At 39.1% G+C, this 72,089-nt stretch overlaps 1 protein-coding gene across 1 annotated transcript; it reads left to right on the top strand.

The window, feature by feature from the left end:
• Nucleotides 1-27,409: 27,409 nt before the first annotated feature.
• Nucleotides 27,410-57,323, top strand: HAS2 (hyaluronan synthase 2). The gene is made up of 4 exons (XM_043483821.1): nucleotides 27,410-28,062; nucleotides 41,252-41,878; nucleotides 53,920-54,021; nucleotides 55,678-57,323. The coding sequence occupies exons 2-4, from the start codon at nucleotides 41,252-41,254 to the stop codon at nucleotides 56,605-56,607; spliced, it is 1,659 nt and encodes a 552-aa protein (XP_043339756.1). The 5' UTR covers nucleotides 27,410-28,062; the 3' UTR covers nucleotides 56,608-57,323.
• The last annotated feature ends 14,766 nt before the right edge of the window (nucleotides 57,324-72,089 follow it).

The raw sequence follows: 72,089 nt of genomic DNA, 5'->3' as shown, positions 1-72,089 counted from the left end.
AGAAGTGCCCCTCAAGCCTTCTTGTCCTAAATGATGCCATGTTCCGAGACACACTTCCACCCCACATACGTTTGTTGTGTTCTGAATGTTTCTGGGGGCTGCCATGGTTTCTAATACTCATTTGTAATCTGGAGGAGAAGGTCTGAACTGAGAGGTTACCAGTTAAGGGCAGGGAAGGAGTATGGTCATGTCAGACTTCAAGGTTTCATATTAAAGTGGTCTTAAACTGCCAGCCAAACCTTGTAATTTTTTCATTTACAAAATGGGATCATTATACCTACTTCACAAGTTTGTTGTGAGAATTATATGAGCTAATGCATGTTAAAGCATGTAGCTTGCAGTATATCATGTATTTAATACATGTGCTTCTTTATCCTCCAAGAGGTCACATCATGAATACTACAGTCCTACCTGTCTTGTTTGCTCACCCTACCCTTGGGGCGAGCAAGAGTATAAACATCTTTACCTTTTTCCTCTGCTCCCTTCTTTTTCTTCCTTCCTCTCGCTTTTAACTACTTAATTATAGGTAGTTGCACCAAAGAGTAAAGGGGACCTTTTATAACTGGTTTTTTTTTTTTTTTTTTATAACTGGTTTTTTATTAGTGACTTTATTGCTCTATCTAAACCAAGCTGCTGAAATTTTTTGAGGAATAAGAAGATGACCCAGAGAAGATGGACTGTGTCACTCTTGCCCTTGTGTATAATTCCGTGCTGAGCAAACATTTTGGTATATCGTGGGCATTCAGTGTTTATCAGGTGTCAAGCTTGTGGATCTAGGATCCAGATGTGTGATCCAAACTTTTTGCTACCTTGGACTTGAGGCACGTTACTTGACCTTTTTCAGCTCTGTTCCCTCCTCTGCAAAATGGAGATAACATTAATGTTTTCCTCAGTGTTCTGTTGGGGATAAAATGAAGAATGCATATATTAAGTGTGCAATACATTCTACATAGTTATTGATAGCTATACATAAATCCTACCAGTAGCGCCATTCCTGGGTGGTGCTAGTGGTAAAGAACCCGCCTTCAATGCTGGAGACAGAATGAGACATGGGTTTGATCCCTGGGTCGGGAAGATTCCCTGGAGAAGGGCCTGGCAACCCACTCAGTATTCTTGCCTGGAGAATCCTATGGACAGAGGAGACTGGAGGGCTACAGTCCATAGGATCGCAAAGAGTAGGACATGATTGAAGAGACTTAGCACACCCACATATGTAAATAGCTATTAAAATATCACATGGAAATAAAATAACTGGCAGAAAAAATTGTGTGAGTAATTTGATATTTTTAACCTGTAGACTAATTGCTGAATGAGCAAGGGTCTTGGGATCCTGACTCTTTAAGGGCACCCTAGTCAAACCACTCTCAGCTGTGCTTTCCCTTGCATCCTTCGCACAGTGATTACAGTACCTTTTTCACATACTTGATTCCCTTTTGAATGCCTCTTCCTTTCCAGCCTTCAGAAATTGTACGTTCCTTTCAAGGCACAAACTGAATCCAGAGCTCTTTATGACGTCTTCTTGGATCCCCCTGTTAGTTAGAATAGAAAAGGGAGTCCAAAATGTCTGCAGCTAAAAGACAGGCAAAGAAAGGGAGGGGGAAGCCAGAGAAAAGGGAACAAAGCAAAAATCTACAGACTGGAGTGGGAACCTCAGATGAAACAAACCCGTCCCCCTTCCTGATAGATGATGGGTACTAGCCCTGATTTGCATAGGGCAGGGTGCAGGGGGGTTGGGAGGAGGAGACATAATAAAGTTTAAAAAGAGGGAGCCGTAAATCCATGGCTGATTCATGTCAATGTATGGCAAAAACCACTACGATATTGTAAAGTAATTAGCCTCCAACTAATAAAAATAAATGAAAAAAATAAAATAAAAATAAATAAATAAATAAAGGGAGCCAAGCCACGTTGAGGCCTCTCCTTTGGAATCTGGGGTGTACTATCCTTTGCTTACCAAATAAAACTCTGAGCTCTAACGGAGCTGTAGCTGTAACACTGGTCTGCTATTTCAAATCTTTGTTGCAGCAAGACTGAATCGAGAAAATTACACTTTCTCGACACCCCTATCTGCCTTTCACAGTTCCCCTTCTCTCTTCCTTCCAAATACAGTAGAGTACATGCTTCTCTGGCCTCTGTTAATCCATGGAAACCTGTCCACAGCACTGCATAGAATGGCCTGATTGGTTTTTAATGGCTTATTTCTATTAGATTATAAACATCCTTTTAGCAGAGTCACCTTCAATTTTTATCTCCCAGTATAGGAAACATTAGAGTCAATATGAATTATCCATTGAACAACAACAGCATAGGGAACATGGTGGGCCTCTGTCCCATTTGATAAGATCCCACTGGATTGATTTAGTCGGAATCAGTCTGATTTGACTGATTTGGAATCAGACTGATGGCAGTTTGTGAGGTCATTTGCCCCTGCTGCTTCTCAAGTCCTGGTCAACCTCACAATTTACTCAAGGACTTCCCTGGTGGCCCAGGGGTTAAAATGCTATACTTCCAATATAGGGAGCATACGTGTGAACCCCAGCTAGAGAACCAAGATACCACATGCCACATGGCCAAAAAGAAAATAAACAAATACACAGTTTACTCTAATTACCTCTTTCTGGAATTGTATTGTTAATTTAGTTTCTCGAGATTTTCAATTAAAACAGCAAACAGAATTGAGTGGGGTGGGGCTGCCCTGAGTGATTATAAGAGATTTAGAGGCAGTACTGTAGAGACATGCAAATGAGCACCTACAATCTATCCCCAGCCAATTATTTTGTAGAGTTTCTATCCTTTTCTTTTAGAAAGAGTCAGTCTGATGAATTGAGCACTAGGGCTGGTTTAATCAACAGGCTGACTGGAATATGTATGAACTCCCCAACTCTCTGGATGCTTTTAATTCTGAAAGTGTCTTCTGGGAGAGCCTAGCCTTCTCCATAGGTTTGGGTTTGAAAGCAAGCAGAATGAAAGAAGGCTGCAATTGTTCACATGTGTTTGAGTTTACACATACTTAACAGTTTTTTAAATGGCTTTTTAAAGAGTGCTTTTCATATGATAATCATTTTCTGTATAAGCTATATTTAAAAAGAAAATGCTTAATGATTTCTAAAAGAAAGTAAAAGAATGCTCTTCTATTACACTTCTAAAAAGTATTTGTACATTAAAAATACCTCAGTGAACACTTTTAATTTTTTAATTTCAATTTTTTCTTGTAAAGCATAGCAACCTCTTCTTGATTTTTGTCTTTAAAACAAATAAACACTTTTATTCATTTTATGCAAAGTAGTATTTTTAAGTTACATATCAGTTCTCATGAGGTACATTTTGCATTGGGGAAATTATGAAACACATTAAAGTCATGCAAATTATTGTAAATGAATTCATTACCCTTTGAAAATGCTGCAGGTTTTGAAGGCAGGGGCGGGGGGGGGGGGGGAATGGTCAAAGTCTGTGCCCCTGTGTCATCGGGGGTCCTGGACATACTATTAGTCTCTCTAAGCTTCCAGTTCTCTGGTCCAATCTCAATTATTCTCTCATAGGTCAGATGTGGGGATTAAAACAGAAAATGTACATGTAATTCTGAGTACAGTGCCTGGCATCTATAAATCTACAACAAAAATTTCTTTTTATTGTTAAATAAACTTTTCTCAGTTTCAGCTACTGTATCAGGCCATGATGACATGAAGATAAGAAAAAGGATCCTGTCCTTAGTCCTACTTTGTTTAGAAGAAACCAAAGAAAGAATTAAAATTAGCTTCTCACAACTGAGAGCTGGGAAACCTGGGCACTAGAGCCTTTATATTTGTGTTTCTGAACATAAATCTTTATGTTTCTGAAACTCCAGCTGACCAAAACCTTCTCTTGATCTTGATACTTAAAGGGCCATTTCTTCCACCAGGGGAACTACCTGACCCACAGATTAAACCCATGTCTCCTGTGTCTCCTGCATTGCAGGCAGATTCTTTACTTCTGAGCTACTGGGGAAACGCACATAAGAGGTTAGAGACTCTAATTGGCCAAAGACATCTGTGGTCTTACACTAGTCACAGAACTTCCAGTTGGAGCTCAGATGGCCTGAAGTTTACCAACAAGGAAATCTCCTTTCTTTGAGTGTGCTTTCTGAATTGGTAACCTGAACAAACACTTTTCTCCGCCTCAATGAACCTTCTTCTTTGTCTTCAAAGCAACTCCTCTGTATCCTTCAAGAATCAGTTCAAAAGTTGTCTCCTCTTTTTCTTTGTTTTTTTCAGTTTTACTATTTTCCCACACAATCTTAACAATGTTAACTATACTGTCCTCAGTTTTGTATGGTACTCTATCATATACCTCTGTTATAGTTGTTGTGCAGTCGCTCAGGCAAGTCCAACTCTTTGCAACCCCAAGGACTGCAGCACGCCAGGCTTCCCTGTCCTTCACTGTCTCCTTGAGTTTGCAAAAACTCATGTCCATTGAGTCGATGATCTGTTATAGTACCTAATAGCAAAGTGATAAATTAGTGTGTTTACTATTAGTTTTCAAACTATGAAATGTGGGCTGTCATGTTCAATCCTATCAGTATGTGTATCCTCATTAGATGTGTTCGACATTCAGTAAGGATTGGCTCAAAGGACCAAGTTCCAGATCTGTCACTAATTGTGTGGCCCTAAATTGCTTAATTTCTAGAACTTAATTTCTTTAGTTATAGCATGTTAATTTGGCCTATGTAACCATTAAAGTCCTTGTTGAATGCCAAATTTGATGAGTTTGTAACATCAAGTAAATTAAAATGTGCATTTTTATTCTCCTTTCAAAAATTAGAAAGCCAAAGCTCAGAGAGTTGATGGGATGTTAACAGAGTTGTGGAGACAGAGCTGGGTGTTTCAGAGAAATGGCCTCTAGAGGCAGAATGCCTAGTGGAATCTTGCCTCCACTGCTTTCTTACTTGCTCTGTGACTTTAGGCAAGTTGTTTAAACTTTCTGTGCCTTTTTAAGTATCTGTAAAATGACAATGAGGGATTTCCCTGGTAGTCCAGTGGTTAAGACTCTGCCTTCCATTGCAAGGGGCAAGGGTTCAATCCCTGGTGGAGGAACTAAGATCCCACATGACATGTGGCACTGCCAAAAAAAAAAAAAAAAAAGGGATGATAATAATTTCTATGTGTAAGGTCGGTAAAGAGATTCAATAACAACATATTTAAAATGCTGAGGGCTTCTCAGGTGGCTCAGCGGTAAAGGATATGATTGCAAGCAGGAGATACAGGATCAATCCCTAGGATGAGAAGGTCCTTAGAGAAGGAAATGGCAGCCCACTCCAGTGTTCTTGCCTGGGAAATCCTGTGGACAGAGGAGCCTGGTGGGCTACAGTTCATGGAGTCACAAAGAGTCAGACACAACTTAGTGACTAAATGACAACAACCACAAAATGCTAAGATCACTGCCTGATTCATAAGAAATAATTACTGTCAGATTCCATCATTATCTGTTATCTTATACCAGTTGACAACACGGAAGGTCCTAGAATCAAGTCTCCTGGCCACACAGCAGTGCATTACCTGAGCTAAACTAAACAGCAAAGAACAAAAATGAAAATATTTATCATCAATTGGGTTCTCTCTCTCTCTTTTTCCAACTCAAAGTGAAAAAAAGAGAAAGTGACAGTCACTCAGTGTGACCCCATGGACTATAGCCCACCAGGCTCCTCTGTCCATGGAATTCTCTAGGCAAGGATACGGAAGTGAGTTGCCTTGTCCTCCTCCAGGGGATCTTCCCAACCCAGGAATCAAACCTGGATCTTCTACATTGCAGGCAGACTCTTTACCATCTGAGCCACCAGGGAAGCCCAGTGAAGGACAAAAATGAAAATACTTCTCACCAATTGTGCTCTCTCTCTCTCTTTTAAAAATCAAATTCTTTAACAATTATCTCCCAAAGCCCATCTCCTCCTGGTAGGACTGGGTGGTTTTACCATGATGTGAGGTCACAGGCCTAGGTGGTGCTAGTTTTTTAAAGAAACTGCCTGCTAATGCCGGAGACCTGAGACATGGGTTGGATCCCTGGATCAGGAAGATCCGCTGGAGGAGAATATGGCAACTTACTTCAGAATTCTAGCTTGGAGGATCCCATGGACAGAGGAGACTGATACGCTACAGTCTATGGGGCCGGACACAACTGAAGCAACTTCTGCACATACGAGGCCACAGGATGAACTGTTGGATTTGAAAAGCAATAAATACAGTGCATTTCAGTTTCCTGGGAAAGATCAAATGTTTTGAGTTTGACTTCCTTTCTACCCCTAAAAAATATTTCAGAAGGAAAAGACTGATGAATTCTTCAGTGATCTTTCTCCTTTGTATATTTTGCTAGTTTTTTTTTTTTTTAAACCAGGCTGTGAAAAGTTGTTGTTCATTAACGAAACTCAGAAAGTAGTCAAATTCCTTTGAAGTTTAAGATAGCATCTGTTTCACTATCCAAAGAGAACAGAGAAATTAACATCTCCATCACATGAGTTTCAATGTAACTCAAGTTATTACCACCCAGAAGTTGCAGGTGCAAGGATATAGCTAGCTTTGTTTTACGAAGCATATTCATGTTTGTATGTGTGTGTATGCACATGCGCAGTAAAGACGAGATTTTATAAAATGCATATTTTAAAAGATAAGTTATAAAAGCTTGAAATTAAATTAGAACTGCTCTTCAGGTAGATTTTTCTGTTACTGTCAAAGCCGTTTAGAGTTCAGTCAATAATAATCTAGGTCTTGTACAAAAAAAGCAAAGAACAAAACTAAGCTTTCTAAGAAACAACTTAAATTTTTTAGTCCAGCTAATTAGAAAGAGTATATTTAAAAGTAGGAAATCAAATTCAAGCAGGATGCTTATCTCTCTTATCCTTCCCAATCAATATTTCAAAAGTTAGAGTATTAAAAATATAATAAATATTATATTTAAGGTTTGCATATAAATGAACATTAATTTGTCAGTCTTTTGATGTACAGTTATGGCATTTAAGGGGGAGTGAAGTACATAGCAACTAATTTGTGCCATCTATTCTTTATAAGCCATGCCAGTAATGGAATTTTTATTATTTCTGATTCTGGTTTCCTTAGAATGGAGTAAAAACTCTGGAAACATTTGAAACTCAAATCTCAATGCAGAAACCTTCAATATTCCTTCTCATCCATACCTAGTTTGATAACAATTATTTCAAACAATTTTAGTTTTACAGATCAATTAATCCCCCAAACACATTGTTATCTTGTATAATTTACTAAACTAAGTAATCATAATAGTAATTATCAAAAATGGAGTAAGCTTCTACTTCTGACAAGATGGAATAAGCTTCTATTTTTAGTTTTTATTTTTTTAAGCTTCTAGTTTTAAAAAGATGGAATAGATATGTTTTTCCCTATTCCTACTACTAAGTATACCAAGATAAAATTTTTGAAATTATATGCAAGGCAGGAAAAAAAAAAAAAAAGACCTTGAAAGGTCTGTTTTTGAAAAACAGAAAGAATATACATAGTGGATAAAAAAAGATTAACAGAGCCCTATGAATCAGTGGGATCATCACAAATCTAATATTTGTGAAGAGGAAATGTTTAGAACAATTATAAAAATAGAATTTAAAGAAACACAAAGGGAAATAAAGTTTTAAAATTTTATTCAAGCTAATAAACATTTTAACACCAGTTTTCTGTGATAAGTTATATATATATTGTAGTACCAGTGTTGTGCTATTCCTAGTCGCTTGCTGCTGCTGCGGCTGCTGCTGCCAAGTCTCATCAGTCGTGTCTGACTCTGTGCGACCCCATAGACAGCAGCCCACGAGGCTCCTCTGTCCCTGGGATTCTCCAGGCACGAATACTGGAGTGGGGTGCTATGCCCTTCTCCAGGGGATCTTCCTGACCCAGGGATTGAACCCAGGTCTCCTGCATTGCAAGCAGATTCTTTACTGATTGATCCACCAGGGAAACCCAATGTAGCACCTAGAGCAACCCTTTAAAAAATTATATAAAAGGATACAGTGAAAAAAACTGTAGGTGAAACAAAATGGAATTTTTAAAAAATGTTTTAGCAAGCCATAAGAAAGTGGGAAAAAGAAATGAAAAACAGAAGAGGCAGAAAACAAAGATTTAAATGGCAGGCTTATGTGCTAACATACCAATAATAATTTTAAATGTAAATATTCTAAATATACCAATTACAAGACGCAGATAAGCAGAGTAGATTAAAAAAAATGATGCAAGTATATGCAGTCTATACTCACTTCAAATATAATGGTACAAGCAGGTTGCTGCTGTTGCTGCTGCTAAGTCACTTCAGTCGTGTCCGACTCTGTGCGACCCCCTAGACGGCAGCCCACCAGGCTCCCCCGTCCCTGGGACTCTCCAGGCAAGAACACTGGAGTGGGTTGCCATTTCCTTCTCCAATGCATGAAAGTGAAAAGCGAAAGTGAAGTCGCTCAATCTGGTGTCGACTCTTCACGACCCCATGGACTGCAGCCTAACAGGCTCCTCCGTCCACCGGAGTTTCCAAGCAAGAGTATTAGAGTGGGTTGCCATCACCTTCTCCGATAAATAGGTTAGAAGTAAATGAATAAAAAAAGATATATCATGTAAATGGAAAGCAAAGTGAGAGTGGCTATATTAATATCAGTATGGTAGCTTTCAAAACAACAGAAATATCACATACTAAGAGATAGGTAAGAAAACATAGTACTCCTAAATGTACATGTATTAAACAATAGAGCTTTAAATTCTGTGAGGAGAAAATTAATAGAATTGAAAGGAGAATAGATTTATTCACAATTTTAGTTAGAAACTTCAGCATCTTTCGAGAATTGTTGAAATATGTACCAGTTAGAAAATCATGAAATTAATAGCACTGATGACATCAACCAACAGAATTCAATCAACATTTACGGAACATTCCACTCACCAAAAGCAGAATATATTCTTTTCAAGTACCCACAGAACACATTCCTAAATGGCCCACATTATGGCCATAAAACAAATCACAAAACAAAAATGTAAAAGTAAGGTCATACAGAGGGTGTTTTCTGACCACAATGAACTTAAAACTAGGAATTGTTAACACAAAGGGAAGAAAATCACCAAATGTGTGAAAACTAAGCAACATACTTTGAAATAATCCATGGGTCAAAGAGGAACTTTCAAGGTAAATCAAAACTACACTTAACAGAATGAAAATAAAAATATAGTATAACAAAACTGGAGGATATAGTTAAAACATTGATGAGAGGGAAGTGTGTAGTTCTACACTCTTACATTAGAAAAAAAGACATATCTAAATAATTATGAGAGAAATTTTTAAAACTATAGCTATTAATTTAGATTAATCCATATTTTCTTTTCTGAAGGAAAAAAATGTATCTATTTATTTGGCTGCACCTGGCCTTAGTTGTGGCATGCAAACTCTTGGTTGTGGTATGTGGGATCTAAGTCCTTGTTTGAGAATCAAACCCAGCCTCCCTGCATTGGGAATGCAGAGTCTTATTCACTGAACTACCAAGGAAATCCCAATCCATATATTCTTAAAATCCTACCAGTTGTTACTTTATTCTACTACTACTACTAATTTATAAATTTAGACATCTAAGAGACAAAAAAGCATATTTGTAATTACCAAAATGAATAACAAATCAAAAATATAAGAAATGTGCCCACAATTTAGGAGTAGTAGAATAAAGTAGCAACTTAAATTATCTTTCATTTTCTGTGTGTCATTCATCACTTCCAAATTTCTGCTAGTTTCCTCTAAATTTCTTTTTTTGGCTTGGCTTTCTTTTTTAGGTGAAAATTTGTCTATTTAGGGGAAAAATAGTAAAATCTTTTGTATGTGTGTATATGTGTGTGATAGAGTGGAAATCTGTCTTTTCCAGGTAAACTTAATACGTGTATTCATATTTATTATGTTCTTTAGTGGTTCAGATGGTAAAGAACCTGCCCACAATACAGGAGACCTAGGTTCAATTTCTGGGTCAGGAAGATCCCCTGAAGAAGGGAATTGCAATCCATTCCAGTGTTCTTGCCTGGAGAATCCCATAAGGAGAGGAACCTGGTGAGCTACAGCCCATGGGGTCGCAAAGAGTTGGACGCAACTGACTAACACTTTCACTTTTCTTTTGTTATAATTGGACTTATTTTTATCTCTGGTTTTATGTGTTCTAGTTATCATACAGTATGCCAATAACTTTCACTATTATCCTATAGAACATACTATTTATGTTAGCTGTAGGGATCAACACCACTTTTTTCTCCCAAACTCAAATTTGCATGAATCGTATGATAAATATTAAGTGAACAATTGTTTATAATATTTGAAATTGAAACCTGATGTGACAAGCCAGCTCTTTGGAAAGGACCCTAATGATGGGAAAGATTGAGGGCAAGAGGAGAAGGAAGAGACAGAGAATGAAATGGTTAGATAGCATCACTAACTCAATGGACATGAGTTTATGCAAGCTCTAGGAGGTAGCGAAGGACAGGGAAGCCTGGCATGCTGTAGTTGTTGGAGTCACAAAGAGTCAGACATGACTTAGTGATTAAAGTACAACAACAATAAATCTTCACCCTGTGGTCAATTCACTGAAAAAAAAAAAAATGTCTGGATGAGAGGATGAATGGATAATTATTTCAGCTTGATTGTATTTTAATAGTGTTAGAAAACATTTTTAAGCTTGTCTCTACAAAGGAAACAAATATTTGTAAAAGTTAGACTAAGCACAATTTATGTCCATTTGTTTAAATAATTTTTTTAAATATAATTATTTTCTCCCACTAATCTTAAATGTTTTCATTTCAAGAAGAAAAAAAAAAAAAAAACCTCTTAGCCTTTCAGATTGGGTCCCCTATTTCAAAATATAAATAGGAGCATTTGGAGAAAGGAAGAACAAAGAACATTTGAAAGCTGATTTAACCTTATTGGATCAGTCACTTGTAGAGGCTCAGGGATGATTAAAATTTTATCTATCAAAATAAAAATAAGCCAATAACAGCCATTGCTAAAGGTGAATGCTTTTTAGAAGATATTAGGCTTTCTCTCTCCCTCCTCTTCCTTTCTGCATATATATATATGTATATGTATATATGAAAATTTATATGTGTGTATGTGTGCTAATTCGCTTTAGTTGTGTCCCACTCTTCAGGATTCTATGGACTGTAGCTTGCCAGGCTCCTCAGTTCATGGGATTCTCCAGGCAAGAATACTGGAGTGGGTTGCCATGCCCTCCTCCACATGGAGGTCTTCACAATCCAGAGACTCCTGGGGCTCCTGCATTGCAGGATTCTTTACTGCTGAGCCACAGGGGAGGTATATATATATATGTATGTGTATATATATATGTATGTATGTCAGTCTATCATGGTCCAGGGAGTATGCTTGGTGCTAAGGATTAATCAAAAAAATGGGGTGGTTCTAAAGCGAACTACGTGTGTTTAAGTCAGCAGGGCACATTCCTTTCTCATCTAAACAAGGTATACAATTTCCAACAAACTTGCAGTCTTCACCAGCTGGAAAAAAGGCAAAGCAGGTTTTTTAGTAAAATGCCTAGTCATGTTCAGGTGTAACTGGTCAGTTAGAGGTCATTGAAGAAACAAAGGTTGTTAGTCTTCTCCAGTTTGTGTTTCCTGGTAAAAGAGGATCCTCCGTACAAACAGCTATTCTAAGAAACCAGTTCCTGACTCAGAGTTCTTTATTAAGATGCAATGGTGGAAAACTGTTATTTAGCTAAAAGTCAGAGTGGCATATTTAAGAAAACACGGTGAGGGGGCTAGAGGTGGCAAGAAAAAGTGTGAGGCTCCTCCTTACTGTAAGTCCCGTGGCCTCAGGTCAATAATTTGTCTTAATGGTAAAATGCTTCCTCTGCAAAATGGATGCAATGATACTAGTTTTAGCTTCTCATAGCATTGCTGGGAAGGAAGAACAAATAAACACTTGTAATGTTCACTACAAATATCTCTCACTCTATTTATTTCATGCCTTACTATTTCTTTTTTTTTTAAACATTTTTCTGTGTAAAAAGGTAGCATATCTCTGGATTGGCTCCTTCCAGAACATCTAATCACAATACTGTATTAGATTAGTTATGTAAATGGATATTAAATAACCAATCATGAATTTACTGTTGAATGCATTCAGTCAATATTTATGAACTATCTGTTGTTTTTAAGGCTTTGTACCTAGTGCTCCAAGAGAAAGTGAATGAAACAATTCCTTTGATATTATATGGAAACCTTAGTTTTAAGAATTTATCGTTAAGGGGTCACTTGTGCATACCTGAAAAGATCTTAAATGAAGGTCATATCTTCAGTGCTTTCATAACAGATAAGAAAGAACAGAATAAACTATCAGGTAAGAGAGATTGATTAGATATATTCCCAAAATATTACTAGTATAGAATCATATGCAGTCATTAAAAAGACTATGTCGATCTCTAAATCATTAACTGAAAACACACAAAATAGTTAAATAAAGAAAAGAGTTGCAAAAAGTAAATGCTCCTCTTTGTGTAACTTCTGTACATTGATTTATGTGTCTACATGAAAAAACTGGCACCATTTCTGAGTTTTTACTCTTTTTGAACTCTTTTGTGGTATAGCTTATTTACAATGAATAAACAAGATTTCTACAAAACCAATAAAACTATCTTCAAAGAACTGGAAGTAAGTAAATGGCGTGGGACTAGTCTTCAAAGCTTCCACAACTAAAATTAGGAGAGATTGTATATATAAACATAACTATAAAATTATTGTTGTTTAGTTGCTAAATCATTTCTTCTATCACCCCATGGACTGCAGCCTTCCAGGCTCCTCTATCCGTGGGATTTCCCAGGCAAGAATACTGAAGTGGGTTGCCATTTCCTTCTCCAGGGGATCTTCCCTACCAAAGGATTGAACCTACATCTCTTAAGTCTTTTGCATTGGCTGGCGGATTCTTTACCACTGAGCCACCAAGGAAGCCTAACTATAAAATTATAAAGGGAAAAGTATGATATGAAAGATAGCCATGGATAAGACTTAGCACTCCCAATGCAGGGAGCCCACATTCGATCCCTGGTCAGGGAGCTAGATCGCACATACCACACACTAACACCCCGCATGCTACAATAAAGAACCTGCATGCTGCAATAAGACCTGGTGAGGCAAAAAAAAAAAAATTAAAAACAAGAGAAGAGAGAGATAATAAGAATTTTTACACTTGGACCAAGGTGAGAAAAGAGCAGAAAGGACAAACAGACTAAGGTATTGAGATGAAAAAGTGCTGTAAGTTGTTTAACCCAGTGTACTTTACATGGAAAGGTTTTCTGTCAGGTTGGAATGTTCAAGACAACATCAGATTGAAGCACTGGACCTATGCTGAGTTGACAATGGAAAGTGGTGATATGTACAATAGAAGAAGGATATGCTCAGATTATACTGTGGAGCAGTTTCACCTCATGGATGTCCTGGTACAGTGCCTGGAAGTACTACCCTGACACCCAGGCATGAAGGACCCTGGTACTAAGCCTATTTTCAGGGCCAGCATAAGCTTCTATCCTGGAATTGGAGGTCAGAGGTCAAAAGAATGGTGCATTGGGTGCCTGATTTGGGGAACGATGCATGTGCTTGAATGTGTAAACTGGTATAGTCAATGCATGTCTGCACTGCCCATCACATTATAAGATATAGCCAGGAGTGGGGAAAAAAAACAGACAAACATAAATGATTGTCGGACCAGAGGTGGATGGTGGCTGGTAGTGAGTTCTCAGACTGTGTTTCTGGCACAAAATGCTGAGGCATTAATTCTAAATTTGAAACAGACCTTACACGTTTGTACAAGGGTACCTTTTTCAAGGTAGGAAGAGGAACTAATTTTATTGAATACTTTGCCCATTTAACTCATCAATATTAAGCATTTAGACATGTGTCACGTGAGCCTCTGTTAGTACTTGTGCTGAGTCCTATGAGGGTTAGTAGTCAGGCTGTAGATGAGATCTCAGGTGGCCTCAGCTTGCAGCAGTGTGAAGCAGGGTTTCAGTTCCCAGCCAGAGACTGAGGTCAGGCAGTCAGAAATAGAGCACTGAATTCTAGCCACTAGACCACTGGGGACAGGGGTCAGTGGCATGGCCCTGGCCTGTCAGCTGTGTAGAAATGAATTCCCACATAGAAACAAAAAGTGGCTATGTGTTTATTAGGAGGAAAAGAGCACAGTGCATGTGGACATACACAAAGGTGGGTTCAGAGAGGGACAGTCTCGCCCTAATGGTAGTTTGAATTATTTTTATGAAGCATTTCTTCTAGGTTTCCTTTGGCCAGTCATCTTGCTTTACCTCATTCGTAGTCCATATCTGCTATATCTCAGGGTCCTCCCATGTGTACATGTTCATCTTTTAGTCAAGATGGATTCTAGCGAAGAGGTCCATGGATAGTTGCATTGATCTCGGGTGGCCTCGGCCTGCAGTGGCGTGGAGTGGAACTTGGGTTCCCTCCGGGTTGCAGTGGTGAAAACACGAGATCCTAGCCACTAGACCAGTGGTCAGTGACAAGGGCCCTGGCTCTTCAACTTTGCAGGAAAGGATTTCCACAAAGACGTAAAGTAGTAAAACAAATGAATTGTTTATTAAGAGGAAAAAAGAGTACAGTACATGTGGATAGAAACATGCGTGGACTCAGAGAGACAGACAGAGATTCTCTGAGTCACACCCTCGTGGTAGTTTGAATTATATTTGCGGGGCATTTCTTCTGGGTTTCCTTCGGCCAATCATTTTGACTTTTATGGTTCACCGTCCATATTTGGTGTATCTCAGGATCCTCCCATGTGCGCTCATGAATCTCTTAGCCAAGATGAATTCTACTGCAAAGGACTATGGGTGATGAGCCTCTCTTGGCATCACTTCCCTTTGACCTCCAAGAAGCTTTTTTGCACATGTGTGGTTGGAGAGGTCTCCTGATTTTGAGAATGAGAAATTTGTGGTCCTGGCAGGGCCTAGCCTCTTCTCTTAATTGTCCTGCTATTCTCGTCATGGACTGTCAGTCTATAGGGAGTGAACGTCCAATCACTTTACCCTGGGCAGGGAGGGAGTCAGCTACCGCCTACCTCAGCATCACTTACTATGAGGTGATGCCCCTTTTCTTTTGACCTCCAAGGAGCCTTTCTGCACATCTGTAGTCAGGGAGGTATCCTTGAGTTTGAGAATGAGGAATATATATTCTTTCATCTCTTATCTGGGCAGGGCCCGGCCTCCTGCATCATCCTGATTTTCTGGTGTTTCTGCTATTATGGAGTTTCTGACCACATGCGATAAACTGTTCAGCCTGGGGCCCATCCATCTCCTGCCTCAGATGGCCCATAGTAGATGCTCAATCAACTTTTGATGAACAAATAGTCGGTAAAAATGAACACAATGATTCCAAATGAGGAGAGATGACAGACAGATGACAAACTGGCCAGAAATTCTTAGACAGAATTGTTGTATTTCCAATTCAATATAGTCAGTAAACAGCCTAAATTCAGTTATTTGGAAGAGAGTTGGGAAGTCATGCTCAAGTTGTTATATTTAGAAATATCTTTTATTTTATTTAGGAATTTAAATTAAATAAAGATGTGAAAAATAAATATATCCCTTCTCTTTGCTCTAAAAACAGAGGTATAAAGATTTGTTTTCAGTTAACTATTTATTTTTGGACACACCTACCAAAGAAACTCCTTGATTCAATCTGGCCTGAATCACTGACTCATTGTGTGTGACGTGGGGCAATTCATTTGACCTCTCTTCACCTCAGAGCTTTTCAGCTGGAAATATAGGTGTAAAGCAAGAATGTGCTGAAAACCAGATGCTCCATCTAAGTAAGCTTCCTTGGGTAAATACATTATGCAAAAAAAAGAACATTCAACTCTTTCAAAGAAGTATTTTAAATTTGGCTTTTAATTCTTCAACCTAGGGCTTTTTATAATTTAGGTAAACTCAATGAATGGTCATATACCTTCTGAACTATATACTTATGGCTGGTACTCAATGAGTACTTTAAAAAGATTTTCTTTAAGAATTAAAATCCAAATCTGTAGCTTTTACATCTTCAAAAAGATTTGACCAGCTTTTTGAATTTTTGAACTCTGAGCATATTCTAGTAGTATAGTAGCAGAAAGTCTTAACCTGAAGAAGAGAAATTGAACATCTCTATGACAACGGAGGAACAAGTTCTTAAGCACTTTCTTTTCAACAACAACAGTAATTATGGTTAACATTTATCGCACAATTATCAGAATCTGCCTGCAATACAGGAGACCTGGGGTCGATCCCTGGGTCAGGAAGACTCCCCTGGAGAAGGGAATGGCAACCCACTCCAGTATTCTTGCCTGGAGAATCCCATGGACAGAGCATCCTGGTGGGCTACAGTCCATATGGTTGCAAAGGGTTGGACACGACTGAGTGACTAACAGGGTATCAGACTGTTATGGGGATAACTTTATTTACTTTCAACATGAGCTTCTAAGGTAAAGTTTTAGTAACCTCCCTATTTTACATAAAGAGAAACTGAGACCTTAGAGAGATTAGCAATTTGCCCAAGACCACACAGGTAGTAGCTGTGTAGGTGCCAAAAACACATAGTTCTAGTCCAAGAGCCCTCAGGTCTATATGTGATATTGCCTCACTTGTGGTAGAAATCACTAGGTTAATACACCAATGAAAACTTACTGATTATACAAACCTCATCATGTTCAAGACAATCATAGTGTCATGAAATAAATTCTTTGGTATCCACAATTTGATTGCATTTTGCAAAAGAGTTTTTGCTCTTTTGTTTCCCAAGTACAGTTAAGACCAAAAACTGAATTTTAAAGAGCTATGTGTAAAAAGCCCAAGAAACTCATAAAACAGAAGTTCCCAAGCTTCAAAGTACACAAGAATTACCCAAGGAAGTGTTCAAAATAGATTCTCAGGGTGTGCGTGCTCAGTCGCTTAGTCATGTCCAACTCTTTGTGACCCCTTGGACTGTAGGAGCCTGCCAGTCTCCTCTGTCCATGGAAATTTTCCAGGCAAGAATACTGGAGTGGTTTGCCATTTCCTACTCCAGGCAATCTTTCCAACCCTGGGATCGAACCCATGTCTCTTGTGTCCCGTGCATTAGCAGGTGGGTTCCTTACCACTCTGCCACCTGGGGAGCCCTGGTTCTCAGGACTCACCACTGTAAACTCTGGTGAACTGGGTCTGGAGTTTGGACACGGACATGTCTGTATTTTTAAAAGCAACCAGGTTACCGCAATGGAGGCTGCCCTCAGTCCATACTTTGAGAAGTCTAAGTTACTTGTCACCTCTGATTCTTGGAACCACCTGGCTTTTCAAAATAAACAATGAGGCAACTTCCCTAATTGCTTCATTAGAAGCCTGACAAATTCAGTGTGAACAAATAACAGGTGCTGTCTGCAAGAGACAAATCAAAATACGTTCTAGTTTCTTAGCTTAAGCATAGTTAAATAGATGGCACCCCTCCATGCTAAGTTCTCAGATCCACATTGATCTGGGTTGAACTTTGGACTTTTAAAATACTGGAAAACAGTGCTATGGGAGAGATCATTCCTACAAGCCAGAAGAATGTAACTCCTTTGACTAGCATGACAATGGCCTGCTTTCATCTTCAAGTTATACTGAAGTCTAAGGTAGGCAGGATGTGACTAAGGCAAGGCAAGCTGTCACATTTCTTAATGGCATTTTGTAGGACAGAGAGTGCAGCACCAGCCTGCAGGTACCTTGGGAATGATAATTCTGCTAATTGGGTTTTGGAGCTTACACCTCGCTTGGACAAAGGTAGGAAGTCTCACTTTACTGAATTGTTTCAGCGTTTTTCTTCTAATAATTTCAGCTACTTGCCTTAGAAGGCAGTCTTCTTACCTTGAAAGTTTGAATTAGAATGCGGACTTTTGTTATTGTTGCTCTTTTTCTCCTAAAAGTATAAAAGTATAGAATCAGATTTCAATTCCCAAGGAAAGGCAAATAATGTATTCTTTAAAAATCTTCTATTTCCAGTTTCCTATTCCCCTTGGATGACTTTCTCCCAAATGCCTGATTTCCTTAATTTGAGATTTTACATTCCCTAAATTGATGCATGAAAAAAAATTACTGTGAATCACTAGAGAAAATAAAAGGCTTGTTTAGTTTTTTACCTCTTTGTTCTTTCAAAAAACTTTTAAGTATATGATATAGTTGCTAAAGAATTAAAGGTTTAGGGTATTATAGTATTTACAAAGACCTAACAACACTCCTGTTGAACAAGGAAATTTTTAATTTGCCCTTGAACAGATTTGGGGGAAAGCAATCGGTGAATCCCTTGAAATTGTATGGACATTTTTGAGCACATATTCACTTTTCTGAGAACAGAGTCATTTTTTCCCCTTAATTATATATACAAAAAGAAATTTCCTCTACCTAGAAGACTTTTAACTACCCCCCCCCTTTAGTAAGAAATACATTAGTTTCCAGAAATTGAGTATATCTTTAAGATTTTTTTAAAGCTGGAAATCTTATTAAGCTTTTCAGGAAAAAGGTGAAATGCCAACCAATATTCAAAGAAGATAAGTTAAACAATGTAGCTATATTTTCACAATTACAACTATTAGCAATTGCTTGTGAGCACTACCATTTCAAAATCTCCTTAGTCATTACAATTAAGACTATTAAAATATCAAAGGACAGTTAAATTTAGACTTCCCCTCAACTAGCTCTTTCTGCTTTTATTGTTTTGTCATGTAAAATATAAACCCTTACTGATGGAGCTATTGGTATTTAAACTGAGAATAAACAGTTCTGTCCTTTTCTGTAATCTGGGTCAGAAAATCACATAATAAAAAATGTCATTTAGGTTACATGAAACAACTCTGTCCCCCTCTAATCTGAATCCCATATGAGCCAGGGGATAATTCTTAAAATTTAAAGAGTCCAATAACAGGAAAGCAAAGCTCTCACATATTTGCTGCTTTATGATAAGGTTTTAAAATATAAGGTTTTCTCTTTTTTTTCTTTTTCAATAATTCATTCAGATGGTTGTATTTGGATATTGTGATGCCAATCAAATCACAGTCATTCATCTTAGGTACTTTTGAGTAATCTTTTAGACTAAGCCACATAACATTTTAAAGCTAGTTTCCCTATCCATGGAAAGGGATATTGAAAGAAGATTATAAAGAGAGTATCTGATGAAGAAAGGGAGTTTTGTTCTTTTTCTTTCTTTTGGGTAATCTTTAGTGCACAGCTTTAATAATACTCAAAATCTAATTTTAAATTATCAACAACTGAAAAATTATTATTCTGCCTGATACAGTAAGATCTTCAAAAACTACGATGAGATTTAAAGTATCCTCTTCTATATATTAGTGAATTAGTCTGTTCATTCTGATTTCCTGGATATCTGATAGATGCTTCAATATCTCCCTCTACCCACAAGTGAAAAACCTAGTCTTACCTTCAAAATTTCATCTGAATTAATCCTGGAGCCTCAAGAGTTCAGCCTTGGAATTAACATTAAAAATATGCAGTCCAATTTCGATGAACTACTGGAAACCTCTTCACATTATCTGAACTGGGAACTATTAATAGAAAACTAAATTCCTGATGGGCTTCCCAGGTGGTTCAGATGGTAAAGTTCGATCCCTGGGTTGGAAAGATCCCCTGGAGAAGGGAATGGCTACCCACTCCAGTATTCTTGCCTGGAGAATTCCATGGACAGAGGAGCCCATTGGACAACAGTCCATGGGGTCACAGGACAGACTGAGTGACTAACACTTTCACTAAATTCCTGAACAATCTTTTTCTGTCTTTGCACAATACAGAATCTTACAAATACTACCTTTTATGAGGCTGAGACATATTGTTTTAATTCCCTTTGGCTCATAGAGAATATGCTAAGTCTCACATGTATATGCCAGCATTGTGAAAGCTTTCCATGTCTGTTAGGTTCTCTGAATCCTTTCTGTTCTCTGAAATATCATTCTGGGCATTGTTGTTTCCTATAGGCATACTTCATATGACAGAATTACTATTAATATTTCTCTTCCTGTTGCAGGAAAGAGGACCCTTTCCAGGGCCTGAAAGTGGGCTCTTGTCTAACACTCAGAAATGAATTGCCCAAGGAGATACATGTGCTGACAAAGCAAGAGATTTTATTGGAAAGGGCGCCTGGGCGGTGAGCAGTAGAGCAAGGAAACCCAGGAGAACTGCTCTCCCAGTCTTACGTTTTATGGTGATGGGACTAGTTTCCGGTTTGTCTTTAGCTGGTCATCCTGACTCAGAGTCCTTCCTGGTGGTGCCAAGATGGATGCCAGCAAGGATTCTGGGAGGCGGTCGGACATGTGGTGTCTCCTTTTGATCTTTCCCAAACTCTTCCAGTTGGTGGTGGTTTATTAGTTCCGTGTTCCTTACCAGGACCTCCTGTCATAAAACAGCTCACGCAAATGGTTACTATGGTGCCTGGCCAGGATGGGCCGGTTTCAGTCAATGTGCTTCCCCTAATATTCCCACTGGTAGATCTCTTCTCAATGTGAAAGTTTATCTATATTCTTAAAGTGAAACACACAGATTTATATACCGCTACATTTGCTATGCTTAATGTAAACTGGCATTTTCCAAAGTGTAATCTGTAGATGCTTGGGTACCCCAAGACCCTTTCAGAGGACCAGCAAGATCAACACTATTTTTAAAACAAGACTAAGAAATTATCTGCATCTTTCACTACATTGACACTTACACTGATGGTGCAAAAATAATGGTGAATAAAGCTGCTTATACCTTAGCATGAATCGGGGCAGTGGCATTAAACTGTACTCTCAGTCCTACCAGTTTTTGTATTCTTTTCCCCTATACAGGGGAAAAAAAAAAAAAAACAAATTTAAGAAAGTTCTTGAGGGACTTCCCTGGTGATCCAGTGGTTGGTACTTCACCTTTCAATGCAGGACGTGCTCCCTGGTTGGGGAGCTAAGATCTCTCATGCCTTGTGGCCAAAAAACCAAAACATAGTACAGAAGCAAAACTGCAGCAAATTCAATAAAGACTTTAAAAATGGTCCACATCCATACAAAAAAAAAAATCTTTAAGAAAGTTCTTGATAAAACAGTGAAAAAAAAATTATTCATTTTATTAAGTGTCAATCTTTGAGAGTATGTCTTTTTAACATTCTACGTGAAGAAATACCAAGCTACCATGTTTGTCTGGTGAAAAAGCTGTGATTCTGCTGTGGGCTGAGGGGACCACTTTTATCCTGGTATACCATTTTCACCTGAAAGAATAATTCACAGGCAAACTATTATTCAGACTTGGGTGTTTTGAAAGATATTTTATTTTTTTGAAAAATAAGTGAACTTGCCACTGTGATGAAAATGATTGACATTATTTGATGCTAGCAAAAATATATGAGCTTTCAAAAGAATATTAGAATTTCAGTAAACTTTATTTGCCACCATGACCATGATAGCTTCCCAATAGTGGAAGACTTTTTAGAGAAGGTTGGTGGTGCTTCAATGGTTATGATTTTTAAAATATGCAATAACGAAATATACCAACATTTGGGAAATTTATATAATTTAGTGAGCTGATATTTTATAAATGACTAATACATGATATCACAAATTCATTAACAGTTGTAAAAGATGCATTTACAGTGTAAGATAAACCAGCAGATTTTAATTTGACAGAGTACACAAAGTTCATTCCTGTTGTTTCAGATTCTACATTGCCATTTACCTTTACTTTTTTATTTAAAACATTTTTTTGGCCCCTCTAGGTCTTTGTTGAGGCTCAAACTTTCTCTAGTTGCCGCATGGGGGCTTTTCTTGTTATGCAGCATGAGCTCTAGCCCTTGAAGACTAAACAGTTGCCATTTGCAGGCTCTCAAGTTTCAACGTAATTGCCCTGTGGCATGTGGGATCTAGTGTGTCCCCTGCATTGGAAAGTGGTCGGGATTCCCTGGTGGCTCAGTGGGTGAAGAATCTGCCTGCAATACAGAAGACCTGGGTTTGACCCCTGGGTTAAGAAGATCCCCTGGAGAAGGGAATGACAACCCACTCCATATTCTTCCCTGGGAAATCCCAAGGACAGAGGAGCCTGATGGGCTACAGTCCATAGCATCACAAAGAATCAGACATAACTGAGTGACTGGCACACTTTCTTAACCATAGGACCACCAGGGCAATCCTTGCAATTTACCTTTAAAAAATTACTCTTTGTTGAAGTTTTGACTTAGCATCAAAGAACAACAACAACAAAAAAAGCTAAAAATAAAAAAGCTTCTAAAAAAAGCTATTAAAATATTCCATTTCCCAATTACACATCTGTTTGAAGCCAGAGTTTTAAAATGTCAATCGTTAATCCAAGTAACAATTGAATGATGAAGGAGATATGGGAATACTTTTTTTTTTCATTAAACCAGATAGTAGAGAAGTGAAAACATGGAATACAATACCACATTTCACAAAAAATATGCTATTAAGTTGACTAGTCATTGTGTGTAGTACTTTAAATGAATTAATAAATATGTTTTAAACTCTTTCAGTCAGCTTTTCTTTTTAAAATTTATTTTATTCAAGTATAGTTGATCTACAATGTTGTGTCAGGTTTTATTCCTAACATGCTAAATATTGATTCCTATAACCCAAATAGACATGCTTATTGAAGACCTCAATAATTTTAAGGGTATACAGAGATCCTTTACCCCAAAATGTTTGAGACTCTCTTATGCAGAGAATTATAAAGGTAGTCAATCCTTTTATTTGGGGAATTCCCTGGTGGTCTCCTGATTAGGACTCTGTGCTTTCACTGCCAAGGGTGTGGGTTTAATCCCTGGTTGAGGAACTAAGATCCTGCAAGCCACTTCATGGTCAGTCAGTTTAGTCACTCAGTCGTGTCTAACTCTTTGTGACCCCATGGACTGCAGCACACCAGGCTTCCCTGTCCATCACCAACTCCCAGAGCTTACTCAAACTCCTGTCCATTGAGTCGGTGATGCCATCCAACCATCTCATCCTCTGTCATTCCCTTCTCCTCCGGCCTTCAATCTTTCCCAGCATCAGGGTCTTTTCCAATGAGTCAGTTCTTCGAATCAAGTGGCCAAAGTATTGGAGTTTCAGCTTCAGCATCAGTTCTCCCAGTGAACAAACAGGAGTGATTCCCTTTAGGTTTGACTGGCTAGATTTCTTTACAGTCCAAGGGACTCTCAAGAGCCTCCTCCAACACCACAGTTTAAATACATCAATTCTTCAGGGCTCAGGTTTCTTTACAGTCTAATTCTCACATCCATACATGACTACTGGAAAAACCATAGCTTTGACTAGAGGGACCTTTGTTGGCAAAGTAATGTCTCTGTTTTTTCGTATGCTGTCTAGGTTGGTCATAACTTTCCTTCCGAGCAACAAGCATCTTGATTTCATGGCTGCAGTCACCATCTGCAGTGATTTGGAGCCCAAGAATATAAAGTCTCTCATTGTTTCCATTGTTTTCCCGTCTATTTCCCATGAGGTGATGGGACCAGATGCCATGATCTTAGTTTTCTGAATGTTGAGGTTTAAGCCAACTTTTTCACTCTCCTCTTTCACTTTCATCAAGAGGGTTTTTAGTTCTTCTTTGCTTTCTGCATCTGAGGTTATTGATATTTCTCCCAGCAATCTTGATTCCAGCTTGTGCTTCATTCAGCCTGGCATTTCACATGATGTATTCTGCATATAAATTAAATAAGCAGGGTGACAACATACAACCTTGACCTACTTCTTTCCTGATTTGGAACCAGTATGTTGTTCCATGTCCAGTTCTAACTGTTGCTGCTTGACCTGCATACAGATTTCTCTCCATGGTGGAGTTTCACTTCACTTCATGGTAGAGTTAAAAAAAAAAAAAAAAAATCCTTGGTTTGAAAACTTTGTCTCTCAGACATATAAACACTTGCTTTGTGTTGTGAGAGGGAGGAGATCAGTAACAACTCATACTGACTCCAGTAAATCTGCTTCTGAAGTTTTTTGCTACATTATCTTGTATAGTTGAAAATGTAATAGATATAGGTTGTATGAAGTTGGTCTTAGATTATCAAAACCTGAAAATATCTGTCACTCTCTGATCCAAACAGCTTACGTTTAAGATAGAATGCTAAATTTTAAATTAATTATCAAATGTTATTCAGTTGGCCAGGATGGATGGATGGATAGCTTCACCCACTCACTGGACATGGGCTTGAGCAAACACTGGGAGATACTGAAGGACAGGGAATCCTGGCATACTTCAGTCTTTGGGGTGGCAAACAGTTGGACATGTCTGAGCGACTTAACAACAACAATAGCTTGTTTATGAACTGGACTTCATGTCTTTTAATTTGTTGCTTATGAATCAGTATTAGATGGCTAGTAGCTGTAATTCTGGAGAAGGAAATGGCAACCTACTCCAGTGTTCTTGCCTGGAGAATCCCAGGGATGGGGGAGCCTGGTGGGCTACGGTCTATGGGGTCAGACAGAGTCGGACACGACGGAAGCAACTTAGCAACAGCAGCAGTAGCAGCTGTAATTCAGGCCTAGGACTCAGAAAGGAATTTCAGTTAAATGTGAAGGTTTGGGGTATATCTAGGGGCACCCAGAGGAATTTAATCTTTAATCTATGAGTCAGTGATGGGACAGAAGAAAGCTGAAGTAGGTCCAATAAGTGAGCATAGGATAAAACTTCAGTTAATGCCTATCAAGAATAGAAATGCTTATAAAGAATAGAAAGCAAGGAGAAGGGTACTAAAGTTTTTTGTTTTGTTTTTTTTAATATCCAGATTGGTTATATTAAGGATCATTGGGTTACATTCGGAAGCTCTATCTAAACGAAAGGTAACACATTAATCTCCTAACATTGGGTTGGCCAAAATGTTTGAGTTTTTCCCTAACATCGTGCAGAAAAATCTGAACAAACCTTTTGGCCAAACCAATTTAATGTAATACATTCTATCTTCATAACAACTCTGTAATGTAGGTATTTTCTCCACTGATCAGCTAGGTAATAAAGGTCTAAAGAGGTGAAATATGATTCCAGGATTATACAAATGGATCCTATATCATGCAATCTTGCATCAAAAGTGGGATTTGTGAGGTCTTTCTTATTCTGAATCCGCTAAGAAAATCTGGCAGTTAACAATATTCTGCCTTCAAGAAGCTTTCTCCTCTGACTTTAAATTGTGCTATCCTTTTCCCTCCGCTTTTTTGGGGAGTGTTGTTAGGCTCGGGGGAGACTGATAGAAATGCATGGATGTGTAATATTTTTATATTCATCTAGTGTTAGGAGACAGGAGAAGGCGATGGCACCGCACTCCAGTGCTCTTGCCTGGAAAATCCCATGGACAGAGGAGCCCGATAGGCTGCAGTCCATGGGGTCGCTAAGCGACTTCACTTTCTAAACTCCAAAGCGACTGAGCGACTTCACTTTCATTTTTCACTTTCATGCATTGGAAGAGGAAATGGCAACCCACTCCAGTATTCTTACCTGGAGAATCCCAGGGACGGGGGAGCCTGGTGGGCTGCCGTCTGTGGGGTCACACAGAGTAGGACATGACTGACGTGACTTAGCAGCAGCAGCAGCAGTGTTAGGAGACATTTTACTTTTGCTTTATGAATCATAAATTACAAGTAGAAGGGGACAAATAGCAAGTGTATTTTTGTTTAAGAAACTCAATTTTACTAATCTCATTGCTCGAACTCTTAGCACAGAAAAAGCTAAATGCTACCAAGGAATAATCAACAACACCGTGTTACATATAATATTCATGGAAATTTAGAGCTGAGGTTGTGTTCCTGTGGGGTTCCGCAGCTAGGTATTTGACATCCCACAATTTCCACCCTACTCCTAAGTCCGTTTAATTCACATTATGTGTAAGAATACTTACGTTAGATAATATATTTTCAATTATAACTCAGCATTTAAAAACAACCATACAACTACAAATCACTAATTCTTATTCAGTGAGATGAAACTGGGCTCTGAAATTTATGACAGTTTCTCAGGAGTTGACCACCTAAGGCAGAAGGCTGCAAAGTTTGCAGGAGAAAATTCAAAAGTGGGTTTCCCCGGAGCGTTATAGAGTCATCAGGCCGAGGAGATACTTCCCAGAGGTGTGACCGCTGTGTGTGGGGGGTGGGCGGAAATGCGTAGTACTTTGCAAGTCGGCCCCTGGGGACTGGGTTGGCTGACACCAGGTCTGGCAGTAAAATTCTTGACCTCTAATCACAGCATTCTCCCCCGACCCCCCACCCCACCACCACCACATCCTGCGGGACGTGTTGAAAAAGCATCGCTCCCAGGTTACTGACTTTTCTGATTTGACTTGCTCATTAATGTACAAGATACGTGATATGGAGCAAGAACCTAGTTTTCAAGGCCTAGTCGAGTTCGAAGTAAGTCCACACCTCAGATGAACGTTGGAAGAAAAAAAGAAATCTCTTTTATTCTTTAATAACTTCGGCGAAATCTCCCCAAACCGAAAGAGTTAAATTGTAAGCTCACTTTCATTTTTTCCTAAACAGTGCCACCTACTGTCCATTTGAAGTCATCAGGAGGCTTTTGGCGAGGACCAAAGAAATAAAGAAAGGAGGAAAAGGAAAGGAGAAAATTAACCCCCTGCCTTGGGTCCTTGGAAGAAAGATGCGAATAGGTTATCACGAAGCAAAAATAAGTATTTTGACTTGTTATCTTCTTAAAAGTCCCAAGAAGCAAAAGTCACTTAGACACTTACGCAGCTTCTTAGACACGGCCTTTTTTTTTTTTTTTTAGAGCGCTATTCTGGAGTTCTCTAGAGGATGATTTTTATTTTGTTATATTTTATTTATAATGCTCACTGCTGGCATATTTTAATGTTAGGGGATCAGGTTAAGGAATAAACACAATTATTTTTCTACTCTTTCGCCTACCCAAGGCGAAACTTCTATGTAAAGGAGAGTTTTGACACTTGACATCAGCTCAGAAACTTTTGAGTTGGAGGGAAGAAAGGGTTAACCAGTGGGAGACCAGTCACTGATTTTTTAAAGAGTTTCAGCCGGCTTTCGGAGGCTCCAGGTGTACACACCCCCCTCCCCCCCCCTGCCCCCAGCTCTCCCTTCCCAGGGCCGTTACTTAGCCTAAGGGCACCGTTTGGTCTTAAAGCAAATTACTTAAACAGAACTGGCAGTGCATCGCGAAGTGGGGATCCCTGTAAGTCGGAAGAGTCAGGGATGTCTACGCAGCCTGGCCTCCCGGCTCCTCCGCTGGAGGGAAGGAGGGACTCAGGTGGTGGGCCGCCTGTGTGCGCAGCTTTGCTCTGCACACGTTTGCAATCAAGTTAATTGAATTCATTGGAGTTTAGAACCGGCCTCTAGCTCAGAGAGAGCTTTGAATGGCCAATTTCTCTCGCCCTCTCCCCCTCCCCGCCTCCCGCCCGCCCGCCCGCGCTCCCAGTTCCCTCCCCTCCGGTTTCCCAGTCCGCACCTCCCTTCTCCACTCCCCTCACCCCTATTCCCTCCTCCGCCCTATTAAAACACCCACCAGCTCTCCAGTTAAGACCCCCTTAAGTTGGAGGAGGCAGAAAGGCAACAACCGCGAGGAAGGAGAAGTCAAGACGTCTGGAAAGAATTACCCAGTCCTGGCTTCCAGCAGCCCATTGAACCAGGGACTTGAACCAGCCCCAGCCAAAGACATTCTCCTGATTCTACGCTTCCTGGGTTCTGCTGAGTTTTCACCAGGCTTTTTTTTTTTTTTTCTTTAATACAAAAAGAGCAGAGAATTTCCGATATTAGGGGAAAGGAACTAGAGCATAAAATAAAATAAAGTTAATTTATTTTCAAAGCACAGATAACATTTTTAGAGTTAGAAGATTGAAGTGCAACGGAAATATTAAAAAATACTAGTGATTTTATTTTAAGCGGGGGAGACCTAAACATTTGAGACTCCCCCATCCTTTTTAAATGTTGTTTTTAAATTTTTTATTTTTCTTGGCCGGTCGTCTCAAATTCATCTGATCTCCTATTACCTCAATTTTGGAAACTGCCCGCCACCGACCCTTCAGGACCACACAGACAGTCTGAGGACAACTTTATGACCAAGAGCTGAACAAGGTACGTTACACTGGCGCGATTCGGTGAACGGTGAGGGTCCTCGAATAGGCCAGGGAGGGGGAAGTCATTACCCCCACGTTAAGAGTTAAACCCAATTTTAAGTCAGTGTTCGACAGGTCGAAGTTTGAGGTCTGAACATTTCCAACAGGCTGCAAATCAGGGGATATTTCGGATCCCTGGCAGGCTTAGCAACCTACCCCGGGTCTTGTCCCATCTCTGCGGCGCTCGCCAGAAATCTATTGCCTTTATGGGAACACAGGTAACCTCTTTGCCTGGGAAAAGCTGCACTTCCCGGGATGTACTTTTCCATTCCACATCTTCCGGAGCTGCCGAGGGGCTCCCGAGCTAGGAAACAAGCATCTCCACTGTGTAAGGAAAATGCATTCCCCACAGCCGCCCCCTTCCCCCTTCCATTCTCATCACCTCTCTTCTTTTTTTTCCCACACTCTGGGGAGAAAAGCCCTGAACAGCCTAGCGCATTTTCCTTCTAAGTGGGAAGGCAGCCTGTTTCTTGGAATGCAAAGGGTTAAAGCGATCGCGGGTCCTAGCTCTGGCCCCAGGGAGGGAGGGTCCTTCGCCACCTCCGTGCGGCTACCGGCCTCACTCGGCCACTCCCCTTTTTTCCCCTGCCTCACCACCCCCACCCCCACCCCACCTCTTTGCACTCTCTGCACTCCATTTAAGTGTCAGAATGGGTCTATCTGGGCTCAGCCCGGCTCCGGAAGCCTCACTACGGCCAGGGGTCCCCGACCCAGGCAGTGGCACTTGGAGACCCGAGCGGGAGGAGAGCGCGCATCCCTCTGTCGGCCGCCGAGCCCCCGGAGGCAGGGCGTGCATGGGGACCGCGTGGGGCTAGCAGGCAGCTGCATCGTCCCGGGAGCCAATTCCGACGTGGCATCGGGCACGCAAACGCCTCTTTCCGCAGCTGCAGCGCGGGGCACGGTCGGGTGGGGGTTTTGGGGGTGCCGTCCCCAGCCCCGGGTGGGGGTGTGGGGGGCCACTGGGAGCCGGGGGTGAAGATGGGAGGCGAGCCAGAGGCTAGGTTGGGATGGTTAATCAACACCTTGGGCGGAATTCGTCAAGCTGGTTCCCGCCCAGCGTGAGCGAGGGCTACAAAATGGGTCCCTGTGAACAGGAGGGCGGGTCTGAAAGGAGGGTCTGTGTGAGGGCGAGGACTGGGAGGCGAGAGGCTGTTCCTCTGGCCCAGGATACGCAGCCGAGGGGAAATGGCTCTGAAGGGATAATTAAGTCTGGAAAGAGGGGCTGGGAGCTGAGAGGCGGTGCCTGGAGAGGAGGGTTTACAAGACCCGGGTCCTATTACACAGGCTTAGGTGCCAGCTTCCCGCGGCCACTCCCTCCATCCCCCAAATGGGCCGCGCGAAGTACTTGGGAGACACCAACCCCACGCGCCTCTGGCCCCAGCGAGCTGCTGCAGCCCTGCTCCCAGGAGGAGGGTGTAGGAGCTCTGCCGGCTCCTCCCAGCCGGGTTCCTCACCCTTGGGGACCACTGCTGCCTGGTGTCTCCCGAACTGCTGCGCAGAAAGGCTGCACTTACCCAACCCACGTGGCTGGCCTGGGATTGCCTTTGACGTCACACCCAGGGGGGAGGTGTGACGCAATAGATTGGGAAGCTCTGATTGGCCACCGAGGGCTTTCCCAACTGGAGGCCTGAGTATATATAGACTTTCAACTTTGTCTGAGAGCAAAGCCAAGGAAGTTGGTTGGTGAGCTTCGCTGGGAAACGGAGGCGACAGATAAGAACAACTTCGATGTTCATTGTAGATTTCAAGGTTCTTTCCGGCAGATTTCTCTTTTCAGTGAAGACATGATAATGTACCTTTGAAAGTTTAAGAAGGATTATGACCTTTTTTAAAGGTCATTTTAACAAATATTTTGAGGGTCAGCACACATTCAAACATGCCAGTGATGAAAGGTTAAAAGTTAAAATGTATGTTTGTGTAGAATTGGGTAGAACAAATAGTTATGCCCATCAAATTATTTGTAGATACAGTTGAAAATGTTATAGAATAGGTTTGAAAAGAACTCCTAAATTCTAAACTTTTTCCTTTCATTCCAATGTGCACAGGTTGAATCATTCATTAAACTAGTTTTCACTTCATTTTTCCAAAGGCTAAATTAAATAAGATTATTCTGACAACTGAAATACTGTTTTTAAAATGCTTACTATAGTCCAACGGAGGTTTTCCAAATATTTTGGCTATTATTTTAAATTTTCAATAGTTTGACTCTTTAAAGTACACATTTTAGTATATATATTATGTTGTGAATGAATTAATCAATATTGGGACTAATGATTCAAAATTCTAAGACATTTCTGGATTATAGCATTATAATGAAGATATAATCTCTCCTCTTTTCTTTTTATATAATACCTGAGCTGGGTGAATAGAAAAACTTCTTGTATAAGTGTGACAAATGTACATTACTGGAGTTACTTGTACTGTACCTAGAACTGGATCCTTTGTTTTCAGAGAAAGCTATGGCAACTATAAGAAGAATTCAAGGTCTTAAATCAATGACTCGTACCAATGCCACTGAATGCCACTCTCCTCCAAACAAAGATGTTGTTTAGTCACCTACCTTCTTGGAAAACAAGAATTGTGCAACAAATGGGTAACAGACTTACTAGAAAAAGTAAGTCATATCAAAACTAATCATTACTGTAAAGTCTGTAGAATAGTCGCACAATATTGAATTTCAAATATTTTTTTCACACATGGATTCCTTACCAACTGAGATTGTTTTAAGAAATATTTCTTGAATTTCATAGCTTCCACTGATTCATTTATTTTCTATGAGGAAAGGCCTTATTTATGGATCTCTGGGAGAGACCGTTTAGCAAAGTTTGATTACACAGTTGTATTTTTAATTTAAGACCAAGTAGTGTATTATTAACTTCTTGGCTTTTATATAATGTGGGAGCTATAAGTTAATGTAATTGGAGAATAGAGCATAAGCCCCACTGTCCTTTTACAGGTTCTGTTTTACCCATGCTCATCCAGGCTGTGTTCCACTAACAGGCTGTAAGGACAGAACCTGTGGCAGCTTGTATGACACTGTATGGAGGGACAGCTCCCTGCAGAAAAACCATTTTCATCACCCCAATTTGGTTTTAGTCCTTTCCTCTGTAGCAGCAGTCTGCATAGACTAAGTATTATCCCACTTCACATATCTTAAATTCAATATTTTGAATGTTAGATCTATGTGGAGTTCATAATATACTGCCATGTTCACAACCTAGAAACATGTCAGAGTCAAAATAAATACAACTTAACACTCTTAAATTTTTCTTCAATTTAAATGTAAAATATTTAAATATGAATGTCTCTTAAAAGCATACAACTGTACTGCAATTTATTTTAAAAATGAACAAGATGTAAAAAAAAAAAAAAAATGAACAAGATGTAGTACACACCTAAATGGGATGCATCATAGGAAAAGCATAGTCAAAGAAGTTTTTAAATAACCATAGTGTAAGGCAAAATACAGTCTGGCCCATAAAGAAGTAAAATAATAGCTACTATTTATCACCTGTTTAATATGTATCAGGCATTGAGGTAGATACTTGATATGAATTGTATCTAGTGCCCTGCCATGCCCCCTAACAAGAAAATTTTATGGAAAAGAAACTTTGCCTCAGAAAAGTAAAGCAACCCACTCAAAATCTCAGTGTTACTAAAGAGAGTGAATGGAATTTAATCCAAGATTTCTTGAATATAACACCCTTGAGTTGGACTATGCTATAGTTGGACTAGTAAAGTTTTATGAAGGTTCAGACTGAGGAGAAATCACATCTGATTGAGAGAGATCAGCAAAGATTTCATGTAAGGATTTGACACTGGTATATAAGGCCACATATGCAGTGAGGATTTCATGTCAGGTCTTTCTGTAATTTCCCCCCTTTGCCACAGTGAACTTTAGGATGAAGTTTAGGATGGTGAAGTTTGGGAACAAATAGACAATTGGGAGAATGGGCATCTTAGGAAGCTGTTGATCAACATGGTACAAAAGAAGAGAAATCTGAAATCTAAAGTTCTGGATCCAGAGACAGCTCAGATGACAAGGTCTTTGAAAGGTGTTTTGCTAAACCCCTGCAGAATTAGCTCCAGGGTCTCTGTTAGAAGAAGTGCAGTGGTACTGGAAAGACAAAGGTCAACTTCAAAACCAGAGAGGAAGAGGAGGTCAGAAGGGGAGAAGGAAGGGGTGGGTCATGTGCTCTAATGTGAAGACTCCTGGGAGGCGTCATTTGGGTACGTCTCTTAGGATTTCTAGCTGAGGACAGTAGCAGGGGCAATATACCTGAGGGATGTATATCTGTCCAAATGAGGTCATGAAAGTTTTCTTAGACTTTAACCTAATGATTACCAAACTTTGTTGCAATTATAGTTACTTAAGGAGATTTAGAAACTCCTGACACCCTTGTAGCACCCCATGCCAGTTAACTCAGAATGTTGCAGGAGCCACACTTCTGTAATTTTTACAGATTCCCTGGGAATTGGATATACATCAATATTTGGGAACCACTGCTTTTTAGCCTTTTGTTGACCATCCTTTCTAATCCACCATTTGCAGGCAAATGGCCAAAAGTAGAATGTGTCTTGTTAAAAAGAAATACATTTCCAGATGCCTTGCTAGTATCACCTACGTAAGTTAGTATTTCTAACTCTAATCATTCTGCATATGACTTGATCTATTTCTTCCTCCTCCCACACATTAGAGTAAGGAAAATCTATGTTCTAAAACCATTTCTGCTATTAGATGTGACCTTGAGTCATGCATTCAATAACCATATTTAAAAAAATATCTCCTCTTGTCCTTTGTGCTTCTGTGTGTTTAAATATCAGCTGTAAGTGAAGGGACATTGATCTGGTCTTTATTAGATTTTGGACTATAATGATGCATCCTATGTGTCAGTCCCTGAGGTCAGTCTATTTCCCTCAGTAAAGCTGGTCCTAAATGTGCCTTTTAACCCTTTGTATTGAGAGCAACAACTCAATATCTTGTAGAAATGGAAAGTGCAAGTCACTTTATAACTTGAGTTATGTTCCTTTATGTTAAGATACTAACACCATTAATATTCCATTGACTCTAATAAATATACATATTCCTTACCAATAATCCTGCAAAAAGTTATCATTCCCATTTTGCAGATGAGGAAATGAGGCTCAGAAAGTAGAGACCAAAAGAGATTTACACTTTATATTCATCCTTGTTCAGGTGACTATGTTGAGGAGACTATCTACAGTGCAACCTACATCCATTCTTCTTCTAGACACTCAGCTGTGGGCAGCTGTCGGTTAAAATCATTAAAACGAATAAAGTTATCTGTACCACTAAATATTTTTAAGTTCAGAGGTATCAATTGTCTAAGGACACATGGTTCATTCATAGAACCCTCAAGTGGTTTGTTGAACAGCTAATATGAGGCAGAGGGACCTTGGACTTGAATCCATTTCTTCCCTGTCCTGCTATCCTTTCCATTATGTCAAAATTATCCCTTGTTAACTAACAAACAACAACTTAAAGGGACAGAGAGTCAGACTGAGTAGGTGATTACTAGTGGGGTAGTAACCCACAGACAGCTGACATCACTGAGCTCTAACTGTTGATAGTTTCCTTTCAGGTATTGAAATGAGATGCATCTTTTAATCTCATAATTAGGTGAAGTCATTATGATTAGCTCCATTTTAAAGATGAAGAAGGGTTTCCCAGCTGGTGCTGGTGGTAAAGAACTCACCTGCCAATGCAGGAGATGTAAGACGTGGATTCGATCCCTGTGTTGGGAAGATGCCCTGGAGAAGCAAATGGCAACCCACTCCAATATTCTTACCTATGCACAAATTCCTATGCACAGAGGAACCTGGCAGGCTATAGTCCATAGGCTGCAAAGAGTGAGACACAACTGAAGCGACTTAGCGTAGGATGAAAAAAAAGAAACCACTGAAAGACAGTTGGGAGTCTAATCCAACTCGGTGTGGTTCCAGAGGCCAATATATATGGGTGTGCACATTCACACACAAACACATACTTGTTCACAACCATTAGCATCAAGACACAAAGCAGTGTGTAGATTAATGGACAATAACTATTTTAAGACCACTTACAATAGAGGTTAAGTGGAAAACTACTCAGAGTTTAAATGGAAAATAGATGACCTCATTATCCCTTATACCCCAAACTTGACCCCCGAACTCAGCTTGCTCAGACTGCAACTTACAACTTCAGGATCATTTGCCTTTTCTAACTTTTTTATCCAAAGGTCTTCTAGAGCTGGCTGGATACTCAACCCCTCCCACCCCCCAACCACTACCTTTAAATAGCCGGGCAAGAAATTACATAACTGGTTTTAAAAGAGCGAAAAATCTGCTAGATGAAGGATACCCTGAGGGCTCAGCATATTCACTGCCTCTGCAGCAAAGACAGGATAAGGCCCTGTGCTCTGTCAGGCTACATCGACTACTTGAGTCTAAATGAATATTAACTTACTTAAAATGTACTTACTGAGGGCATACCCTGTTTTATGGGCTTCTAAGAGCTTCCCTGGTAGTTCAGACAGTAAAGAATCAGCCTGTAATTCAGGAGACCTGCGTTCACTCCCTGGGTTGGAAAGATCCCCTAGAGAAGGAAATGGCATCCCACTACAGTATTCTTGCCTGGGAAATCCCATGGACGGGGGAGCTTGGTGGGCTACAGCCCATGGGATTTCAAAGAGTCAGCCACGACTTAGCAACTAAACCACAACCACCCTGTTGTATAGCGTAGGCATATACAGTTGATTGAGATACGCAAGTCCCTAAAGTCAGGAGTGTTCTTAGTGTAATATAGAAAATTAAGCAGAGTCGGGAGCAGGGGTTAGGTGGGATGAATTGGGAGACTGGGTGGGATTGACGTATGTGCACTATTGATAGTATATATAAAATGGATAACTAATGAGAAGCTACAGTATAGCACAGCAAACTTCACTCGGTGCTCTGGTGCCCTAAACGGGAAGGAAATCCCTAAAAGAGGGGATATGTGTATATGTGGAGCTGACTCACTTTGCTGTACATTAGAAGCCAATACAGCATTGTAAAGCAACAATACTCCAGTAAACATGAATTAAAAAAACAGAAAATCCTGCAGGGTCAAGGGAGATAGTGACAGGCAGTGAAGAGATGTCAGGGAGGAGGAGTTACTTCATTTTCATTAATTTTGGTATTTCCTCTTATTTTTTACTTTTTAAATTTTTTTGTTGGAGTAGAGTTGATTTACTGGGGGAATGACCTTAGATGGAGTGGTAAGCTAGGACCTCTCAGAAGAGGTGTCACTTGGACTAATGTCCACAGCCTTTCCCTGATGCTGACTCGACTCATCAGAATTCGCTTTAGTTTCTCCCTGATCCAAAATGGAAGCTCCCATAATGGAAGCTGTGGGGACTTAGTTCTCACCACTGTACTAGGGCAATGAGAACGGTTTGCTCTCTCTCATCCACCCTTCGCTGTCTGGTTAATAGAGGAAAGTCAAAGGGAAGGAATGGTGCCTAGTGCTGCCCAGGGACCTATAGAGTCCCGCTTGGGGTCTATGAGCAAACAGCAAGGCTTATATCTGCTCCACGGGTGGAACCTATGACACTGTCTCCCCTTGATTTTCTAAGAAACAGTAAGTACACACTGTGGCTATAGATTGACTCTCCTGGTGGCTCAGTGGTAAAGAATCTACCTGCAACGCAGGAGCCGCAGGAGACTCCGGTTCTATCCCTGAGATGGGAAGATCCCTTGGAGGAGGAAATGGCAGCCTACCCCCGTATTGCCTGGAGATTCCCATGGACAGAGGAGCCTGGTGGGCTACAGTCCATGAGGTCGCAAATAGTGAGACACGGCTAAAGTGACTTAGCACGCACCCATGGCTGTATGTACTTGTGTGTCTCAATCAACTGTGTATTCCTGTATCCAAAAAATAGGTTTAGCACAGAGTAGGTATTCAATAAATACATTTTAAACAAGTGAAAAATCCATTTAGACTCAAGCAATCAGTGCAGACTGGCAGAGAGCCTAGGGCCTTCTTCTGTCTTTGCCTTTCTTAGAGTAAAACAGGATTTTGACTGTTAACATTAAGAACAGCGCTGCTGTTGCCTAAATGGAACCACCAGCCAATTCCCTTTGGCACCACATCTTTCCAGGTTCCTTTGGTTGTAGCCATGTGGGAAAATACATGAGCCTAGAAATCTCTGGGAATTGGCTGTTGTATCTGTTTCTGGGTGCAGATCAATACTCATTTTTCTATTACAGCAGGAAAACAGTTTTCAAGTTCTTTTTAAATCTTTCCTTATACAACAGGCTTATTAAGTAGAAACAAAAGATCACCACCTAATTTTTCATGAAAGTTCAAATCTATTCAGCCAATATTTGCTGAAATTAGTCTAATCACCGGGCATTTATGCTACTATGTGAATTGGGGCAAGTTTTGTGATTTGGGGCAAGCTACTTAAATATTCAGTCTTGGCTGCCTCATCATATATATGTGTGATTTGTAACATGAGATTAACAGTATTTTATATTTACTGTTTAAATTAAGTTGGATTGTTCCCTAGTCAAGAAAACAAAACTTGACTATGCCTGGAGCTTAGAAATGATGAATTAAAAATCATTGACATCACAATGATGCCAGTGATATTTATGAATAAAGTTACATCTATCATTCAAATATTTTCTGAATACCGACTGTAAGTCCAACAATATTTTATGTCCTTGGGGGACATTAGTGAAGATAATTATATATACATATATAGGTGGCTCAGATGGTAAAGAATCCATCTGCAGTGCAGGAGACCTGGGTTTGATCCTTGGGTCAGGAAGATCACCTGGAGATGGAAATGCAACCCACTCCAGTATTCTTGTCTGGAGAATTCTGTGGATAGAGAAACCTGGTGGGCTAGAGCCCACGGGGTCACAAAAGAGTCAGACACGACTGAGTGACAGATAACTAACACACGCAGATACACATTGTATACATATACACACAAATTGTCTGTTGACTTGGAGTGTACATTATGGTGCACCAAACTGTTTTTTTAGCATTTTGTTTGGCCTAGAATTCTATGCAGCAACTTAAAAATCAATAAAATGTAATAATGGGCAAAACCAAGTTTTATATTTTCAATATTTTGGGGAGGCAGATTTCTAAGTCTTCCTATCCGCAAATGATCTAGGATGAAGCTAACCATATTTTCCAATGTAGCAATAAACTATGTGTCTGACAATGAGGGTTTGCTTATGAAACAGAGTGTTTGAATTGGGGATTGTCTCAGAAAGCCTCACACATATGGTGCCCATATCTCTGAAATTATAAAGAAACACATCCTGTGTGTCAGTTCCTGAGATCAATCTAGTCCCTCAGTGCAGCTGGCTCTAAGTATGCCTTTTAACCCTTTGGTCTGCACTGAGATGCTGTTTGTGTCACACTAGGCAGCAACCCAGACTTCCCAGAAATAGATTCTACTGCTGCAGTTTACTAGCAACTTTTCCCAGGCTGCAGGACATTCTGTGGACTCCTATGATGTAAGAGGGTGTTCCCACTTCAGCAGTGGCCAGCAGATGCTATGTGAACACGCTCTGTGTCTACATGTGCTGATAAAAGCGAGGAAAATGTGAATAATGGAAAAGAATGGCAGGCAGTTCTTTTGCTGGCTGTGGAGATTTGACACACAAGCAGAACACACTTCTGAGCTTCTCCCAGGCAGAGTGTTTTCGTCCCCTTGAAATTTTTCACTCTTGTGAGAATGACTCATGTCTTGGAAAAGACAAGTTCCTAGTCTGGTGCTCCCAGCACCTTCAGCATTGGTTAGCGTACACTTTGGGAGTTTTCAGCATCCGGCCAGTGGTTTCGATTAACAAGGGAGACTGTGCTCTCTTGCCTTTCCCTGAAAACTCAGCCTTTCACCATTGTCCAGCAGCTTGCAGTTTGCATCTGTGTCATGATTACCTTTATCAGGCTCCCATGTTACATACTGCGGTGTCCTATATAAGTGCTAAAAGTGGAATGCACATTTGGTTTTTTGTTTTATTTCTAGCTTCCATGTTAGCTGATCTTTTAAACTATTGTATTTCTGAACACTTTGGTTTTGTTCCTGATTGTTGTCCTGTGAAGGGTCTTTGACAAGTATCATCAACTCCATTTAGCAAAGGAAAATAATGTCTACAAGTTCAAACCCTGGTCTCCAGCCTACTTTACATTACTTGAATTGTAATGAGCTGGAGACACTAAAGCCAATATTCATAACAGGCACACAAACACAAACTCAGAAATTATTGTTAACTTGAGTCCAAGGCAGGTATTCCTGATTGTTGGCATTAGTGACTGATTTCCTTCCATGTGGCAGTTCAAGGCCCAAGCTCCTTCTATCTTTGGGCTTTGCGATCTCCAAGGACCTGTTAATAAGTATGTCAGGATTGTAGAGGGGAAAAGATATTATTGCAGCATGCCCACTCTATCCCTTAAAAGCCCTACTGGAAATGGCACATTTCAGAATTCCAAAGACTGGAATGCCGTGGCCACATCAAGTAATCTGCTCAGGAGTGGAAATATAGTTGGTGAGCAGTCGCAGTAAGTTACCCTAAAGCATAATACACTCAGGACCACCTCAGTGATGACCACAGGGCCTAGAATGTAAATGGTGTCACTTAGAGTTGAGTGATGTGATGGCCACACAACTAGTAACAACCAAGATGTTAACAGATTTTATGTCAACACTCAACTTAATGTGGAATAGGAAAATATAAATAATATATCCAGGAAGAGATTTTGCAGAGATAATTACTTAACCCAAGGTACTTTTAAAATACATTTACTTAACTTTTCAGAAACTAGCTGAACTAAAGGGAAAGGTTAAATATTAATTATATGCAAATATGACAAAACCCCTGAAGTTGGTATAAACGATTGAAGGTCATACAAATTATGTCCCTCATTAGAGTTCATTCTTGGAAGGGGAGGAAAAAAAAAAGACTTCGGGGGAAACCTATGATATTGTAATTAATTCTAATAAATATAGACTTGATCTTTGGCATGAGGCTCTTAAAATGCTTGGCATTTCCTACAGATTTAGAGATGTCTTTTGTTAGGTTCATGAGGTGACTTTTGGAATAACTTCCATTTTCTTGTCCAGTTAAGTGGGGGGGTGGGGTATGGGCAGGGAGTGGTGCAGGGAGACAAGCTAGAGATGGAGTTTAATTGCCAATGGTCAATGATATAATTAATCATTCTATGTAATGAATTCCCCATAAAAACCCCAAAGAAGAGGGTTCAGCAAGCCTATGGATTAACAGACATGTGGCAATTTGGGGAGAGTGATGCATGGAACTTTCCCCATACCTTGCCCTGTGCCTCTCTTCCATCTGCCTATTCCTAAATTACATATTTTTTATATTAAACCAGTAATCTGAATCTGATGTGTAAACAGGTTTCCTGATTCTGTGAATCCTTCTAGCTAATTAATTGAACTCAGGAGGGGAGTTCATGATCCTATGAGTTTTAACCAGTTTATCATTACAGGTAACAACTTGGGCTTGCAACTGACATCAGAGTGTGGGTCTGGGAGGGGCCAATCTCATAGGATGGAACCTGTGGAATCTGATAGTGTCAGGCATATGATGCCAAAATTGATTTAATTGTTGGATACCCAGCAGGTGTCCAGAGAATTGTCTGTGGCATGTGTAGGAATAGGAGCCAGGAAACAAGACCAAGCACCTCGTCTGTGGTCATAATTGGAGATGCTTTGAGAAATACAAAATATATGATCCTCTTGTATACACATTCAAAATATTTCAGGAGATTCATAAGCTGGGGAGGAGTACAAAACTGGATATTATTAAGAACTGAAATATGTTTTAAAGTCTAAGTTGTTAAAGTTCTTCAGACAACAGAAAATTTACCTGTTGAATTAAGCATGATGCTATTTCTTCTTTAATTATATAATTTACTTCTGCAAACATTTATTGTGTCCTTGCTGTGTTCCAGTAAAGTTCCTGATTACCAGGTTCTAACAGGCTGATGTGGATGATGGATGAAGGAGACAGTCATATAAACAAAGAACTATAATTTGGAATTTCAGGAGCTTTGATAAATGTCTGTGTAGGATATCCATGCATAAGGAAGTTTTAATGGCAACAGAAACTTGGGAAATAATCCAGTCTAAATGCCTTTATTTTACAGATTTAAATTTTTTTAACTTTTATTTCTTATTATTTATTTGGCTGTGCCAGGTCTTGGTTGTGGAGTGAGGGATCTTTGATCTTAGTTGCAGCATCTAGTTCCCCCACCAGGGATCAAACCCTGCCCCCCTGCATTGGGAGCAGAGTCTCAGCCAGTGGACCAGCAGGGAAGTCCCTAACAGATTTTTCAAGACTGAAGCCCAGAGAGGAAAAGTGACTGGCTCAAAGTCACGCAGCTAAATGATAGAAGAGCCAGAACGATAGAATCCACGTATTTTTATGTTCAGCCTCAGCTAGCTGCATGGGAAAGATGTGAGCTGAGGGATTTGCATCAGAGCTGAAATAAAATGATACATAAGAGATTGAGCAAGGCCTATGAGTTTTGAACTTGCAGTGGTCAGTATTATGACTGAAGGAATATGATGGTGCCAGAGTGCCTTGATCACTAAAAAAAATTAGGTGTTATGCTTAACTATGACCACACATACAGAGTACATCCTTAGATAAATGATCTAATGTACTAAAAATGATGCATCCATATATTTGTTACATACATTATAGTTTTCAATGGTACAATGCACTACCATCTCATATGATGTTTGAAAGAATCCTCTGAAGTGTGTCAAAAGGACATTCTTTGTTTTTAAACACTTTTTTTTTTCCAGATCATTTATTTGGCTGTATCAAGTTTTAGTTGTGGCATGTGGGATCAGTTCCCCGACCAGAGATTGAACCTGGGTGCTTTGCATTGGGAGTGCAGAGCCTTAGCCACTGGACTACGAGGGAAGTCCCCGGAAGGACATTCTTATCTCTCTTTTGCCAATGAGATGCTAAACTGAGATGCAGAAAGTCACTGAGCTAGTTAAGTGAGAAACTCAGGGTTAGAACACTTGGAACCAGTGTGTTCCCTGTGGTACCCTGAATTAAAGAAGTGTGGAACAAGAGTGGTTAACCAAGTGTATCATGTGGTTATTTTACAGATGCATTGTGAGAGATTTCTATGTATCCTGAGAATAATTGGAACCACACTTTTTGGAGTCTCTCTCCTCCTTGGAATCACAGCTGCTTATATCGTTGGCTACCAATTTATCCAAACAGATAATTACTATTTCTCTTTTGGACTGTATGGTGCCTTTTTAGCATCACACCTCATCATCCAAAGCCTGTTTGCCTTTTTGGAGCACCGAAAAATGAAAAAATCTCTAGAAACCCCCATTAAGTTGAACAAAACTGTTGCTCTTTGCATTGCTGCATATCAAGAAGATCCAGACTATTTGCGGAAATGTTTGCAATCTGTGAAAAGGCTAACCTACCCTGGAATTAAAGTTGTCATGGTCATAGATGGAAACTCGGAAGATGACCTTTACATGATGGATATCTTTAGTGAAGTCATGGGCAGGGACAAGTCAGCCACTTATATCTGGAAGAACAACTACCACGTGAAGGGTCCTGGTGAGACGGATGAGTCACACAAAGAAAGCTCGCAACACGTCACCCAGTTGGTCTTGTCCAACAAGAGTATTTGCATCATGCAAAAGTGGGGTGGAAAAAGAGAAGTCATGTACACGGCCTTCAGAGCACTGGGGCGAAGTGTGGATTATGTACAGGTAGGTCTCCATATCTGCCAGGACAAACATACATTTAAATAAAGCATCTTTTGTATTTCTCCAGTCATATGCTATAGCCCATCCTTGTCTCTTCTGGACACAGTACTTCTTTCAGTTCATCTGAAAACAGCATGACTGTTGAAAGCACATTCTGAAAAAGAGAAAAAAAAATTTTGTAAAACGGTTAAAACTATCTATGAAAATGCTTACTTCACGCAGTGTGATTGGTTGGAAGTGAAGATTATTTTGAACAGGAGACCCTTCCTTCTCTTCCCCTCCGTTACCTTCTCTTCCCCCTTGGTTCTGCCAAATCAATTCCAACATCATTTTCCACACTCTTAAACTCTCCAGCGATGTAAGAAAATAGTGTGTACCCCAGCAGAAGGAGCTGGAGAAAATCTGCAGGACCAAAGGAAGGCTATGAAATATTTTTCACAGAAGCTAGGCAAAATGGGGGCAATGAAAATTTTAATTGGAAAGTATAGAAATTCAAAAGTAAGACACCAAGAAATAGAAAAGGGGAAAAGGAAAACAAAAACAAGACAAAAAAAACCCCAACCTTCTCAGAACAAAATCTAAGTCATGTTTATTTCACTCCCCAAACAGCATTACCTCACTCCTTGCAATTTGACCTTTGAAAGCATTTGTGATGGTGTTTGTTTGCATGAAAATTAGACAGGCTGTGTCTCTTCATTAATTTCCTGACTGCTAACGCTAGGGTTTTTTCTCTCCTAGTTCTCACTGAAGCTTGCTTCTTTAGAACATTAGTAGGGCTCCTATGAGTTTTCTAGTCGTAATTTTCTGCAGATATTTAAGTTAGACTTTGTTCACAATGATACTGAGAAGGAAGAAATTCTCTGACTTCAAATATATATTCAACACTCTTCCTCTTCTTAAACATGAAACCCTTGTTTTTGGAAGATCCATCATATATTTTAGGGCAATTTATCAACACAGAGTAATGCCCACTGGGTCTCTGAGTAATGGGTCAGGAATGAGCACTGGACTCAATTCAATCAACTGAAATTCTAGTCCCAGTTATTAGTAGCTGGTTGACCTTGAGCAGGACCTCCCAAATCTCGGTTACCTGGTTAGAAGATACCAATCTCTCAATGGATTTCAAATAATTATTTCAAGTTATGAATCCAAAGGGGCTTAGCCAAAGTTGCTGATAATGGCATATGTAGTCCTTATGCAAATTATGATAATTTCAATTGCTAATTAACATGTCAGTGGTTAATTTCACTAATAGTTGAATCATTTGAAACATTTCTTCAGTTTACACCATCTGTGTAAAATCTCTCTTCTAGGGAGTTGATTTCAACCCCCAAGTGTCTCCTATTTTCTAAAACTTGAAAATAAGGCTGATTTAGTTAACTCGAGACATTTTACATACATGACCAGATGAGAGGATAAGATAAAACTTTTACAGTAAAGGATGACTAGGGACCTTACAGAAGATTTGAAGAATGAAGCTCTGGCCCTAAAATGAGAAAACATCTGTTTTGATGTTTTGCCTTTAATTCTAGTTAAAACAATTTACGTTTGTCCTTTCTAATCAACACGTCATTGTGTAGTTTTTCTTCTTTTTTTAACCTGCTTTTCCCAAAGCCCCTTCTCCCATCATTTTGTTTGGAATTTTGTTTGTATCCTTGGCAACTTGACTTGGGCCTGTCCAGGAAAAAATAATACAAAATTTAAAATGTTTGATAGACTTTTTGCTGGTGCCCTAATCAGGCTTGAGAACTTTCCTTCCTTCAGCATGATGTGTCCAGATAGACTGACCCTAGCAACAGCTGTTAACTGGACCCTAATCCTCCTGAGCCTTATGGTCCATTCAGAGCACTCAAAGAAGGCTAAAAACTCTTTCGGCATTCTGAAACCAGTAAACTATCCTGCCACGCTCCATCCTCCCTTGCTATTTTAACCATTTGTGCCCTATAAAAACAGAAATTGTGTGAAATTCACTCTAATATAGTATTCTCATCCTTTCTTCTGACTGACCCAGGGTCCAAGAATTGCAGAGCAGAAGACCAAGGGGGAGGGGGTCGAGGTTTTTGGCTACTGAGCATTCCAAGTACTTGGATGTGGAGTTCAAGTGGGTTAGGGATGGAAGGAAGCAACGTTCAGGTGCTAATACACGAGAGAGAATGGGGACAAGGGGAAGAAATTGACCATCTGCTCATACTTGCTAACCTGGCTGGAGAATGCTGCTTAAGTGTGCGGAGAGATGGCCAAAATGATTGGCTTCCAGTTGCAGCTGGATCCTTGGCACTCATCAGCACTCTTTTCACTTGATCTTGAATAGATGTCTTGCTTATTCCTCTCGTGTCTGTTATTTCGTATCTTCGTCACTCTCCCAAGGCCTTACCCAAACTCCTCCCTGCTTAACTACAAACAGATGATTTTGCCTGCTACAAAAGAGAACAGCAAAAGCATGGGCTCTGAAGGCTGTCAAGATCTGATTGTCTTCTGCTTACAGTTCCAAGGGTCCCCAGCCTCACCCCCATCTCAAGGTTAACCTTTCTACCTGCATTTCTGAGCTTTCTGGGTTGGCTCTCTCTGGTCTCTTTAAGAACAAGGCTTTATTAGTTATCACCTCTTTATATCTCTCCCCTCTATCTCTAGCCTTCTATAATAATTACTTTTTCAGCCTTGTAGCCACTCAAATAATAAGTGCCAACATGGAATATTTAGGGAAGCTTTAGTCTAAGACAAGCCCAGCGTGGTAGGAAATTCATCTGTGATGCTAGTGGCTGCTTCCAGAGATGAGAAGATAGAAAAGCAGCAGAAGAAAAATAACAAAGAGAGAAAATAATGTATAGGGAATGAGAAAAAAGGAGAATAAAGAAGATTTTCTTAATTTTCAATCAATGTATTTTCTGGAAAAACTTTCAAAGATGTAGAAAAGTGCAAAAAGCAGAACTAAAATCATCTGCAACAGAGATGGCAGAGAGAAATTAGGAATTTGGGATGAATAGATAAGCTATTATATATAAAAGATAATAAGACCTACTGTATAGCATAGGGAACTATATTCAACATGTTATAATAATCTATAATGGAAAAGAACCTGGAAAGAATACATAGGTATATATTTATAACTGAGTCACTTTGTGGTATACCTGAAACACTGTAAATAAGCTATACTTCAATGAAAAAGAAAAATCATCTGAAGCAAATACCTGACCCATGGTATAGATTATAAAATTTAATATTTTTCAGCATATACTTTTCTATTTTTCCTTATTTTAATTTGACATCTAGATTTGATAATCATATCTCTTTTCACTGAATATGTTACCACATAAGGGGCTACCAGTCTATGTGACGAAGGAAAGAAAAAAAAAAAAAAAAACAGTATCATCTGATGTCTCTATTAAGAATTTCCCAGGTTAAAAATATACAATAAGTATCAATATTTTCCCAAAGGGAAGATTATAGGAAGCAATTTTATTATTAATTTAATCCAGCAGTACCCTTGCTATCCAACATTCTTCTGAGAAGGAGAAAGGAAGATTAAATCATTCCTGATAGTAGAGTTGACCCTAATTGTTCATGGGTTCGGTGTTTGCAAATTAGCCTAATGAGTAAAAATGTATTTATTACCCCAATATCAATAGTTGCAGTGCTTTTGTGATTGTTTACAGACATGCTCAAAGTGGCAAAAAAAGTGAGTCACCTGATGTAAATATTTCCAACTCAGGTCAAACAAAATTATGCTTGGTCTTTTTGTTTCAACTTTTATACTATAAACAAGCAACTTCTTTAGTCTATTTAATAACATGCTTTTCATATTTTTGTGCTTTTTGTTGGTGATGTAGCTATTTAAATGGTCCTAAAGTGAAGTGCTGACTAGTGTTCTGAACAAAGGCTGTTTGCCGGAATTTCCTGGCAGTCCAGTGGTTAGGACTCCTCATTTTCACTACCAAGTGCACAAGTTCAGTCTCTGGTCAGGAAACTAAGATCACCAACTGAGTTACAGTGCTGTTGGACATGAGCTCAATGTGAACGAATCAACAATATATATTAAATAAGGTGACCCAAATAAACACAAATAAAACAAGGTTAGGTATTGATCACTAGGCAAAACTGCTGTGACCAGAGGCTTTGAGGAACCTAACTCTTCTCTACTTCTGCTGGAAGCAATTTTCTGATGTATGCTAATTCATTGTTCATGGAAACTTTGTAGTGCATAACTACCGTGGATAATGAGAATTGACTGGAGTATAACATTTGATTGGTTCCTATTTTCTGAAAATTTCTGTTGGACCTTATTGAGAATGTTAATGCAACTTTATGTTCTTCATTTTAGAGGATGAAATTAAGAGCACATTGACATAAGAATGGGGAAATCTGAATTCTTGATTTAACTGATTACTTGCTACGGGCCTCAACTTGTACAACAGATGATTTCTGAGATCACTTACAGCTCAAGACTCCAGTTTAGGGCTGTCTTAATTTCCTAGCAACCTACCTATGCTTTGCAAGAGTATATCATTAGACTTTTCTTTTCATTTTTAATCTATGCTTTTCCCCAAAGTCAGGTTCTTGAATGTAGACTCTTATTTAAGGCCACCATTATGCAATTTCCTGCTTCCCTTCTTTAGAATGGGAATTCCAACCACTTGTAATAAAGGGTGTTTCCTGGCTTAAGTCTTAGAGGTGACAACATTTGGTTTCTCATTTTCCAGCTAGCTTGTCACCTTTGCTTTTGCACTGTCTTAACTTTTACTCGTGTATTAACTTTCCTGAAAAAGAAAAGAGAATAACCAAATGACTCATTTTTCACCTTAAAGAAATATTTCACCTGAAAGCAAATATTTTATAACAATTTGGGTAACATATTCTACCAAAGAGCAACAAATAATAACCAAATTGTTTAGGTGTCTGTGATTTAGAGGCTTCCTATTGGCTATATTGAGATCTTTTACTGTAAATCAAATTAGCATAAGAAAGAATAATCCTACCCATGCCCCTGTCCCTCTCCCAAAAGAAAGTTTCTTTTCTGAGGGCATTTATTTTTTCCTGGATTGGTTTCATAGATTAATTTCAAATGGTCTTTTCAGTCCTAAAATTATTAGATTTTATGATTTTGTTTTTGCCACTCACAGTCTGCCATAAACTGCTCTCTAATCTTTCTCCCTAGTAGACAGCCCAATCTAAGGACTTAATGGTGCCTGCTCAATAATCCACCTTGTTTAACTTAAATTTGTTGGATGTTGGATTAGGCATTAGTTTCTGCTCTCTGAGTGAGTTTTGGTTTATTTACAGTAATGATAAGAAGGACTCTTCCCTTCGTTGGACTAGTGTTCTTCCTTTTTGCCTCTGGTTTTGATCACTCCATTTTTTAAAAAATATTTCTTTATTTGGCTGCATTAGGTCTCAGCTACAGCATGCAGGATTTTTGTTGGTGGCTCTGGGACCTCAGTTCCCCGACCAAAGATAGAACCTATGTCCCCAGCATTGCAATGAATGAAGATTCTTAACCAGTAGAACTCCAGGGAAGTTCCAATTTATCACTTCTTTTTATTGAGCATTTACTCTGAGCTAGCCCTTATAAGTGCTATACATACAGTATCTAGTTTATTCTCCATTACAACAAACTGCTAAGTGGATTGACTTATCCATATTTTTCAACTGCGAAATGGAGACTTACAAAGGTAAGGTAAGGAGTTTAAGGCTACAAAGCTAGTGCAAGTAAATATAACTGCTCAGTGGTGGATTGAGACTCCAGTTTGTCTGATTCCAAGGTTTTGCTTGACACTTTCTTTGCAGTAGTATGTTTGCTCTGACGTTGTTTAGGGGCCTAGCACTGGCTTGTGTTTGCTAGTGAATAACTATTGGGGAATTTCAGAATTCTGGCTGACTTCTCTCTCAGGCAATAGCCTGAGGGAAACAGGGTAGGAGGGTCTTTCCATTTACTATGTGGTTAAGTTGTCAAAGGGAAAGTAGTAGTGGGATCCTGACCAAAGGTAAATTTCAAACATATTAGCAATAAATAGTCTCGCTGCATCCAGGTTAAGATGAAGGTCAAGGTTAAGAAAGGGTTGCGCCTTCTAAGCAGACAGAGGATGAAGGCAGTAGCAACAGTAGGGGTCTGGATTTATTTTCAACCTTGTTTCCTCAGGCAACCTAAAAAATTAAGACTTCCTCTTGCTGCGTAGCTCTCAGGGCCCTTTGAAGTGGTTTGGAGCAGACAGATATGGAGAATCCACCAGTCAGTCTGAAAGGAAATATGTTTTTTTAAAAAGGTGAAACATGGGGAACTTGGCGTTTTAGACCTGAGTCAGGATTTGAAAGACATTTGATAGAAGATGTAACAGAATAGTTTTCTTTAAACTATGGTGAGGTAGATTAATGATAAGTGAGGTAAGCTAGAGTGGATTTATAGTCTGATAAGTTATGACTAGACAATGATAGTCTATAACTATTATAGATAATTCCAGACACATTTAAATTTGTTCACTGTGATAAGAGATTCTTAATATGTAATCAATTTTCATGTTCCTCTTAGAGATTCTCTGTCGAGTTATCTATCTGTGGTAAAGACTGCCATGCTCTTTGAGGTGTGGGTTTACTTACAGTATAAAAACATAAAGGTGGTTATCCTGTACAAATGAGTTTGAGCAAATTCCGGGAGATAGTGAAGGACAGGGAAGCCTGGCGTGTTGCAGTTCATGGAGTCACAGAGTCAGACACGACTTGGTGTCTGAACAATGAACAATGAATGGTATACTTCTCTATGATCCTTTGTAATTACAAGGTACTTTTCTATTTGGTGTCTTACTCCACTATGACCTACTGAAAATTGTAGAAGTGAGATATAGGACTCACTACTTAATTGAGGCTTCTTGATTCTGAAGATATTTGCTCTTATAATAGGCAAATCTTGGCTAAAGAAGAAGATCTAGTTTATTAATATTTTATACTTTTTATGCAGTTACTCTTACTAATTATAACATGTGGAGATGGAGGAAATCTTTTTTAAAAATCTACTAGAATTAAAATTGTGGCTTAGAACATACTTTATCTCAACTTTTTAAAAAATTTTTATGACAGAGAACTCTCCTCCTGCAACCAATTATTGGAGGCCCAGGGTTGGTGAAGTTTGCTTGTAAAACACCTGATAGTAAATTTCGGCTTTGCACACCATATGGTCTGTGTTGTAACTGTTCAGCTTAGCTGGTTTAGTGTGAAAGCAGTCATAGATAATATGAAAGTAAATGTGTGTGACTGAGTTCCAATAAATCTTTGTCTATGGACACTGAAATTTGAATTTCATATAATTTCCATGTGTCACAATTTTTTTTTTTTATTTTCTTCAACTATTTAAAAAGATAAAGATTATTTATCTCATAGACCATCCCAAAACAGGTGGCAAGGCTGACTTGATTCTTAGTCCTTAGTTTGCCAACTCCTGTTGTAGACATGCAGAAAGGGGCAGCCCTAACTCTTGGCTTGAGCACTGATGGAGGGGAGCCATGGCCTTACCCACTTTAACTGATGATTCTGTGGTTATGACTGAGGCGGCTGGTTCTGCCCCATAACATCTTCTTTCTTCGCATTTTCCATTCATTTTAATCAAAATTTGGTGACTGCCTTGTTTCCATATCTCCCAGTGAGAAATATTATGACTGGTGATCATGCAATTTAAACAAATTAGAATGATTCATTCAGGGTGGACAGAAAGACAGTTTGATTTGTTCTCAGTTTCCTGTGTGCAGATCATGTCCCGTGGTTTTCCCCAGTGTGAAGTTAAGCTCTTCATGAACTGGTGTGTTTTCCCCCACAGCTTCTAGCCCAGAGCTAAACAGCCAACCTCTGTGAGGTTATACACTTGTTATTAATTGGTGGAGAGACAGCTAGAAATCTTGTTTCTACTAGACTAGTTTCAAGAAGGGCTAGAGTTAAAGCCTTTACACACAAACAAATCAATACTATTATGTCCATGAACATACTTGCTTTCACAGACTGTCGTAGATGGTGGTTTTCTAGTTGGCATTCTATCACCAAATAACATCCAGAAATTGAACTTCTATAAAGAACTCTTTAATCCCACTATAACAAACCCCTCCCAAGGGATTTCTGAGAGCTTTCCCTTCTGACAGTTAAATTCACCATGTGAACAATCTCTCTCAGAGAACTTCTGGCACTTTGCTGTTGGAAATTGGGAGGGGCGGGCCCAGCTTAAATATGCAGAACCTCAGAAGTTTGGTTCCAATTTGGTCATTTCAGAGAGGCAGTTCCCTTAGCCTGTTTCTGCTCACAGGCAGGAGGAGTTACCTAAACATTAATTCTAGATTGCCCCCTTCCTGTTGTTTTTAGTCTTATTTTAGCTTTCTGGTTTTACCTTTCCCATCTTGAGTCAATAGAGGTGGGTGTGGCCATAAGCTCTGGATGCTGAGAGGTTGAAAGTTGGGTTGAACTTCTGCCTTCACTTTTTACTACCCTAGTGACTGGCCTGCCAGGCTTATAACCGTGTATTTACAAAACAGTGATAAACAAGGCAAGAGAGCGGAAAAACATTGCTATTGGAAGAATTTGTCTAGGTTTCTGAGGTTTTGGATCTTGGATACAAGTCCAAGTATTAGCAAAATTCTGTTTTTTTTAATGGAACACTAATGGCTAGCTGCTGTCTATTTTTTCCTCCTCTAAAATAAGTCAGACCATGCTGGACCAAAATAGAATGCATCCCCACTCACCCAAAAGGGGCAAGAAGTTATTTAGAAAATGCATGTTTCTAAATAGGGACAGTAATATAAAAATTCAGAAATTAACTTTCATATAGCTAATTGACTTTAGAGAGGTGATTTCATTTCTATAATTTTGGATACCCTATATACTCCTTAAGTTATAAATTTCAATAATACATTTAAATTGCTGTTTTCACCAACATTATTTGTTATTAATATACATTAATTTTTTCAGAAAAATCTATTAATAAAATTAAGCAACATACATTTTAAAAAATTTTGAGATTTCCTAGTTATATATGTGAGGGTCTCCTACAATATACACATAGAAAATCCGTTTGACCTCAGAAGTGTGTGCATGCTCAGTTGCTCAGTCATGTCTGATCCTTTGGACCCCATGAACTGTAGCCCGCCAGGCCCCTCTGTCCGTGGGATTTCCCAGGCAGAATACTGGAGTGAGTTGCCATTTCCTTCTCCAGTTAACTCAAGAGTTCATGCTTCTAAAAGTTGTTTTCATATTTTTTCATTCACAACTGGTATATCAGATTCCTACTATTTTTATAAACCAGTTCAGAGAACTGTAAAAATACTGGCTTTTGATATAACTAGACTAAGTCTTGATTAAATTAATAGATGTAGCCAGACGACATAGAAAAACGACGGAACTGCAGCTAACACTCCGGTCTCTGGCAATCATGTCTTTTATTGCTTGTGTGGGGATATGATACTGGTTCATGGTGTGTCAAGTTTGATCACTGTATGTCTTCTTGGGCCTGGCTGAGTCCTCCAGAAAAAGATATGATGTTATTAATATAATTAGAAGTACAGAAGTGACAGCTCTTTTCCTACTTCTGATTTTCTTTGATCCTGTGGAAGAATCTCCATCCACAGGTATAACACACCTAATTCCTCCCTATGAGAACTGACTTAATCTGGTCAGGGAGTATGGAAGGTGTAAGGGGTAGCCTAGTTCCCTCTTTCTTCTGGGAGTGGGCTACTCCGAAGCAGCCATACCTTTCAAAGGGCCATTCATTAACTCTTCAGGAGGAGACTGGTCCCACTTAGGTGCTGTTCAGAATTGATACATTAGTAGTTCTGGGGAACATAATTATAAAACTGGCTACTGCATTGATATGAGCCCTATTTTCCATATCAGCTTTATGAATATATAGGTAATATTTTGGCTTCATATCTCCTTTATTCTTCTGTTTCATTTTTCAGTAAGTTCATAAATCAGCTTGGAAAGAAACGTACTATTTGTAACCCTGCACCTTTGGCCTCCAGTAGAATCTTCTGTGAGCCATTCTTGGGTATAGACAAATTCTAAAAGTTTTCTTGAAGTTGTAATTGGTTTGCTTTCAAAATTGGTTTGCTTTTTTTTTTGGCTTGTATAAAGTTCATTTTTCAAAATAACAATTAGCACTTACAGAAAAGCTTAAGATAATTTACATCTCAGTCAGTTCAGTTGCTCAGTCATGTCTGACTTTTTGCGACCCCATGAACCGCAGCACACCAGGCCTCCCTGTCCATCACCAACTCCCGGAGTTCACCCAAACTCATGTCCATTGAGTCGGTGATTCCATCCAACCATCTCATCCTCTGTCATCCCCTTCTCCTCCTACCCTCAATCTTTCCCAGCATCAGGGTCTTTTCAAATGAGTCAGCTCTTTTCATCAGGTGGCCAAAGTATTGAAGTTTCAGCTTCAGCATCAGTCCTTCCAGTGAATATTCAGGACTGATTTCCTTTAGGATGGACTGGTTGGATCCCCTTGCAGTCCAAGGGACTCTCAAGAGTCTTTTCCAACACCACAGTTCAAAAGCATCAATTCTTCAGTGCTCAGCTTTCTGCATAGTCCAACTCTCACATCCATACAGGACAACTGAAAAAGCCAATGCCTTGACTAGATGGATCTTTACTGACAAAGTAATGTCTCTGCTTTTCAATATGCTATCTAGGTTGGTCATAACTTTCCTTCCAAGGAGTAAGCGTCTTTTAATTTCATGGCTGCAATCACAATCTGCAGTGATTTTGGAACCCAGAAAAATAAAGTCAGTCACTGTTTCCCCATCTATTTGCCATGAAGTGATGGGACTGGATGCCATGATCTTAGTTTTCTGAATGTTGAGCTTTAAGCCAAATTTTTCACTCTCCTGTTTTATTTTCATCAAGAGACCCTTTAGTTCTTCTTCACTTTCTGCCATAAAGGTGGTGTCATCTGCATATCTGAGGTTATTGATATTTCTCCTGGCAATCTTGATTCCAGCCTGTGCTTCCTCCAGCCCAGCATTTCTCATGATGCACTCTGCATAGAAGTTAAATAAGCAGGGTGACAATATACAGCCTTGATGTACTCCTTTTCTTATTTGGAACCAGTCTGTTGTTCCATGTCCAGTTCTAACTGTTGCTTCCTGACCTGCATATAGGTTTCTCAAGAGGCGGGTCAGGTGGTCTGATATTCCCATCTCTTTCATAATTTTCCACAGTTTATTGTGATCCACACAGTCAAAGGCTTTGGCATAGTCACTAAAGCAGAAATAGATGTTTTTCTGGAACTCTCTTGCTTTTTCGATGATCCATCGGATGTTGGCAATTTGTTCTCTGGTTCCTCTGTCTTTTCTTAAACCAGCTTGAACATCTGGAAGTTCACGGTTCATCTACTTTTGTATATAAAGAGCTAGATGAATACTTAATACTCTTAAAATAAAAAGGTCGTCTGACCATCAAGCTAGTTTCCTTTCTGATGGAATGTCATCTGCTAAGTCCAGGTCAAATGGACATCTTGTTTCAGAGTTATACAACCCACCTTAGAAGACACCTTCCTGTCTTAATTACCATATTAAAATAGAGAAAAATAATTACTGTTAAACATACCTCTTTTTCAATACTGCCATAGGAGTTTTCCATCATCATTCAGACCTGAGGAATAAGATATCTAAAAGCTTGATTTAAGGCAATTAAAAAGAGAGAGAGAGACATTTATGGTGACCAATCCAAGATGTTTTCCAAGACCCGGAAACCCAAGGTGTTACCAGGGATATGAGACTTTCATTGCCAAAATTAAGTACATCCATGGTGAAGCAGGAAAACCTGACCATGTTTCATGACATGCCTAGGTCATCACTTCATTTGTTCTTTCTTCTCAGCAATATTATTAGCTTAAATACTGAGTTTGCAAGTTCTTTGTATTAGCCATCATATAACAAACTCACATTCAGATGATACTTGCTTATTGAGGCCTTGTGACAATAGGCTGAAGGCATAATATATATATATGTCGAATTTTGACTACATGGAGCACGCTCATTGTCTTATTTTCTTTAACTCATTACTTACTTTGTTTTCAGGTTTGTGATTCAGACACCATGCTTGACCCAGCATCATCTGTGGAGATGGTAAAAGTTTTAGAAGAAGATCCCATGGTTGGAGGTGTCGGGGGAGATGTTCAGGTATGTATGGCTTTATGTTTTCCATGAGTCACTTTTAGTAGCAACCTTTGTCATTGATTTTTTGAATATATATTTATTATATACCAAACTGTGTGCCAGGTATTGTTTCTGGAGACTAGACACTTTAGAATGTGTCTTGTACCCACTGTACTACCTCTTCTACTGTCTAAATTGAAGTAATTTATAATTTCTTTGCTTAACTGTGGGTCGTAACACATGTATGTAGTAGCTGATAAGTTAACATAAAATACAATGTAAGTGTGTAATTTCTGCTGTATCTTTTTAAGCCACAGCTTAATTTTCTGGTAAAATGATGTTGGAATTTAGTGCAAGGATTAAGAAATGGAGGTATGGCTGTGGGTGGTTTTTATTACTATACCATATACCTCTATATTTAAAAGCTGAGCAATATATGACTGGTCAAAAAATCCAAATCGGGAAAACTAAAGTAAAAAAGAGAAACTGCAATTCAAATTTACACTAGAGAGAAAGTCAAAGAAGTGGATTTTCCAGTCATTATTTCCCGTTATTTGCTATCAATAGAGAAACAATACGTGAAAGCAATATTAACGAAGGTGATTAATATTTATGGATGAGAAAACAATATGTTAAAATATATGAAGATTAAAGTGAATCCTTTGCAAAAATAGTTAGATTTTAGGAAAAAGTGAGAAGCACATGAACTTTCGACTTTAAATGTAGATATTATGTTGATATATAATCCATATTGATATGCTCAGTACCAGTGAAGGCAAAGAAAATGAACTAGAAGGACAAAGAAATACCCTGGTGATTATAAGGAAGCATATAAAATCCAGATGAAAATGGAACAAAATTGAGACAGAGGAGAGAATTAAGAAATATTGCCCCTCCCCCAAAGCTAATAATTTTAGTAGCCTGTATGTAGAGCCTTATTTCAGGATTCCAGTTTTGAGGTGAAGCCAGAGAAAACCCCTTCATCACTAGCATTGCTAAAACTGGAGAGGAAGGAGAATAATAGAGTTGGATGAGTAGGAAAGAGAAGAAGATGGGACTTAAAAACCTTCAAATATTGGATGGTAAGAAAGTGACAGAATAATTTAAAGGCTGAGAACTCAATCCTAAAAAAATCCCAATGTTACAACAAGAGAAAGAAAACATAACGAAGGAGTACAGGGAGTGATGAAGTAAGTAGAAAAAAGTTATTTTTAACAAGTCTTAACACATACACATCACTTATCAAGTTAATCTAGTAATACACGAATAAAATAAAGGAAAATCATGTTAAAAAGGAAAGAAATCAAAATAGAAGGATAAAAAAATCAAACATGACTCTAGGTAGTAACCTCACAATAGTGCAGATTTTGTTGGTATTTTTAGCTGGGGCTTCAGTTTAGTCGCTCAGTCGTGTCCAACTCTTTGAGACCCCATGGACTGCAGCATGCCAGGTTTCCCTGTCCATCACCAACTCCCGGAGCTTGCTCAAACTTAGGTCCAAAAAAAAAAAAAAAACAAAAAACAGGTCCATTGAATCAGTGATGCCATCCAACCATCTCATCCTCTGTCATTCTTTATCCTCACAACTTCAATCTTTTCTAACATCAGAGTCTTTTTCAATGAGTCAGTTCTTTGCATCAGGGACTTACCTTTATTTAATTACTTTTATTTTTCTTGCAGATTTTAAACAAGTATGATTCCTGGATCTCTTTCCTCAGCAGTGTGAGATACTGGATGGCTTTTAACATAGAAAGGGCCTGCCAGTCTTATTTTGGATGTGTCCAGTGCATTAGTGGACCTCTGGGAATGTACAGAAACTCCTTACTGCATGAATTTGTAGAAGACTGGTACAATCAAGAATTTATGGGCAGCCAATGTAGTTTTGGAGATGACAGGCATCTAACGAACCGAGTGCTGAGTCTGGGCTATGCAACGAAATACACAGCTCGATCCAAGTGCCTTACTGAAACACCTATAGAATATCTCAGATGGTTAAACCAGCAGACCCGCTGGAGCAAGTCCTACTTCCGAGAGTGGCTGTACAATGCGATGTGGTTTCATAAACACCACTTGTGGATGACCTATGAAGCCGTCATCACTGGGTTCTTCCCTTTCTTTCTCATTGCCACGGTAATCCAGCTCTTCTACAGGGGTAAAATTTGGAACATCCTCCTCTTCTTGTTAACTGTCCAGTTAGTGGGTCTCATAAAGTCATCTTTCGCCAGCTGCCTTAGAGGAAACATTGTCATGGTCTTCATGTCCCTCTACTCAGTGCTATACATGTCAAGTTTACTTCCCGCCAAGATGTTTGCAATTGCAACAATAAACAAAGCTGGGTGGGGCACATCTGGAAGGAAAACCATTGTTGTTAATTTCATCGGACTCATTCCCGTATCCGTTTGGTTTACAATCCTCCTGGGTGGTGTGATTTTCACCATTTATAAGGAATCTAAAAAGCCATTCTCAGAATCCAAACAGACAGTTTTAATTGTTGGAACGTTGCTCTATGCATGCTATTGGGTCATGCTTTTGACACTGTATGTGGTTCTCATCAATAAATGTGGCAGGCGGAAGAAGGGACAACAGTATGACATGGTGCTTGATGTATGATCTTACGTTTGATGTTTGCAGTTGCAGACACAACAAAACCTTAGCTCCTCTAGGGACTGTATGGTATTGTGGCGTCATATAACGCCACCAAAGGAGACATATCGCTGCTGCTGGGACTTGAACAAAGACATTTGTATGGGTTTATTTTAATTCTGCCAAAGGAAAATGATACATCAAGAAGAACAACTCAGATTTAACCTGATATTTCTATGAAAATGGGAAGATTCTTTGTGTATGCACTTTTTCCTTACTGTACATCCGCCTAACAGTGTTTTGCCCTATATACCTCACTAGCCATGCTTTATGTGGGTTATCATGGAAGAAAAGGATTTTGGAAACTCAAGGAAAAGTTCTTTCAACATATACAACCTAACTTATGGACTGTGTTGATAGCTAATTTTTTTTTTTTTAGAATGATTTTTCTGTTTAATTCTACCAAATGAAATGCCAAAGGAAATTTTACAGGCCGTTGGCTGTGCTGTATTTTTATATAATTGTACTGTGTTTTAAAATTTTTGTATGCCAATCTTAAAACAAATTTTGCATATTTTATATTTTACTTCTCTGCCAAAATACACCTGTTTTTCCTTTTTTTTTTTTTAATAAAATAAGTTCTTAAAAAATTCCTACTTAAAAAGATTTCTACCCAAAATGTGAAACTTGGTTGACATTGTTCATGATAGAAAGAATAAAATATTTCTCTCTCTCTACCTTTAAAATTGAATAGTTATTTCTGTGAAAAAGTGAACTTTAAATGTTTTAACTTTTTAAAAAAGTTCTTTTAAAAAAGGCCAATACACCTGTCACACTTCCAGAGTAGAAATTCATACTTATCTGTACAAAGAAGTCGTTGAAAATCAAGGCCAAAGGGGTAGGAAAGTGCAATTTTTTCAAAAGATTGAAAAAGGGAATGTTAATTCTTGAAAGAAAATACTAGGCATCCAGCTGTGGACAAAATCTGCGTATCAAAGATAGTCTTTGGACATTCTCACAGTATTTTCCCAGGCTAAGAGCAATGTGGGAAAAATTATCTGTATAATTTGGACAAATACAATTCAGTTCATCTTTTGTTCTGTGACCTGTATTCACTGGATTCTGTCTATATGTGGAACATACTTTACCTCTCCCCCCCCCCCCACCTTTTTTTTTCCAGCTTGTTAGTTTAGTTTGCATTTCAGTATGAGGTTTATATGGGTGAATGGGATAAAGTATAAGGATAAAGCATATAAATTCAAAACCAGCAGAATCAAGCTCCGGGTGTCCTCTTTAGCTTTCTAGGGAAGATATTTTCTGAATTATACAGATAATTACTTCACCTCTTCTGTTCTTGGCCTATGTAAATGTGTCTACAGAGTAGACATGATATCAAGGTTTAATAGTTATATCAAGAATAATTGACACACAAAAAATTTGAAGGATCAGGTACCCTCAGCCTGATTAATTTAGCTACTCTGGGGCCTCAGTTATCCAGTTTGACTTTTGGCATGACCTTGTAGCTGGTGCTGTGTAGACCCATATTAAAAAAAAGACATGTAGAATTTCATGGAAAGCATTGTGATGAAGCAGAAATGTGGAGAAGTATTCGACCATGTTCTTCCTAACTTTCTGCTTCCTTTTAATGCAGACATCTATAGTCCATCCATCCTGCCTAAGAAAAAACTGCACATTCTACCTTCAGAGTACAAAAAGGTACATAACTTCTACAACATAGACTCTCACTGATTGGAGAGCTTGTGGGAAACAAACAGACCATGCCATTAAATGAGATTAAAACTTGAGTTTGCCTTTTTAATTATTTATGTTCTAAGTTAAGCTTGATAACATTCAGATTCTCTCATTCTTATAAAAGATTGAATTAATTGCCTGTATTTATTTTAGCAATTATTCAATGTATTTCCAGCATAGGATGTATAGTATAATTGAATTTTTTTGTAAATAAAATATTTTTGATAAGATTATTGCCTTTTTTTCTAGGGGAAGGGGGAATTCAAACAAAACAATGTTTTATTTTGATTGTAAGGGTATGGATTTAAGAATGGGGTATATAGAAAAATGAACATTGTTAGTCAACAATAGAGGTCATTTAATGTTATTAATCAGAAGGCAGAAATCTCTAGAGTTGGTATGGTTGGGAATTTAGAAAAATGAGAGAGACAGTCCCAAATAACATGACTTTGTCTTTCTTGAATCTTCTTTTTCTGCCTTGTTCCTGAAAACAGCCCCAATTTAGACAGAAGTTGTTTTACTATAGTAATCTATCATAGTGGGGGAAAAAAACATACATTTCAGAGATGTCATAGGCAAGTTTGTTATAACATTATTTACAAATAACAAAATCTTAACCTAATTTAAGATTTAATAACGTGGGTAATAATTAAATGAATTATGGCATTTCCAAACAATGGACTATAATTACCCATTAAACAAAATGTTCCTAGAGAATATGAGGCTGTTGAAGATGTGTTAGATTTAAAAATACAACCATTTTGTAAGATAATACCGATTTTGTAAAAACAAAAATGTTAAAACATTATCTCTACTCGTGGGAATATGACCGATTTATATTCTGTATACATTTTTTTTGTATTTTCCAAGTACCTTAATTATGTATTGTTTTTATGATCAGAAAAGGACAATAAATGTTGCTTTTTTCAAAAAGTGGGTTGGGGCATCTAATAACATTTCATGGTTTGAGGAGCTTTAACAGTAATTAATTCATTTTACCACTTATCCCTCAAATTCATCTTATTTCCCAATTTTTTTTATTATTTGTTTCCTAAAAATCCTTCATTAACTTCATACAGTTACATGAAAGAACAACACACTATAGCCATTGAACATTCCTGCCACTCAACACCAACATAGTGATGGTTCTAGTCCCAGTAATTTGCTGATAAACGTCACTTGGTGCTATACTAGAGGTTGGCAATCTTTTAATGTAAAGAGCTAGATAGTATACAAGGAAAGTATACTTTCCTGACCATATGATCTGTCATGTGACTACTTAACCCTGCTATTGTAGCACAAAAGCATCCATAGGCCGTATGTAAACAAATTGATGTGTTCCAATAACATTTTTTATGGGCTTCCCAGGTGGCGCTAGTGCTAAAGAACCTGCCTGCCAATTCAGGAGATGGAGATACAGCTTCAATCCCTGGGTCAGGAAGATCCTCTGGAGGAGGAAATGGCAACCACTCCAATATTCTTGTTTGGAAAATCCCATGGACACAGGAGTCTGGCGGGCTACAGTCCATGGGGTTGCACAGAGTTGGACACGACTGAGCAACTAAGAACTTACCCAGAACAGTATCTATTTACAGTGTTTTTCATCCAGTTCCTCAGCATAAATTCTTTGAAATTAATTTGTTTTTATTTCCCAGATGGTTATTGAGTCTTTTTGCCTTTTCATACTGTTCATGGGGCTCTCAAGGCAAGAATACTGAAGTGGTTTGCCATTGCCTTCTCCAGTGGGCCATGTTTTGTATTGAGTCTGTTTTTTGAGAGAGAGAGAGAAAAAAAAAACAAGATAGTGTGAGAAACAGGAGTGTACAGAGAAAAAGTTGTTTAAGATGCAGTTGCAAAAAAAAAAAAGATGCAGTTGCATCTAAGGCTTCAGCCTATCCATCAAAATTTCTAGAAATGGAATGGCCCTCCAGAGTTGTCCTAGATTTAGACAAAGGGACCATACTTTTGTTAATACCCCTTCTCCCTTCATATCAATCAGTAATTGGGTGAAAGGTATTCTCGGGTGGGAGACAGGAGAAAAGACTCAGCCTTGGGCAAAGAAGCTCACTTCAGCAATTGGAAATTCCAGGAGAGTAACTCAACTCATTTAACAACACTCAGTACTAATTGCTCTGTGTCCAGTCATGCCCGACTCTGCAACCCTATGTCACGTACTATAGCCTGCCAGGCTCCTCTGTCCATGGGAATTTTCCAGGCAAGAATACTGGAATGGGTTGCCATTTCCTCCTCCAAGGGATCTTTCCAACCCAGGGATCAAACCAGCATCTCCTATGTCTCCAGATTCTTTGCCACTGAACCACCTGGGAAGCCCCCAGTACTGTTGGTGACTGGGAGCATAAGTACCTCTGTCCTAAAGCAGAGAAATAGGAATTGCCTCTCCTAGAGTGTACCCATTAAGAATCAGATTCCTAGGTAGGTAGAGCTTCTTAGCTAATAGACCCTAGGTGGACCTTAAGAATCTGTGAAAGTGAAAATGCATTAGTTGTGTCCAACTCTGTGCGATCCCATGAACCGTAGCCTGTCAGGCTCCTCTGTCCATGGGATTCTCCAGGTAAGAATACTGGAGTGGATTGCCATGCCCTTCTCCAGGGAATCTTCCCAATCCAGGGATCAAACCTGGGTCTCCTGCATTGTAGGCAGATTCTTCACCATCTGAGTCACCTGGGAAACCCTAGGAATATATATATACATCTCAACAACAGCCACAGTGATTCTCTTGTACTTTCTGCTTCTGTTTTGGTAAAAATTATTCTGATAAACATTGAAGTCAATGTCTCAACTGGAAGAACACTTTTCTTAATATTCTTCTTTTCCCCATTCTCCATCAGAATTTTCCTGTTTATCAGAAGACCTTCTGCTTGCCAGATTGCCCACAATGGATCACTTAAAATATATATATATATATATCTTAGCTGTGGTGTGAGGGGTCTAGTTCCCCAAATAGGGATTGAACTCGGGCCCCCCTGCACTGGGAGCACAGGGTCTCAGCCACTGGACCACCAGGGAAGTCCCTACAATGGATCTTTAGATTTAGGACTTCTCTAACACTTGAGAGTTCCTAAGTACAAGGTCCTTTCATTTTTCCCTACATTGCTTCTCACTCATAATTTTCTCTACTTTTGTTTCCTGAAGTGGTTGTAGAATAATGCCAATCACTCCAAAAGGCGGTAAGCCTAGCTCTAACCAACCTGCGATAAAACATTGCAATTTATTACCAAAACTTGGGATGAAATTTCAGGGTCTCCTGGAGGTCTGTCACTTAAACTCTTGGCTTTTCTTGAATGAAAACTGGGTAAGTGGTTGTCCCAAGACTTGCTCTGTACAAATATGCTTTATTACACACAAGTAAGCCTGGTACCTCCAGCTGTTTTCTTTGAAGCCCAGATGTGGAGGGTTATTTGTGCCTATAAAGGACATTGGCACTAAGATTGGAAGTCCAGAGTCACAACCTTCTAGATGAAGTTGAAGTTAGAGAGATTGTCTAATCATTGTCATTCTTTATGTTCACATCTTCTTGTATTTCAGAAGAGTAAACTAAGGATGCTGTGGACTCTGGATCTGAAAGGAGAAGCAAAGTAAATTTGGTGCCATGGCCTATACTTAAATTTAGGTTTTCTGAAAATACAAATCCAAGAATCCTCTCTACCAAGCTAAGTAGGCATAGGCAAAGGTAACTCACAAGTGTACCAAAGAAAATCTGTGCATGTTCTCTTATTATACAGCAGGAGAATCCTCCATGGAGCAAGACAGCTTAATCAATTCCAATCCCTCTTACTTAAGAAAAAAGTCAAGACAATCCTTTCTCAGATAAGATAAATCCTTTTTCTAAAGAGTTGTTGATACTAGAGTCAATAAGGTTTCCCACTGGTGCTAATGGTAAAGAATCCACCTGCCAATGCAGGAGACACAGGAGACACAAGTTCAATCCCTGGGTTGGGAAGGTCCCTTGGAGAAGGAAATGGCAGCCCACTCCAGTATTCTTGCCTGAAGCATTCCATAGACAGAGGAGCCTGGTGGGCTACAGTCCGTGGGGTCACAAAGAGTTGGACATGACTGAGTGACTAACACACAGACCTAAATTCAGAGGAATCTGGCAGGCTACAGTCCATGGGGTCGCAAAGATGCTAGAGTCAGTAGGGCTGAGCACAGCACAGCCAGCGAGAGTCAGCAAGAACTGGACTAGCATGACCTCCACATGTCAACCACAAAACATTTCTTTTTGGGGTCAACTTTTTTTTTTTTTAATTAAACTTTTCACGTTAAGATAATTGTAGATTCAACAACATTGTTAGAAATAATACAGATGGGAGTGGCCAAGAAGGCAGAGTAAGAGGACTCTGAGCCCACTTCCTCCCAAAACACACCAAAATCACAACAATTTACAGAGCAACTATCATTGAGAAGGACCTGAAGACTAGATGAAAATGTTTCCCAAAACTGAAGATATACAGAAGGAGCCATAATGATACAGGTAAGAAGGGTGGAGACACAGTGTAGCTCATATCCACATTCCTGGGTTAGTGACCTTCAGGTGGGAGGATAATTGCAATTGCAGAGGTTATCCCCATGGAGAGAGAGGCCCAAGCCTCACAGTGGGCTCCATAGCCCCAAGGTTCTGCAATGGAGTATGAGCTTCCAGAACTTCTGGTTTTGCAAGCAGGTGGGACTTGAGTACAAGGGAATCAGAAGGTTGTAGGAATCAGAGACTCTGCTCTTAAAGGGCACCAGTAAAAGCTACCAAGTTCTGAGTCCTAGCACAGAAGCAGTCATTTGAATGGAGCCTGGGTCAAGCTCATCTGCCGAACTTAGAGAACCTCCCAGAGAGGCAGGAGGCAACTGGAACTTTCTCAGGAGGTGGCAGCCATTTGGGGAGCTTGTTCTGCCCTGAGTACATTGCTGCTAGCTGGTGCCGTTTTGGAGTTCTTCCTCTAGCCAATTAGCACTGCAGACTTAACTTAGCCATAGTGCACTAGGACCAGCTCTGAGATACCCTAGACCCTACAGCTAGATATCATGGGAGCATACTGACTCACCAGTGAGCCTGCATCAGCCCTGTGACCCCTGGACACTGAAGCCAGCCATGCTGGTATCCAGCCTCACCCATCAGTGGGCCCCACCAGCTCCAGAACTCTCAAAGTCCTGATGAGTTTCAAATACTGTACCAGCAGGTATGTGTGTGTTCTTAGTCACTCAGTCTTGTCCAACTCTTTGCAATCCTGTGGACTGCAAAGACTCTAGACTCCTATGTCCTTAGGATTTCCCAAGCAAGAATAATGGAGTGGGGCTGCCATTTCATGTTCCAGGGGATCTTTCTGACTCTGGGATTGAACCCTCATCTCTTGCATCTCTTGCACTGGCAGTCAGATTCTTTACCACTGGCGCCACCAGGGAAGACCAGGTACATGCAAATAAATCCCATGGTAACCACAACACAAAAGTCTAGAATAAGGTAATACATACACACAAAAGAAATCCAAATAATACACTAAAGACAATCATCAGTCATAAGGGAAGAGTGCAAAACTGGAAGAAAGGAACGAAGAAGAATACAAAAACAACCTCCAAATGATTAAGAAAATGGCAATAAGTAGATTCCTATCAATTACTTTACATGTAAAGGGACTAATTGCTTCCATCAAGAGATCTACTTCAGATGTGAAGACACATACAAACTGAAACTGAGGGGATTTAATATTGTTAAAATGACCGTACTACCTAAGGAAATCTACAGATTCAATACAACCTCTATCAAAATACTAATGATGCTTTTCACAGAACTAGAACAAATAATTCTAAAATTTGTATGGAAACACAAAACACCCCAAATAACTGAAACAATTTTGAGAAAGAACAAAGCTGTAGGTATCACACTCCCTGATTTCAAACTATACTATAAAGCTAAGTCAAAACTGGTGTAAAAAAGACACACAGCAATAGAACACAATAGAGAGCCCAGAAATGAGCCCACACTTACATGATCAATCAATGGAAGACAAAGGAGGCAAGAATAAACAATGGAGGAAAGACAATATCACCAATAAATGGTTTTGGAGAAACTATACAGCTACATGCAAAAGAATCACAGTGGGTTACTTTCTCACACTAAAAACTCAAAATGGATTAAAGACGTCAATGTAAGACCTGAAACAATAAAACTACTAGAAAAAACACAGGCAGTATTAATTTTGACATCAGTCATTTATTTTGGCTATTCAGGCAAGGGAATCAAAGACAAAAATAAATAAATGAAACTGCATCAAACTAAAAAGCTTTGTACAGTGAAGTAAACTATTAGCAAAATTAAAAGACTGCCTACTCAATAGAAGTATACATTTGCAAACAAAATATCTGATAAGGGGTCAATTCCAAAATATACAAAGAACACAGAAATCAATGTCAAAAAAATTAAAAATGGGCAGAAGACCTGAATAGACATTTTCCCAAAGAAGATATACAGATGGTCAATAGATCCTGAAAAGATTCCCAACATCACTAATCACCAGGGAAATAGAAATCAAAACCACAATAAGACATCACCTCACACCTGTCAGAATGGCTATTATCAAAAGGACAACAACAAAAATAGTGTTTATAAGGATGTGAAGAAAAGGGAACCCTTGCTCACTATTGATGGGAATATAAACTGGTACAGCCACCACAGAAAACCATATGGGGGTTCCTCAAAAAATTAACAATAAAACTACCATACAATCCAGCAATTCCACTCCTGGGCATTTTCCCAAGGAAAACAAAAACAATAATTCATAAAGATATAGTCACTCCTATGTTCAACACAGCATTATTTACAGCAGTCAAAAAATGGCAGAAACCTAAGTCCTCATTGATAGATGAATGGATAAAGAGTATGTGGTATTCCATAACCACTAATCTTTATTTTTTTCTTTGTTATGGCTGAGTAATGGAATATTACTCAGCCATAATAAAGAGTGAAATCATGCCATTTGTGACAACGTGGAGTGACCTGGAGAGTATTATGCTAACCTAAACAAATCAGACAGAGCCAAACAAATACCATGATTTCACTTACACATGGAATCTAAAACAAACAAACAGAACAAAACAGAAACAGAGTCATAGTTACAAGCAACAAACATGTGGTTGCCAGAGAATAGGAGTTGGGGGGCAAGTAAAATAGGTGAGGGAGATTAAAAGGTCTAGACAGACCTCATAAAACAAATGAGTCATGGGGATGAAATGTATAGCATGGGGAACACAGTGGATAATAAAATAATATCTTTGTATGATGACAGATTCTAATTAGACTAACCATGGTAATCATTTTGTAATGTATAGAAATATCAGATCACCATTTTGTGAACCAAGAATTAACATAGTGTTGTAGGTCAATTACACTTCAAAAAATAAACAAGAACTCACAGAAAAAGAGACTGTATTTGTTGTTACCAGAAGTGGGGAGTAGGCAGAGAAAGAATTAGATGGAGGTGGTCAAAAGACATCAACTTCCAGTTATAAGATAAATAAGTACAAGAGAATGTTATGCAAAACATGGTTAATGTCATTAACACTGCTATTTGTCATAGATGAAAATTGTTAAGAGTGAATCTTAAGAGTTCCCTTCACAAGGATAAAGTTTTTTTTATTTCCTTTTATATCTGTATGAAATGATGGATGTTCACTAAACTTAAAGTGTTAATTATTGCATGATGAATGTAATTTGTTATGCTGTACACCTTAAGCTTATGTAGTGCTGCATGTCTATCTAGTAAATCTCAATAAAACTGTAAAGAAAAAACTTTATTAGCTAGTTTTTTTTTTTTTTACTCAATTATAAAAGGAAAAAGAAGAAAGAATAAAGTGAGATCTTACCCATTTTACCCAGTAATCCTCACGCCCCCATGGTAGCAACTTACAAAATCATAGTATGCTATCCCAATAAGGAAATTGACATTGATACAACCCATTTATCTTAGATTTCCGAAGGTTTTTTTTTTTGTACTGAAGTATTTGTGTGTTGTATTTAGCTCTTTGATGGGAAAAGGAGCTTGCGAAGGTTATTTTACATTCATGATTCTTTATTAATTTTATGGACAGCTTGGGACTAAAAAGGTCAAATGAATGAAGTAACAGACTGAAATCTATTCAGACATGAGATTCATCAGGTGAAAGTACACTGGGGTCTTTTGGATCCCGAGTCATGGCTTAGACACCCTGAAGATGAGACATATATCAGGGGTCAGAACTCATGAAGCAGTGTACAAAACTCAACAGAAGACCATGCTCTAAGCAAAGCGCCATAGCCAGTCTGGCTCCCTAGGAGCTGTAGAAAGGAGTCAATGAAATACTGAGAGGTGGTCTGAGGGAGGGAGTGATTCTACTTTATTTAATTCTTGCAGACAGGACTTTCATGTATTCCAAGGTTACCATTTAGCTGAAGAGGTTTCTTAAAGATGCCCAAGTTTCTATTTTTATTTTTGAAAAAAAGATCCCAAATTAAAAAATAAGTCAAGGAGCCCTATGCTGTGTACACAGATTTCTAGAGGCTCAGCAGGAAACATTCTGGAACACCTAATTGAGTATCCTAAGATCTTTGCAGCAAAGAGGAAAGTCCCTGGCAACTTGCCCTCATTACAAAGCACGTGTTCCAACTTTAGTCTCCCCCCCAGCACTTGCCATGATGGTTTTCATTTAGGGCTGACTGGACCCCCCAAGTAGACGACTTGGAGAATGCTTCTGAATCAACTTTCCCATGCTATACTTGGGTGCTAGATTTGAGCAAAGAAAAAGGAAAAAAAAAACCAAAAAGTGTAATACTCTTCAAGTCCAGAAAAATTTGGCTGAAGGACATAATAAAAAATAACAGAGGGAAAAAGTGTGTTTGTTCTTTTAAAATATGGAACCAGTAACTTAATTCATAGTCACATTTCTTTGTTAAACTTCAGTCACAGCCATTTTAAAATGCGTTTGAGAAAGAGCTGCCAGTTGAGTGCCTAGGTTGGGATTTATATGAATCACTGCTTGACAACACTGTTGACTTCAAGATCCAGACTAATTACCCAGGCAGGGCAACCAGACCATCAGCTATCGCCAACAGAGAGAGTGGACTCCACGTTCAGTTGAGTAACTTAAGCCTCTCTGGGTGTCCAACCCCTGCTCTCTACCCACACTCAGAACAGGCTGTCCTGAGGCTTTATCTCTGAACTGAAGAGAACAGGGAAGGCAAGGAGGGGTTTCTGTCTGCCCTGTCATTCTCCATCTGAGCTCAGGTTTCAAAAGGCAAATGAGAGATTCCTTTATCCCTGCTCTTGGCCTTTTCTGCAATTCAATCTCCAGGATTTGAAAGGTTTTAAATTAGTGAGTCTTACACAAAAAAGAGTTCTACTTTTTGAAATTTAGTAATGTTAATCTTTTTGCCAGTTTTTCTAAATGTCCTATGGACATTTAATAACAACATTTGAGATACAAAATTTTAAATATATTTGTGTAGGATATGATTAATACAAATTAATTAAATATAAATCTATTATATTTAAATTATTAATGACACCATTCTAGACGCTCCTATTCTTATTTTTTCTGTACTTGATAAAATATTCTGAGAATTGTTAATATGTCTCACTATGATTATATATTTTTTCCTTATATTTCTTCTGATTTTTGCTTTATATATCTTTGTTTCTTTATTGTTAAGGTGTCTAATCGTTTATGATGTCTATCTTCTTTGTGAATTGTACCTTTTATCATTAAAAATATTCATTTTTGTTTCATTTAAAAAAAAGAAAAGAAAGTGCATAATAAATATTTTAAAAAGTTATTAAAAAATATTAGTGTGTCTCTGGGTCTTCCCAGATGGCCCTGTGGTGAAAGAATCCACCTTCAATGCAAGAGACATGGGTTTGATGCCTTGGTTGAGAAGATCCCCTGGAGAAGAAAATGGCAACCCACTCCAGTATTCTTGCCTGGGAAATCCCAGGGACAGAGGGGCCTGGCAGGCTACAGCCCATGGGGTCTCAAAGAGTTGGACACAATTTAATGACTGAGCACATACACAGGCATGCAAATCAATGTGTCTGTACCCTGTTTAGAAAGAATCATGGAAATCTCCAAGCCAAGTTGTATTTTGATTCTACTCCAGCCTGTGGGGATACGTGAGGCCCTGTTATCTGTGCCAGTCCCGGCCCTTAGGTTTAGACATCATGGTGCTGGTTCACCCGGTGGTTGAGGGGTTTAGTGATTAAACTCTATTTAGATATAGAGTGTAAAGGTTTTAAACAGCAGCTACAGAATCAGATTGCCTATGGCCAAATCTCAGTGCATTGTGTTTAAAAACTGCATAAGCTTATTCTACTAAGTTAAACCCCAAGTCTGTTTCTCCATCTAAAATACAGAGATAAAAATAGTGAACATTGGTGTAATTCTTACTCTCTGAAATATGCTTTCAACTCATGTAATCTTTTAAATATTCTTACAAGTCAGGTACTCTTATCATACCAATCACTGTTTTATTGAGCATAATAATTCTATTAAGAATAATAGAGCACAGAGAGAGATTAATTACATGTCCTGGGTTAGCACTCAGTGGACAAGGATTATACACAGCACATTTTGCTCTGGTGACTTAAGTGCCCAATTACTATGCTGTATTGCTTTTCCATCTTTGATAGAAATGAATAGTACTTAACTGAAAGGGGTATAGTGATGTGTGAATGAGCTCTATGTAAACAAGTAAGGATAGGGCCTGGACCTTACTGGAGTGGGTAGTCATTCCCTTCCCCAGGGCATCTTCCTGACCCAGGGATCGAACCCCAGTCTCCTGGATTGCAGGCAGATTCTTCACCATCTGAGCCACCAGGGAAGCGCTCCTAAGTGCTAGCTATAATTATTGATGAGGATGATGACAATGTGGTGGTTATAAGAATGTGATGATGGTGATAATGATGCAGTTTGAGAAAATATACATCTGTCTTTCCCATGCACAGGTCAGCTTCTTGAGCACAGGTATCTAGGACCATGGAGTACCTTGTCATCTTGATCTGATGGAAATGGAAAAAAGCTCCCACTTCTCGAAAAATAAACCCAAGCTAGGACCTCACACTCATTGGGTTGATGGTGAAAGAAAAGGGACAGAGAAAAAAGCAATCAAACAATGGCTTCTCTACCCTCTTTCTTCAAATTTAATTCATACTCAGGCCCTGTATCAGGTGACTTCCCTAACAAATTTGCTGGATGGGCATCATTTTACAATTTTATCAGTGAAGACACTGAAGCATTAAAGACGCTAGGAAACATTTTGAGTATGGCAAGCAGAGAATCTCTGAGCCAGAGTTTAATTCAGGCCCCTGTGCAAAGCAGGTGTGGCGGTAATCAGTAATTGCATGTGAAAAATAATTGGATAAACTGCAGCGAGTCCCCAGGGCTAGCTGCATCCCTGTCTCTTTGCACCATCTCTCACTGACAAACATATAGGAGCATCTTTCATAATCGGTACAAGGCCTGGGATGCCTGACGGCTTCCACACACCATGCATGGGCAGGCTTCAGAAAGTGTCTGGTCAGTTGAAAGCAGGGCTCCAGGGTGGTTAGGCCACAGCCAGCTGTCCAGGAAGATATTACACAAGGACACAGGCTCATAATTCCTAACAGTTGGGAATTTGTTGTTTTAAATACCCTCCAGCTCCTCTTTAGTTCTCTGTAGGTAAAAATAGTTCAGTTGCCAAGAAACCTGCAAGTGGTGAGAAGTTCTCACCAAACAGATGGACAAATTTGTTGTTAAATGAAGCTGTAGAAGACCGCTCTTTAAAGCTTCAACTCCTGTTGCCCAATATAAGATGGGTCCATCACAAGACGCTACAATGAGTTATTATATTTAAGTAATATGGATTAATAGAAGACTGCACTGACCACAGAAAGTTAGAGTGTAGCTATGGTTCCTCTTCATCTCATCCCAGAGTCACAGCTTTCCTTCCCTGATATAGTAGATGAGCCAGAGTCAGGGTTGCAATGAACTGAATCAACATCCTGAGTGGAGTTTTTCTGTTGGTTCCCACCCAGCATGAGCAAGTGCTCAGAAATAGGTTGGTGTGCACAAGAGGGCAGGTCCAAAAGTAGGATCTATGTGAAGGGCAAGGATGGGGAGGCCAGAGAAACTTTTCCCCTGGCCATCAAAGCACCATGAAGAGGATATGGTTCTGATAGTATGATTAAGGCTGGAAAGAGGGCCTAGAGAGCTGGACGCAGTGCCCGGGGAGGAGGGTTTATAAGACCTGGGTCCTATTGCACAATTTCCAGTGTACTTGGACTCACCCATTGGGAGCAGCTACAACCCTGCTCCCAGAAGGTGCATATAGGAGCCCTTTGACCTTTCCTTGTCCAATAAATTGCCTACCCTTAAAGACCTTTGCTGGCGGCTGTCTCCCAAACAACCACCCCAAAAGGCTCCACTCCTCTAATCCACTTGGCTGGACCAGGATGGCCTTTGACATCGCACCCAGAGAGGAGGCATGATGCAATCAATCTGGAAGTCTTGGTCGGCCAAGGAGGGCTTCCCATAATTGGAGGCATCACTCCATGTTGACTTTCAGTTCAGCCTTAGAGTGAAGCCAAGAGGTTGAAAGCAGGAGGCAACTGAAAAGAGGCTGAGCTACTTCAATGCCCTTTGTAGATTTCAAAGTTGTTGTTGCTGTTTGTTTTTATTTGTTTCCCCTACAGATTTCTCTTTACTCTGAGGCATATGATAATAATGTACCTTTGGAGATTTTAGATAGGATGATGATTTATTTAAAAGGTCATTTTAACAAAGTTTTTAGGGTCAGTCCACATTCAAATATGCCAGTGATGAAGGACTTAAAATGTGGATTTATATAGAATTGGCTAGAACATATAGTTATCCCCATCAAACAATTTATAGATACAATCTAAAATGTTACAGAATAGAGTTGAAAAGAGCTCTTAAATTCTAAACTTTTTCCTTTCATCCCAATGTGTGTAAATTCATTCATTCCTTATGTTAGTTTTTACTATATTTTTCTTGAAGCTAAATAAGACTACTCGAACAGTTGAGATACTGTTTTTTTTTTTTAATAGCCATCACACTCCATCAAAAGTTTTCCTAGTATTTTGTCCATTCTTTTATATTTTCAATAAAAATTTCACTCTTTAAAGTACCTATTTTAGTGTGTATATTATGTTGTGTATGCATTAGAATTTTGGGATAAATTCAGAACTCTAGGTAGACATTTCTGTATTATAGCATTGTAATTATGGTATAATTTCTCCCATTCTCTTTTTCTCATTATAATATAATATGCTGTCTAGGTTTTTCATAGCTGTCCTTCCAAGGAGCAAGTATCTTCTAATTTCACTATCTACAGTCACTATCTGCAGTAAAGGTGAAATATGATCTGGCCCATAAAAAAGTAAAATAATAGCTATTATTTTAACCTAGACAGCATATTAAAAGCAGAGACATTACTTTGCTGACAAAGGTCCATCTAGTCAAAGCTATGGTTTTCCCAGTAGTCATGTATGGATGTGAGAGTTGGACTATAAAGAAAGCTGAGCACCGAAGAATTGATACTTTTGAACTGTGGTGTTGGAGAAGACTCTTGAGAGTCCCTTGGACAGCAAGGAGATCCAACTAGTCAATCCTGAAGGAAATCAGTCCTGAATATTCACTGGAATGATGATGAATCTCCAATACTGTGGCCACCTGATGTGAAGAACTGACTCAATGGAAAAGACCCTGATGCTGGGAAAGAT

The sequence above is a fragment of the Cervus canadensis genome, chromosome 12 (genome assembly GCF_019320065.1).
Source record: "Cervus canadensis isolate Bull #8, Minnesota chromosome 12, ASM1932006v1, whole genome shotgun sequence".
Taxonomy (NCBI): Eukaryota; Metazoa; Chordata; class Mammalia; order Artiodactyla; family Cervidae; genus Cervus; species Cervus canadensis.
The sequence above is the reverse complement of the archived record's forward strand: the minus strand, read 5'-3'. Positions and strand labels throughout refer to the sequence as shown.

What these genes read in the sequence shown, in the direction of transcription:
- HAS2 (XM_043483821.1), top strand. Translation starts at nt 41,252, where the DNA reads ATGCATTGTGAGAGATTTCTATGTATCCTGAGAATAATTGGAACCACA. An exon ending in GAAGTGTGGATTATGTACAG is followed by an intron (nt 41,879 to 53,919) that starts GTAGGTCTCCAT and finishes CTTTGTTTTCAG; the next exon opens with GTTTGTGATTCAGACACCAT. An exon ending in GTGTCGGGGGAGATGTTCAG is followed by an intron (nt 54,022 to 55,677) that starts GTATGTATGGCT and finishes TTTTTCTTGCAG; the next exon opens with ATTTTAAACAAGTATGATTC.